Source organism: Canis aureus, chromosome 18 (assembly GCF_053574225.1).
Source record: "Canis aureus isolate CA01 chromosome 18, VMU_Caureus_v.1.0, whole genome shotgun sequence".
Lineage (NCBI taxonomy): Eukaryota > Metazoa > Chordata > Mammalia > Carnivora > Canidae > Canis > Canis aureus.
The window spans coordinates 23107076-23179164 of NC_135628.1; the positions used below are offsets into that span (position 1 = coordinate 23107076).

Genomic DNA, 72089 nt, shown 5'->3' on the forward strand with positions numbered 1-72089 from the left:
TTTATGCCTTTATGGATTTGAGATTATACTTGGCCAGGCATTCACCACTCTGATATAATCTCCACTGCTTTCTTCTATTTCTTTTGTTTTCATTTGGAATTTATTTAGTGTATAAAAGTAGGACGGGGCTCCACATTTGTCCTCTTCCTGATGTTAATTCTGTAATCCCAATAATGAATAATCCATCTTTATCCCCTGGCTTGAAATGGAGATAGGCAGCTTCTTGAATTGAAGCAACCCCATAGTAATGTGCAAAATCTTTCTTTGTGGCAGCTGTAACCTCCAAACACTGCTTTTATACACTTCTGGCAGAAAAACTAAGGCCTCCATGTAAGGCCCTCAAGAAAGGCCAGTTTGGCTCACATCCCTTCTCACCAAGCAGGAACTGGAAGGCACTTGAGTTGGCCAACACTTCAGGTATCCTACCACAACTTGGAAGATGCTGCAGACTCACGCTCTCATTTCTCATGATACTCTAGGCAGAAAAAAATTCAGAATACCCTGTTCTTTTTCTTGAGGGTAAGTTTCTTCAGAAAATGAGACTTCTCTAGGTGTTCCACTAGAGGGTGCTTCAACTATACACATTTACATACGCATAAACACACATATGTTGTTTTGTGGGCTGCACACATACATACAAAGCAACTGCTATTTCATTAACAATTTATGACATGGGAGTATGACTGGATTTTTAATTCTCTCTCACACCTTTCACAGATGATCAGATGGACTTCCCAAAGATTCACCATCCTTCGAGTAAACTGCTGGAATCCAAGAATGTGTGGAAGTGAAGATCTACCAGAATTGAAACTGTTAGCAATGACAGGAAAAGGGCCTCATGAATTCAGTTTCTCTCCTTGCTCTCTTTCCCAGAAAAAGGTTTTAGGGGAAGATTTGGGCTTTCAAGAATCTGAAATACAGGGATTGAGGGAGCCAAAGCTCAATTAAAAGGCATAGAGAAGTATCCAAAGCCCTGGAGTTACATATGCAGTGGGAGGGAGCCATAAGTGGGCCCATGCTCCAAGGTGAGTCTGGATCCCTGGAGGCTGTGGGAGGTGGGGTAAAAGGATATATGTTGCTGAGTAAAACAGCAGTTTGAGACTGGCAGTCATGGTGCAGAAGCTAAAAGATGCGGATTTTTAAAGAGATTTCCCTTTTAGGACAGAAATTGAAGAGTGGATTTAAAAGATTACTTTTGTCTACAAGTTAAGGCAGAATAAATAAGAAATCTGGAAATGGGGAGTTTGATGAGAAGATTCTGAAATATTACAGGATGACGATGATGGGGCTCAGTAACTGACTTTGAAGCTAAAAATAACAGAGATGTCTATTGTTTTCTGTCTATTAGAATCATATAAAAGGCTTTTTTAAAATTGTGATTTCTGGGATCCATGCATAAACATTTTTTTAAAATTTTTATTTATTTATGATAGTCACACACAGAGAGAGAGAGGCAGAGACACAGGCAGAGGGAGAAGCAGGCTCCATACACCAGGAATCTGACGTGGGATTCGATCCCGGGTGTCCAGGATCGCGCCCTGGGCCAAAGGCAGGCACTAAACCACTGCGCCACCCAGGGATCCCATAAACATTTTTTAAAAAAGTTTTCCAGGTGATTCCAACGTACAGCCAAGTTCAAAAGACAACAGCCTCATTCAGTGGTTTTCAAACTTCAGTGAGCATCAGAATCACCTGAACAGCTTGTTGAATCACAAATAGCTGGGGCCCATCTCCAGAGTTTATGACTCAAGAGGTTTGGGATGGATGACCAAAACTGAGTCCTTGAAATGTAGTTAGTCTGAATTGAAATGTGTGGTGACTTAAAAATACATACCACATTTCAGACTTAGGACCAAAATAAAAATGTAAAATATCAATTACATATTAAAAATGATAATACCTTGTATCTAGTGGATTAAATAAAATATATTATTAAAATTAATTTCACCTATTTCTTTTTAGTTTTTAAAATATGGCTACTAGAACATTTAAAATTGCATATGGGCTCACATTATATTTCTATTGAACCATTCTGGTTTAGATTAGCATTTCACAAAGGATAATCCTTAAACTGCCTGTTTATAAGAATTTATAACAAGAATTGCCTTTGGGCCTGTTAAAAAGACAGAGTTCTTAGGCTGAACAGATTCAGAATTTCAGAAGCAGGTCAGGGAATCTGCACGTTAAACAACAGCTCCTTGGGTGAGCCTGCCACACGCTAGATGAACAAAGGAAAGAATGAAGAAAATAAAGTTTTTTCACATAGTGCAATCATGACAGTTCAGTACAAATGAGAAATCAAGAGAGAACATTGAGGGTGCTCCATATCATAAACAAAGACCAAGCAAAGATGTAATCTGTCCAGGCTGGTTGAACTGGAGGAGCAGGAATTTGGAAATCTGTCTCCTACCTACCCAAGTATGGACATTGGACCAACAACATCAGCATTGCTTAGTTTATTAAAAAGTGCAAATTTTAGGCCTCACCGAATCTACTGACTCAGAATCTGCATTTCAATAAGACCTCAAGATGATTCAATTGCACACTAAATATTTTTTTACTGCTTCATCAAGGCATATTTTACATCATATAATCATAAATTCACCCATTTCATATAATTCACCCATTTCAAGTGTATGGTTCAATTTTTAGTGAAATTAGCAAGATGTACAGTCATCACTGTAAGTCATAAATCATCATAAAACTTTTTTAAGATTTTATTTATTTGAGAGACAGTGAGAGAGAAAGCCTGAGCAGGGGGAGGAGTAGAGGGAGAGGGAGAAGCAGACTCCCCACTGAGCAGGATGCAAGGCTTGATCCCAGGACCCTGGGATCATGACCTGAGCCAAAGACAGATGCTTAACCAACTGAGCCACCCAGGTGCCCCACCACAAAACATTTTCTATTGTCTCAATGTGATCCCTCCTGCCCATTTACTATTAATTCCTGTTCCATGAGCGTCCACATTAAACGGGTCTCCAACACCAAAAAAAAAAAAAAAAAAAAAATTCCTGTTCCATTCCCATCCCAGGCAACCACTGATTTGTCTACAGATTTGTGTTTTCTGGATATTTCATATAAATAGAAACATACAATATGTGGTCTCCTGCATGTTGCCTGCTTCTTGTATTTAACATAATGTTTTTTGAGGTTCATCTATGTTGTGCATTATCAGCACTTCATTTTTTCTTATTGCCAAATAACATGCCATTGTATGGATAAGACTCCATTTTGTTTATCTGTTTGTCAATTGATGGGCATTTGCTTTTTTAAATTTTCCAACTATTATGAATAATTCTGCTAAGAGCATTTGTGCACAAATCTTTGGGCAGCCATAGATTTTCATTCCTCAAGTAGATACTTAGGAGTGGGATCACTAGGTAAATGCTAATGCAAATTGAACTTTGAGAGGCACCACTCTGGGGCAATTTCTGTGTGTACTACAATAGGGCTTGGCCATTTAATGGAGGGTACATGGGCTGTGGAATTGTGCAGGTTTGGGTGAGGCTTGCTTCTACTATGTAATGTGGGGTAAGTAACTGGCTTGGTCCATGAAATAGGCTTTACTAATAGTCCCTACTGCAAAGGGTTACTGTGAGTTTTAATGAGATACAAGGGTCATTTACAGACAGGAGAACCTGGATTGAAGGCTGATTTTGTTACTAACCCTCTGCAAGGCTTTTTATATTTTTTTTACGCTACTAACCCTCTGCAAGCCTCAGTTTCTTTATCTGTAAATGGTGGATAATAATACACTCCTTGTGAGGTCACTGTCAGGTTTAAATAAAGTAATGCATGTAATGATCTTAACATAATACTCAATAAACATTAGCTTTTACTGTATAAAGCACCTGGCTTAGAGCGGGTGCTCAGGAAATGTTGGGTCACTGAAAGATGGTTTCTCCATCTCGTACGTTTCCTGGGGGAAGAAATGAATAAGGAACACATGCACACGTTTACATGTGCCCATGTTATTTTGCTTTGTGTGGTATAATCAGGTGTTTCTTATAAGTTAAACATGATATGCTCATGCATGATTAAAAGACTCCAACCCCACGGGCAGACATGTGCCTGTAACACTCATGTTTCAGTTCTGGGACGTGCAATACATACTGCATGGTTACAGGCTCAGTGTAGGAGCCCCCTGAGCATTATAGTATAAAGAGAGATTCACCAGGTAACCACAGGCTGGCCCACTTGTGTAGCAGAGCACAGAAACAACCTGTGGCAGCCAGAGGGGTCATGGCTCAGTAAGCTGGACTGACCACTTTGGATAATTCTAGGATCAGCTTCTAAGGGGAAATTGAATCCTGTCAGTGCTTCAACTAACCTGTTACCTAGACACACACCTATAATGACATGCCCTCTTCCTCTGTCTAATTTAGAGAACTCTTACAAAAAGACCTTTACACACAGGCACTGCAATGTCTAGTAACAAGAGCTTTTGCACATGACCCCTTCCTTAGATGACTTTTGGTGCCCTTGACCATCCTCACCCATTGCCTCTGCTTGGGTGGCTAGAAGCTAAATGACTGCTTCCCTCTCTGCAGGCAGATCTCCTTAGTGAAACTGTCTTGCATCTCTGCCAGTCAAGCTATGTCCAAGGTCTGCTGGCTGTGAAGTCCTGCTCAGTGGAGAAGCAAGAGAATCTTTTTTCCACTTTTCGAGAAGGCCACTATGTTAGTCTGCTGCTCCAGCTGCCATAACAAAATACCTTAGACTATCTAGCTTAAACAAGAAATTTCTTTTCTCACAGTTCTGGAGGCTGGAAAGTCCAAGATCAAGGTCCAGCAGCATTTTGGTCTCTGGTGAGAGCTCTTGTCCTGGCTTGCAGATGGATGCCTGAAGATTCCATCTCCATATGTAGCCACAGAGTGGGGGGTTAGGGCTTTAACATATGAATTTGGAGGGAGGGGGGACACACTTCAATCTATAGCAACCACTTAACAGAAGGATGGTTTAGAAATATCCCATCGTTTGGTGGTTTGGTGAATATCATCGTTGTTGCCTGGTGGTGGGGGTGGGAACATGTGAGGCTGGAATGAGAAGCCTCTGCCAGCAGGCAATGTGGGTCATCATTTAGGAGTGAAGACCCAAATCAACTGTGTTTACAGGGATAAAATTATTATCATCACAGACAGGGAGGCTATAATATCACCTTATGCATAAAAAAAAGGAGGAAAAAAAGCAAAACCCTTCCAACTCAGGCAATCAAGTGCTTAGTTTTCATTGTCTTTGTGACTGCCACTGCACTGCTGTCTCTCGGCATTTAGCAGAAGTATTAACACGTATTAGATCTCTGCTGGGGCTTAATGACAACAGGAATTATCCCAATTCAGAAGGCAATTATTTATCTGGTGACCTTTCACAAAGTGGCGAGTTTTCCTCCAGGATTTTTTGCAGTGACTGATATTTCCAATAAACTTGGGTCTCTCCCTTCCCCCCCAATCAATTGTTGGTATTTGAATGTCATGAAACTAAAAGCTGTGAAATTAATCCTGCTGTGCAAGCTATGAAAACAAGGAGCTGAGAGGAGGCTGTCGGTCCCTCTCATACAATATCTGTGTATCATTATGATACAGATTATGGGGAACATTACCAAACTTGAGGCATAATGGACTGCTGCGATGATAGGAACATGTGCCACTGAGCACAGAGAGTCTGTCTAGAAGGGTTAATGTCAATTTATTTAATGCATCCCTGCCATGATTGCTGGGTCATGCTGGAGGACTTATTTACATTTACTTCCCCAATTTCCATCCCAATTAGCTGTGACACCATGGACAATTTCCTTGGCAATCTGTACAGATCTAAGGGTGAGGGAAACAGGTGCCTGGACCAGCCCATCACACCATGCAAACTTCAGAGGTGCTTTTATGTATTAGTCTGAAACATTGCTATAATTTCCAAGCACTTATGCTTTGGCGAACTGCATTTGTGTCTCTGTGATCAGTGTGGCTGTCAGGAATACTGAGAGGGAGGTCACCATTCTCATCTGTGACTTACAAATGAGAATGCTCTAGTCAGAGAGTTTTAAAATGTAGATTTTATTATTGTGCAGGTATGGCAAAGCCAGCAGATCAGAAGATGACTGCCCTTTAAAAGAGCTGGTTACACTCACAGATCCCAAGAGAAGGAACATGTGCGGAAGAATGGGGTCAGTCAGGATGCAGATCGGGACAGGGGAAAACGTGGACAAGAGTGTGTTTTCCGCAGGAAGGAATGGGCACAACAGGGTAAGCAGGCTGAGGGTTTGCTAGTTTGGATAATTTCTGAGGACTCTGAGGCAACAAGGCTGTCCCTGGTTGTCCAGTACCTGGTCCTGATTAGAGCAGGTGGCTAGGGGCCCAGAGTGTGAGGGCCCTAGCGGGGTCTGATAAAGGAGGTGTTTGGGGTGTGGGCTCTAGATTGGTTTGCATATGAAAAGTACGCTGGCAGGTATCTCTATTATCTCTAGCAGTTGGCTAGCCCTGGGAGGGGCAGTCTCTCCAGGATCAGCAAGTCCCCAGATGTCAAAGCACTGGAAACACAGGGTTAATACACAAAGCAAAGAGCTATTGTGAAGCAAGACTCGCTAGTCTGGGGCAGAATGACAATTGCAGAGCAAACCACAGAGGTTTCTGGTACCCAACTATGGAACCATAGTTTCCAGTTAAAGAAGGGACCTCAGGATCATCCTATTTTCCTATACGGATGAGGAAATTGGAGTCTAGAGAGGGCACATGGTCTGCTCCAGATCACAGGCATTCTCGACTTCGTTCTCCAGTCAGTTCCTTTCTCTACCCTCCTGCCTACCCATTACATTTCAACATTATGACCTAGACCTGCACACATATGCCCCCTCACCTCTGCACATGCACACAGGGGAGGTTTTCTCATTCTTTTATCCAGTTCCACAGACATGCACTAGAGCTATGTAACTGATTCATTTTGGCTTGGGCCGTGTCAAAGAAAAGAAAATTGCTGGAAGAGATGCTTCATCAAACCATGCTGGGAAGCTATGTTTTAGAGAAAGGAGCTCTCCACTGAAAATAGATAAATCTTGTGAAAAGAGAGCTTTCACTCTTCCTCTTTTCACAAATTCACCCCAAGACCTCACATCTTTCTCATAATGTGGCCTCAGGTCTGTAACTTTTCCTTTGGTTCTACAGTGGTAACCAGCATTTACTGTCTAGAAACTTCTTTTTCCCCCAAGGTGAGAGAGTATAACAAATTTAGCAATTTGTAATTTTAGTTTGCAACTGAGTTTCAGATTTATAGCATGAGCCACTTGTCCCTGAGCTCAGTCTGCATGGTTGGTGAACAGCTCACTAAGTGGCTCTCAGCCTTGGATGCACATTAGAATCACCTAGGGACACTTTTAAAATACCAATGTTGGAGTCCCACTTCTCCAGATATTCTGATTTAATTGATCTGGGGTGGGGCCCAGGAAATGGGATATTTTTTAATACTCCCCAGGTGATCCTAATGTGCAGCCAGAATGAGAATCATTGAACCACAGGAAGACAAGTGTGACTGACAAAATCAACCAACATTGACAGAGAAAGGTGATAACCCAAGATTTACCTAAGAACAATCCTTAGGCCTGAAATACTGAAATCACTAGTCAGGTGGTCTTCTCATTTCACACAGGATCCCCCTCCTCCTACATTTCGACACAAAAGCTGATGACAGTGTACGCCCTTAAAAATCCTTCAGTGATTCTCCATTGCCTGAAAATAAAGTAAAAAAGTCTGTAGCACAGCTGTTTGTTGCTCCATAACAAACCACCCCCATTTCAACCATTTTATTACATTTGTGGATTCTGTGAGTCAGGAATTCAAATAGGTCTCAACAGGGATAGCTTCTCTGTGCTCCACTGTATCTGGGTCTCCTCTGGGAAGACTCAAGAGCTCACAGTGGCTTGACAATTGGGGACTGGAATCATCTGGAAGTGTTTTCACTCATATGTCTGCAGGCTGATGCTAGCTGTTGGCTGGGATCTCAGCTGGTGCCATTCGTCTGAGCAACTACTTGTGGTCTGAGCCTGGTGGTCTGAGCACCAATATGAGGGCCTAGTTGGACTTCTTAGTTGATGGCTCAGCACTCCAAAAAGCAAGTGTCCCACAAGGCGGAAGCAGCACTGCCTTCACTGACCTAGCCTCGGAAGTCACAGAGCATCCTTCCACCAGATGCCATTGTTCAAGGCAGTCTTAAGCCCACCTAAGGATTCAGTAGGAGGGGATATAACTTTACCTCTGGATGGGAGAGGGTGGCAAGGACACGTTACAGAAGATCGGGTGACATGGGAGATATTATTGGAGCTATCTTTGGAGAATATAATCTGTTCCGATGGCATACAAGACACTGCAATTATTTCCCTAGCATCACAAAATCTTCATCTCAGACAAGTAGCCTTCACTCTCATTAGGCTGAAGAGGACATAGTGCTCTTCCAGGCCACCTTTTCCCCATGTTTTCCCCTTTCTCCACAGTGTCTGATCTGTGATCTGCTCAGATCCCCTGCCCTGATGCTCAGTCACCCCGTGGGGCTGGACTCCAGCATCTCTTTCTCGGGGAGCATGCTCACAGTGTGCTGGGTGCTCCTTCTCCGCTCAGCTGTGCCTCTCTTCTCTCTCTCCCTTGAGCTCCCTCATCTCACTGTGTGCTGTTTGGTTATTCATCTCCCTTTCTCTCCCTCCCTAATCTCCCAGCTTCTTCAGGGCTGAGGCTCTTTTCTTTCAATATCCCCAACAGTTACCCAACAGTATGTGTTAAGCACATAGTAGGTGTTTGAAATATAGTAGCTTTTATTATGCCGTTCTTCTTATGGGAAATACACATCTTATAAAAGTAAGATTGAAAAATTATACTTGTCCCCTAGGTTGCATTATTTCTCTAGTATTTAAGGAAGTAGGAAATCCTGTGGGGTCTGGGACTCACTAGAGGCTATACCGCTTTTGCAGCACGATACCCAAACTGTTCCTTAGCCCTAAGGAGGCCATTTACGTCTCTCTTGGCCTCTCGTTCCCATTACAAAAATGCCTCCCTTGAGTGTTAGTGAATAAATTTGTTAATGCTGGTGAAGTGCTTAAAAAATGGAAGGAGCTGTATGTGAGCTAAATATTATTAATAATAATGGTAGTAAGATTGATTATTCATTTCCATGGCACTTCTCCTATTCAGTCTGTGCAAAATTGGAAATTGGTTGTGTTAAATTGGCTTACCTGCTCCATTTGGCCCTGTCAGGAAAATCAATGAGACACACATGAATATTTTCCTATGTACATAGCCATTTTCGAAGTTAGACAATCATCAATATTTATTGTAAGTGGTTATGGAGAAAATGGAAGAATATTTAACACATGAGAGCATTTAGGTATTATTAAATGTACTTGGCCAAGCAAATTTTAAAGCTATATTTTGGCTTTCTCTCACAACAGAAAAATCTATATTTTTAATTAGATACATGGGCATTTTTGAGAGGCTGTCACTGGAAAGGACTCTGAAATCTGAAGTCAGAGGACAGTTTTCAAATGGCAAAAGCTCCTCTGTACCCTTACGCCTACCAGAAGTTCCAGGTAATTGGAAGAAACTGCTTCTAAAGATTCTCTGGTTTTATTAATAGATGGCCTGATATCAGAAATGGGAACTTCTCAACCTAAGACCACACATGCTTTCAGTGGGTTCCAGATGTCCCCATATTAAGACTCATGGCAAACTTTGCAGGAAGGGAAGTTGGCCATAGCATAGTTTGAAGGAATAGGCTCTGATCCCCAAAGCATCACAAAGACTATAATATAGAAGGCTAAGGAAAGAGTGTTGAGTAGGAAGTGAAAGCAAATGAGTTCTAGTCTGGTCTCAGCCACTAACCAGCTGTGTACATGGAACATGACTTTGGACATGACTTTACCTCTTGGTGGCATCTCTGAGGCCTTATGGTTTTCTGTAAAATAAACTAAAGCTCTTAAAAATATTTCCAGATTTCATTTTCAATATGTTTACAGATATATTCAATTTGGTGTATGAAGTAAACACATTTGCTTGTCACTACCTGTTATCTTCTCTCATTCTTCTCAGTGAAGAACCCCAGACATTGGGCTCTTTGTTTTTTTTGACGGAGCCAAAGTGGCTATGGCTCCCAAGTTTAACCCATCTGGTCCCAGAGAATTTGGCTTCTCCCAGTCCTTCTGGGCTCCAATGAAGTACCATGCCATGGAACAAGGGTTACAAGAAATTGTCTGTCAAGGACCAGATAGTAAATTTTTTTAATGGTCCCTACTACAACTATTCAACTTTGCCCAAGAAAGTAGCCACAGAAAATATCTAAACAAATGGGTATATTTCTCTTCCAATAACATTTTATGGACACAAATTTGAATTTCATGCAATTCTCATGTGTCACAAAATATTCTTCTTCTTTGGATTTTCCCCAATTATTTAAAAATGTTAAGCTATTCTTTATTCAAGGGCATACAAAAGCAGGAGGGCTGCCTGCTACCCATGGTATAGCTGAGAGGAGTGTCCTAGGCCTGTACCTCCCTTTGGGGAAGGCCCACCTGTGTGTGAGGGAAGTGACATGGGAAATGTTCTCGGGGACACTCTTTATTCCTTTCCCCAGAGAGGCACACAGAGGTCACAAAGAAAGTGAGACTACATGCCTGGAGGCTATGGCATCCCGGTCTGACCTAACTGAGCCTCAGAGACTTTGGTTCCTACCAGCACTTCTGGGCATAGGGCCAATGGGCCCTTAGGAACCAGCTGCTATTGTCTGAATTTGGTTTAGTCAGAGAAAGGGCATCATTCATAGTCTGCAGCCATCATCCAGACTGCCAGTAAGCTGGGAGGCTGGAAGATGGAGAGCAAAATGGGGCAAATAGGAGGAAAGACAATGTGCAAAAAACACAACCAAGTCTAGAACTCAAGAGACATAAACTATGAAGTAGAAAGAGCCCCATCTCCACGCTCTCATTAATTCCTGGGTCGAGCCAGCAACACAGAGAAAACAAGCTTTACTGGGGGATGGGTCATTTTCTGGGTCTCATGTCCCACACCTTGGGGGTCCACCCATAGGGTGCCCCTCATGTCTCCCACCAGAGGAAGTAGAGCCAGGGTAAGCCACCACTACCATTCTAACACAATCACTAAATCATTAATTTGGTAGTCATGTTCTCTAGAGAAAGAGAAACGATAGGAGATAGACAGATGATAGATGATAGAAAGATAAATAGATAGATGATAGATAGATACAGAGATTAAATAAAGAATTGGCTTATGCAATTACGGAGGCTGAGAAGTCCCAAGATCAATAGCAGGCAAACTGGAGACCCAAAAGAGCTGATGATATAAGTTTCAGTTCAAGGGCAAGAGAAGACCAATGTTCTAGCTCAAACAGTCAGGCAGGCAGAGTCCCTATTACTGAGCATTTTTGCTCTGCTCAGGTCTTTAGTGGATTGGATGAGGCCCACCCACACTAAGAGGGCAATCTGTTTTGTTTGGTTTCCTGATTCAAATGTTAATCTAATCCAGAAACACCCTCACAGGCACACTCAGAATAATGTTTGACCAAATGTCTGGGCCCCTGATGGCCCTATCAACATAAAATTAATCATCACACCCTCCTGAGACCATTGGGTTTCCCTCTTGTGGATCTGCTTATCTCCAGTCATGCCTAATATAAACTTGATCAAGATGGGCTACCTGGCAACCATACCACATTCTCCTTGGGCAGTCACTCTCTCTCTCTCCCCTAAATGACAATTGCATAATCTGTTCCTCTCTCCTCAAACCTTTAGCACTTCCTCCCCACTCCTCTCTCTCAGCTAATGACACTGCTTCCTACTTAACTGAGAAAGCAGAAGCACTATGAGAACTTGCAAAAGTTGCCAGCACAGTATCTACCCACCTGCCAGTATCCGCCTCTATGCATCTGCCTGCATTCCAGTTCCTGTAAAGGAATCCCTAATGATCCTATCCACAGCCACCTCTTCCCCTTTGACCTGACCAACTAAAGCATATCACTCCTGTAATTCTTCCTTCCTTTACTTGGATCATAAATTTTCCCCCCTTTTCTGGATTATTTTCTTCCACAATGTACAGCCATAAGCTGGCAATAGCCAATGTTGCATAAATCTTGCCCAAGGACAACGTAGATAGCTCTGCAAGCTCATACAACAATTCATGGAATCCAGGCCATTTTCAGCCTAGAGGGTCTTGCAGCCAGGGGACTTGAGACTTGGTCTCAAAGGAAATGAAATTAATGTTTTTATAGTCTGATCTATAAAACACTGAAATCTTTGATATGAGTTTAACAGAGAATTTCGGAATGCTCCTTGTAGTGTGCATTTCATACAGCCTTTGGCATTGTTAGGTTCCCTGAAACCGTGAATGTTCTGCTAACCAAGGATAGAAAGAGGGAATTCACTGCTCCACTCAGCAGAATCTCTGACCAGGGGCCTCTTTCCCACCCTCACTATGAATTGGCAAAATCTCTCCTCGCTGTAACTGCTGTTCTCCATGGCTTGCTGTGCTTTCTAGTGTATACTCTTGCTTCTTTGGCGTTTCTCCTATTCTCAAGTCTGTTGGACACCCTGATGCTTCCTTCTTTCCCCTCTCCTCCATAAGCCCTCCCCAAACCTCACCCTACTGCCCTGAAGGGTTTGTGAATGACAAAAGTTTGTCTTCACCTACTTGTATTTTGGGGTTTATGGGAGTACCCCTTTACTGGTTTTGTTGTAAATGTTTTGTCCCTCAAATAACCATCCTCTACCCCAAACTTACCTTTTTCATATCCTATGATAGGATTTATTATCCAAAGGATAATTCAAATTCACAGAGGGTAAGGAACTTGCCTAGGGTCTCATAGCTTGTAAGCACTGGGTATGGGGTTTATGCAGTCTGTCTGACTCTCACCTTTCTCTCTTTAAGTTGTTCAAAACTGCAACTCTTAATTTATTTAAGATGGTTATTATTAACATTGGTATCGGATAGGTTGTTTACTCTCTCTGGGAAAATTATTATTCTTTTGATTTATTCCTTTAATCCTTAACTCTATTCAATGTTTTCTATTGTTCTTCAAATCCATTTGCTTTTTGGAGGAACATATTCATTTTGGTGATTTTGTCAGTCACTTCTGTAAAACACTTTTAACCATTCTCCCACTCCTGCAAACTTCTTTCCTTTAACCTCATATCCAGATCTTATACTGCCTTTGGAATACAAGCATAGAGACTTGAATATAACCTGCCTTAGATTCAAATCTCAAAAAGAAAAAAAGAAAGGAAAGAAAAAGGAAAAGAAAAAAAGAAGCAGCATTGACCAGTATCTCTCTCCCTCCTTCAGCTCTGTCACTACATTTCCACTTGCTTGCTTGATTTCACACCATCTGCTCCATTAAGAGGAAGTTCTCAGTAGAGTTGTCACAAGCATTACAAAGCGTTAGCAACAGCTGGTTAAGCATATTTATGCTACAGTAGAAACATGAGGGTTGGATACAATAGCACAATATGAGTTGGGTTTTTTTTGTTTGTTTGTTTGTTTTTGGGTTTTTTTTTTTTTTTTTGGTTTTCTTTTTTGGCAAGGAAGAGTAATAGACAACAGATGTGGTACATGATATTTTAGTGCTAGAGACTAGCATGACCTGGGTGTATCTCAAAGGCAGTATAAAACCCAGATCCAGTCATGTGGAAATAAAAATCAGAGCCTGGACCATAGCAACCTAGAAGTTTGCCAGAATGATAAACACTAGAGATTGGGCAAAATGATTAGATGTGAGACACTCACAAAGACATTTAACTTCTCTGTGCCTACTTTCTTATCTGAAATGCCAATATAATATCAGATACCTCATAAGGTTGTAATAAGGATTAAATGAGATAATAAAGGTAAAGCATTTAGGTCAGCATCTAGCACATAGTAATAACAGTTCAATAAATATCAGGCATGATCATTATTATCTTCCTCACCATCATCCATGTTATATGAGATTGAATATTCCATTAAAGTTTGTGGTAATTTGAGAGGAAGGTACGAAACAATGAAGAAGAAAAATGGGCTTTATTAATTTATCTATTCACTTAAGAAGTATTTATCGAATACTTCATATCTATTAGGCACAGTCCCAGCACTGAAGATACAGCAATAAAAAAGACAGAGAACATTTCTATCCTCATGGATACTTTTTCTAATGAAAGAAGACAGTAAATAAGCCAAGAGAAAAATAAATAAAATACACAAACAAAAATATCTGAATATGGTATACATTCTACAAATACATAAAACAAGTTGCTCTGACAATGGCTAGGTGTATACTTTAATTTGGATGGTCTTAAATAATTAGCAAGAGACCATAATGTGACAATTAGAGCGTAGAGCATCTTATACAGAAGAGGGAGTAGTGCTAAAGCCCTAAGGTAAGAACAAGCAGTATGTCTGAGGAGTGGGAAGGAGCCCAGTATAGAGTATAGGTAGGTAAAGGGGAGAATGGTACTTCATGAAATCAGAGAACTAGGCAGGGCCAGGTTAAACTGTGCTTTATAAACCAGAGAAACAAGGAGTTTGAATTTTATTCTAAATGAGATGGGGCAACCAGAGTAGTTGGTACTAAATTAGTCTTATCATAGTAAAAACTACATAAACAGAAAAACATATAAACAATGACTTTTAGATATTGAATAAAAGGCAGAGTAAAACATCAAACCCCTGAGAGAAGGGAAATACATGAAGTGAATCTCCTGATCACCTTGGCTTTCTGTGTGGGTGCACTTTCTGGAATATAGCCTAGAGGGTTAGAGGATGAACAGAGCATACCAATCTCACTGAGCTGAGTAGGCAAAGATCAGAGTGTGGGAACACTAGGGAAGCTGGACATTTACAGGGCAATGCACCAGAAAAGAAGGAACTATGCAAAGAATGAACTCAAGAAATTTGCATTGAAGTCCCCTTAAGTCTTTGACCAAATATTAAGACACACACACAAAGGGTAAGACCCTACGAGGTCTGGTTGAAGACAGCTATTGTGAAACTGTGAGCTGAAGAGAAATTTCAAAGGGCAAACAGTGCCCTGAAGGACAGATTGGACACTGTATAAGAGGAAAACAAAACAAAACAAAACAAAACAACACAATAGAAACTAGTTAAACTGAAGCACAGAGAGAAAAAAGCCTGGAAAAAATGGAAGAGAGCCTTAGTGATGTGTGGGATATTATCAAGCAGGCTTACTTGTGTAATTGGAGTCCGAGGAGGAAAAGAAAAGTATTTGAAAAAGTAACTCACCAAAAGTTTCCCAATTTGATGAAAAATATTAACCCACAGATCCAAGTACCTCCCAAATCAACAAGCAGTGCAAACACAAAGCACATCACAGCCAAACTGCCAAAAAACAAAAATAAAGAGAAAATATTAAAAGCAGCCAAAAAACCAAAAACATACTACATATACAGGAACAATAATAAGAATTAACATTGTCTTCTCATAAGAAACAAGGTAGGCTAGAAGGCAATGGAACATCTTTAAAATGCTAAAAGAAAAAAAGTCACCTAGAGTTTTGTATCCAACAATCTTCCCCCTACTAAATGAATGCTAAATAAAAATACATTCTGATAAACAAAAGGTAAGAGAGTTTGTCATCAGCAGCACTGTACTGCAAGAAGTATTCAAAGATATAGAAATATGCTGGTTTGGAGGGATAGGAGTAGGTTGGGTAAATATGAGATAAGACAGGAGATGGGGGAGGGAGAGATAGAGGAAAGATAAGGGGATCATTGTACTGCCTTCATCAAATTGCTAAGTCAAAATGTCCTTCAGGAAAATGAAGGAAGTAATATAAGGTAGAAACTCTTACCTATATGTACGAATGAAGACTTCCATTTATTATAAATATGTGAATAAATATAAAAGACATCACCACTCTCTTAATTTCTTAAGAAATAATTGTTTAAAGCAAATAATAAAAATGTATTATGGAGTTTATAACATATGTAGATGTAAAAATGTATGATAATAATTGTTCCAAGGACAGAAGGGGGTAAGTGGAAGCATACTGTTGTAGGTTCCTATGTTTGAAATAGTGTAATATTTTTCCAAACTAGGTTATATTGTTAATATAGTTTATCCATTATAACCTCAGAGAACTCAATAAAAATAAACAAAAACTAAAAAATGAAGTATACCTAAAATGTCAGTAGAGGAAATAAAATAATATAATAATATAATAAAAAACAATTAGCAAACCTAAAAAAGCACTGAAGGGGAATGGAACAAATCCAGATAATACAGATAGAAAAATGTATCAAGAAGGTAATCTTAAACTCAACTGTATTAACAATTATATTAAATATAAATGGGCTAATTAGTCCAATAAAAATGGGTAAAAGATTGAGATTCAGAATGGTTGAGATTGTTATAGGATGTTAACAACACATATGCTTTAAATATAAAAATATAGGTAAATTTAAAATATAGGAATGAAAAAATATACAATATGAATTCTAGAAATAAGGAAGCAGAAACAGGTACATTAATGTCAGGCAAAGTAGACTTTAAGTCTAAGAGTACTATTAGAGATTAAGGGGATATTTCATAATAAGAGTCAACCCATTAAGAAGATATAATAAATTCTAAATTTGTATGTAATAATCGAATTTCAAAATACATGAAGAAAAGCTGAAAAAACTAAAGGAATAAATAAACAAATCTACAATTAAAATTGGAAGATTTTTAACACTTTTATTAGTTGGTAGAATAAGTAGATGTGATTAAATGGGAAGCCATTGGCAGGTTTGGGCTAGGGCATGCATGATCTTATTTGATATATAAAGACCTCTCTGGCTGCAAAGTGAAGAATGAATTGTAGAGAACACTAGAAAAAAAAAAAAAAAGGACACTATTACACTAGACCAAGTGAGAGTGATAGTGGCCTGAACTAAGGTTGTAGTGATGGCACCAAAGAAAATGGACAGATCTGAATGTGTCCTGTTGAGACATCCACAACCAGCCAAGTACAGAGCCTTCTGGACAAGAAGTTATTCAATCTTTGGCTCCAATTCTCATGCAGTAAAATTGGGGCAAAGAACAAATAGTAGTTACTCTGCAAACCCAAGGTCTAATATGCTTCTGCCCACCCTTAGATACTAAGTAAAAGCAATCAAATTCAAGGCAGATCAGGAATCGATAATTATGCTGATGTTAAGACTGTCAAACCCTCATAGAAAATCTTTTTTAAAGTGAACACAGAGTCAGGATTACATTTTAAAACTTGGTGCTTTCAAGAACACTTGAATTCCTAATTTTATACCTGGCAATTGGCTTAGACTTTCTTGGCAGGACATTTCAGTAGGTACGTTACCTATAATTATTTGTACTGGGTCCAACTGCCCATTTTTACTCTTTGAGCTTTCAGGTAGGCAAGTGAGCTGGGAATGGACCCGCCAGTATGGACCACTGAAGACCTAAATGCGTTTGGTAGAGGCCTTTGCTAGCTCCGGCGATCAGCTGATGCTCAGAAAGGATATCACATGGCATAAACTCCACTCCTGTTCACATATACACAAAAAATGTAACCCTTTCAGACTGTGACCTGAATACAACCCCACTGCAATTTATAGGTATGTACTGAGCGTTTTTGAGTGAACCCTTGTGTGTACTATGGCTATGATGAGAGAATGGTGAAAAGCCAGAGCATTCCCTGTTCTCATGAAGCTTACTGTTGAATGAGAGGGAATAAACATTAAGCAGGTAGTCAAGCAAACAAGTGATGACAATTATGCCACAAGTGGTGAGGGAGAAGCACTTGACCACATATAACACTACTGTGGGCGGTTAGGGCAAGTGGCCCAGAGGAAACGATCCTTAATCAGAGAGGAACTGGGTGAGGATAGGGGGAATGAACATTCCAGGCAGAGAAATGCAAAGACCCATGGAAGGGAAGCACAGGGTATTTGAATGTCTGCAAGTAAGCCATGAGGCTAGATTAGAGAAACAGACAGAGAGAGTTTAAAAGAAGCTGCAGGACTGGGTAGGACCCAGATCATGAAGGGATTTTATTTCCTATGAACAATGGAACGGTGGGAATCTAATATAAAGCTTTAAGCTTTAGTACAGTATATTAATACACTTTAATAGAATGTAATTAATGCACTTTAGTACAGTGTATTTAATACAGTACAAGAGAAGTTTTCAAAGATGAGGGTCTGGGAGCTTAATTAACTGTTGCAGGCCAAAGTTTGAAATGCATTCATCCTGGGCTTTATTCACAGGAAATCACCACAGAGTACCAGAGTCCTGGGGTTACCCTTGTGGAGGCAGAAGACCAGTGGTAGACTGTGATTGAAGCTTCAAGCTAGCAACAGTTTGGAGGAGCCTCAGACTCCCTATCTCAGGAGCTGAAGGAGCCACCTGGAAAACAAGACTGCAGTGCCCATTAACACAACATCTTCTATCTTTGATCCAATTACTGAATTAGAAAGGGGAGTGTTTAAGACAAATGGAAGTTTTTAACATTAATCACCATCTAATGATGGCAAAGCCTGGGAGATGTCAGGTTCCATTTGATAGATTTATCCTGAAAGTGATATGTACACTGACAGTTGAGGAAATTAATGGTTTGACTTTATGGAGGACTGACAGGATAAACGGACTTTGACAGGCTAAATTAAGAGGAGGATGTTACAGAATGCAAAATACCAACTTCATATTTTGAGTGTAATGCTTTAGAGGTTTTTGGTACTGGTTTTTGAGTCCACACGTATGTTTAAATAAATGAAAATTCAGGAGAGGATATTGCCTTGAAGAGATTACATTATAGCAGAGCAATGAATAAATAATTTACAAGTGACATCTTTAACCATGTGCACTTTTTAAAAAATGCGCAGATTTATAAACAGAATCAAATAAAGTAAAACAAAATGAAACAATTTTAGGCTTATATTTTCAATTTTAGTTACATGTTAATTTCTTGGGGAAGAAATCTGTCTTATACATTTTTGTATTGCCAGTGCTTAGTACATTGAAGCGTATACAGCTGGCACTCTGTAAATGCTAGTTGCAAAAATGTGCAGCATATCAATCAGTATCAGTATTGATATCAGGTAATTAGCAAACATTTACTATCTTTAAATTTATACAGTGCTAGGTAATACATTATTTTTATGTACAAAAATGATTTCATGAGTCCATGGAAAACACACTTCACTAAACTGGATAAAATTGTTTTAATCAGAACAATGCAGTATTTTTCAGAGCCAACTGCATGGAACTAATTTAATTATTAGTTTTTCTGTATGAAAAAATATATGATATTCCCATTTCCCCCTCTTTAATGTTTCCAATATTATTTTCAATGAGATCAATTCCTTTCTAAAGAGAAACTCTTATAACAAAGACATGATTCATTGCTTGAGTTTGTGTTCCTATCAAATTTTATTCTTTATAGTTTTTGCACATGTTTTCTTTTGAGGCCATTATTTGCAACCAATTCAATTCATCCAGCTTATACTCTACAGATCTGAACTTTGACAAGGATAGAATTTCCATCAAATTTTAGTCATAATAAATTTCACCATGTGCAGTTTTAACTACTGTCAATTTTATTTTGTGTTGATTTTTTTCTTCCAAAAATATTCATTATGAATTGGAGAAAAATCCATCAAAAAATTGCAAACAGTATTGTAAAATGTAGAGAGGTCAGAGCTATGGTTAGATGGGAGTGGTGTAAATGAATATGAGATGAGAACACGAGATGGGAAAGAGAGAGGCAAGAACAAGGAAATAAAACCTTCATCAGATTGGTAAGTCACAAATGTCTACCTTCATTAAAGGAAATGTTTATTATTTGAGATCTTATGCTTGCACATTTCATTGAGGATAAAGTTTACCTCATATTTTCACTCAGTAAAAAAAAATCACATTAATTTGCTAAGAAATAGTAATTCCTTATCTCAAATAAGGTTCCTCTTTTTTTTTCTTTTTATTAAGATTTTAAAGTAATCTCTAAAACCAACATAGGGCTCAAACTCACAACCCTAGGATATAGAGTCATATGCTCCACCAACTGAGCCGCCAGCCTCCACTTAAATATGTCCCTCTTCTGAAACTTGTCTTTCAAACATAAAACTTCAGGCACATTTCAGAAGTGAGGACGTGGCCTTGAAATGCAGGAGCCGTTTACTTAAGGCCTGGAGATAGAGCCTGGGAGTCCTCATGCACCATTTTCCATTCTTATCCATTAAAATACTCATTTTCTGGGAGATTGCTGTGAGGCATGACATTTTCCACGTATTTTTGACCACAATCTTCATTGTGAAATGTCTACTCAATCATTTGCCCACTTTTGTCATAAGTTATATCTTTATTAATTTGTAGATGTTCTTTATATTTTTAGATATTGACCTTTTATTTATCTCTTGTGTTGCAAATATCACTTCCCAAGCTGTGGCTTGTCTTTTAATTCTCTTTCTGGTATCTGTTGATGAATAGAACTTTGTAATTTTAATATGCTAAAATTCAACCATTTTCATTTAAAGATTCTTTAAAAAAATACGTTTCTACTCCAAAGTCATAAAACTGTTTCTATGGTATACTCTAAAAGTCTTATTGTTTTGTCTTTTGTATTTATATACATGAATATGTTATCTGGAAAAGGTCCAATTTTGCATATATGTTATTTGGAAAAGATCCAATTTCATGTTTTTCATAACTCAATTTTCCTAGATCCATTTCTTGAGAAGACAGGTTTTTTTTTTTTTTTTTGCTGATTATTACGGATTTGTAATGTCGCCTCTGTTATATTCCATATCTATGTATATGTATCACTTTTGTGCTCTTCATTCCTCTTACATCCTATCTTCTGTCCCTATATTTCTGCATACATTCTTTAGAATTTCTGCTGATGACAAACAATATCAGTTTTTGTTTGTCTAAATGTCTTTATGTTCCCCTCATTCTCGGACGATATTTTTGTTAGATATGGAGTCCTAAGATGGCAACCATTTTATTATTGCTATGTTCATTATTGCCATGTATTTTGGCTTCCATTATCATCGAACAGAAAGCTGTCAATCTAGTCATTGTTCCTTTGTAGGCAACCTGTTTTTCTCCTCTGGCTGCTTTTAAGATCTTTTTGTAAACAACAACAACAACAACAACAACAACAACAACAACAACAAATCCCAAGATCTTCTCTTAGTTTCTGATGTTCTTTGAGTTCACTATATGTCTAGGTGTAATTCATGGAGTTTCTTCAACTCCAAGTATATTTTATTAGAAGAAAGTAAAGTGTTTCATCCCCACTTCCCCCTCTTTTCTTTAGAATGAATACATGTATTCAAGAGAAGGAAAAGCTGAAGATATGGAAAAGAGGCCAATAATTAATGGAGTGAGGTCTCTGAGGAAGAGACAAAGCATGGGAGCACAGCATAGGTAGGGAATAGTGCAGGAAGTAGGGGTGTGGATGTTGCTGAGGAGTGAGCAGAAACTTAATGGTCTTTTGCTTGATTGAGTCTACCTTGTGTGTGAAGATGGATCATTCAGCATTTACTAACTGTGTTAGGTGCCAGGAACACATAGTGGTGAACAAAACACACGTACTTTTTGCCTTCCTGGAGCTTACATGCCAAAGGGGGAAACAGACAATATATAAGTAACAAATAAAAAACAAAATAAACAGCACTTAAGAAAGTGCTACGGAAGGAAATATACAGTACATTGTAATAAAGAATGGAGTGGTCGGTTAAGGTTGGCATCACTAGGTGGTGACTGAAAACTAGAGAACGAGAAACCAAGCTTCATGAAAGAATTTTCTAGCGATAGGGAACACCAAGTACAAAGGCCTGAGGTGGGAAAGAGCTTTATATATTCTAGGCTTTCAGAAGGTCAGAGTGGTTAGGATATAAGAAGTGAAAAGAAAGAGTGGGCAAGGTAAGGTTAAAGAGATATTTAGGGATAAAAATCATCTGAGACTTTGTATTTTTGTCTAAGTTAAATGGGTAATCACTAAACATCTTTTCTTAAAAAAAGGAAATGACTTGATAAGACTGGCTTTCCCAAGCTGGATCATCTCCTATTGCTCCCATTCCATTTTATTTCAGGTAAGACTAGAGACTAGTAATTTATCTATTGTGTAGGCTTCTCTCTATATATATGATTAGATAGATAGATAGATAGATAGATAGATAGATAGATAGATAGATGATAGATAGATATATATACATATTCGTAATATATAATTTGTGCATATTATATACACACGCATTTATATATACATTTATAAGGTATTTTGTCAATGTCTTCAAAATATGGTGTGGTCTTTTACATACACCCTTTCTTCCATCTTGATTTTCTTTTTTTTTTTTCTTTTGATTTTCTTATTCAACAGATACCTCATGGAAATTTTCTATGTCAGATAATATAGTTATCATTTTTTCCTTTTAACAGCTCTTATATATTAAGCATACCTTTATGTTATGATGACTGCTTCCTAATTTTGGCTGGGATAGATAATGCTGAAACAATGTTATATGTATATCCTTAACATATTCATGCTGATATTTTTATAGGAAATCTTAGAAGCGGAATTGCTTGATCAAATAATATGTTTATTTTTTAAGATGTTTCTAGATTATTTTTGAAAGTTCTTATTAGCTAACATTTCTACCAGCAATATACGATAGTACTCTTTCCCCTATATTCTACTGTGTTGCTTTTATTCCTGTCTGATGAGTGTGTGTGTATATATATATATAAAAAATATATTTTTTTAATTATAGATACATACATATATGTATATGCGTGTATATATAAAATTTGGTACTTTGTAATGAAGTAAGCATCTTTTCATCGATCTGCTTACTATTTGGATGTTCTCTTCTATGAGTTATTTGTTCCTTTATCCATTTTTCTAATATGTTACTTGTCTCCTTGTCATTCTGAAAGATATCTTTACATAGTAAGGATATTAACTGTATCATCTCTACATTATAAATATTTTTTCAGATTTTTTTCATTTTTAATGACTTTATAATATCTTTCATCATAGGAAAATATTACTGTGTATATAGTCAAACATATATGTTATCTTTTAGATTTAGTCTTGATTAAGAAGTTCGCTTTGAATCCCTCAATTGTACATGAAGTACTATTTATTTTTTATAACACTATCATTGTATTTAAATCTTTAAGCTGCCTATAATTTATTTTTGTATTTTTAATATGTTTCTTTCAGATTAATAATCAGTTCTGCCAATCCTGGCTATTAAATAACTCATCCTTTTCCCCCTTAGTGGATATACCATCTTTGCTCTGTATCAATTTTGCAAAGATGCTGACATCTGGAATCTTTATTGTGTTCCACTGATTTTTTAAATTATTATGTTACATTGATCTTTTTGTATATTGATTTGATACATTCTAATGTATCTTATTCTATTTTACAGTATGTCCTAATAACTAGTGAGGTAAATTCCCCTCAATTTTCTTATTTTTTAAATAATAAATTTATTTTTTATTGGTGTTCAACTTACCAATACAGAATAACACCCAGTGCTCATCCCGTCAAGTGCCCCCCTCAGTGCCCGTCACCCATTCACCCCCACCCCTGCCCTCCTCCCCTTCCATCACCCCTAGTTTGTTTCCCAGAGTTAGGAGTCTTTATGTTCTGTCTCCCTTTCTGATATTTCCCACACATTTCTTCTCCCTTCCCTTCTATTCCCTTTCACTATTATTTATATTCCCCAAATGAATGAGAACATACAATGTTTGTCCTTCTCCGATTGACTTACTTCACTCAGCATAATACCCTCCAGTTCCATCCACGTTGAAGCAAATGGTGGGTATTTGTCGTTTCTAATGGCTAATATTCCATTGTATACATAAGCCACATCTTCTTTATCCATTCATCTTTCAATGGACACCGAGGCTCCTTCCACAGTTTTTGCTATTGTGGCCATTGCTGTTAGAAACATCATGGTGCAGGTGTCCCGGCGTTTCATTGCATCTGTATCTTTGGGGTAAATCCCCAGCAGTGCAATTGCTGGGTCGTAGGGCAGGTCTATTTTTAACTCTTTGAGGAACCTCCACACAGTTTTCCAGAGTGGCTGCACCAGTTCACATTCCCACCAACAGTGCAAGAGGCTTCCCCTTTCTCCACATCCTCTCCAACATTTGTGGTTTCCTGCCTTGTTAATGTTCCCCATTCTCACTGGTGTGAGGTGGTATCTCGTTGTGGTTTTGATTTGTATTTCCCTGATTCCCCTCAATTTTCTTGTTCATCATATATCTCATAACTACTCTTAACTATTTATCCTTCCATTCAAACACTGAGATCTTTTCCTCAATTCCCAGCTCATGTCCATAAAAACAAAATAAACAAAACAACAACCCACCAAAAACCACTGGAATTCTGATCAGAATATTAAATTTATAAATCACTTCAATAAAGTGACTTTTTTGTACATTAATTTTCTTATTCAAACACATGGTATGTTTTTCCTTTTATTCAGATCTTAGTTGTATGCCTCAAGAAGATTTTATAGTTATATTCATACAATTCTTGGGTCTTTTCTGTTGAATTTTTAAATCTTTAAAGTTTTTGTTACTTTTATGAAATTATCTCCTAATTTCCATTTTAGGTGCTTATTGCAATTTTAGAATATTTATTTAATCTCAGGCATCTTAATACATGATATTACTTACTTTACTAAATTTTTCTTAAAGTTTCTTAGGAATGTGTTTAGACCAAGCTGTGTCAGCCTGAGGAGGCAACAGAACGATGGATAAGAAGTTTATTTGGGCCTGATTATGTTGTGTGTGTTACTCTACCAATTATTTTGTGAAGTGTCAAGCCTCAAGATGAATGAAGTGTCCTGGCCCAAGACTGGCTTCTACCCTATGTGCAGATGCAGCCATAGGCTCATTGGTCCAGGCTTGTGTATAAAACTGAGTCTGGAGCTGGACGATTAATGCTTCCAAAAGATCTTCAGTGTTCTTCCGCTCTGATGCCACCATCTGCAGCTGTACCCTGTTGGAAAGGGTGTGGACAGACAGGAAGCTTGTAGCAATGTGGGAGGATGCTATTGCTGCTGCTCTGTATCCTGGCTGTCCTTTTTTCCTTTTCCTACAGGAACCTTGATTGAATTACCCAAGTGTTGCTGGTCTCTATTAGTGCGTGCCTGCTGTAATATCTGTCAATAGATAGTTGTATCAGATCACATGGTTTTCGTAAATACCGACTTTTTCATTACTTACGTCTCTCTTATCTCATTTGGCACATTTAATCTTATATTCCTCATGGTCTAATTATTATATTATTGCTCCTGCTTTCTTACCCTTTAATCTCCGTAGCATCTATATACCTGATACTTTATTTCCAATGATTCCTTACAGGTTTGAAAAACATTTGTTACATATGATTTTATCCAATTCGTGAGGAAGTCTGGTCATTTTGTACCCTGAATTAATTTTGAATCTGTTCATTTCTCTCCTCCCCCTTTGCTACCCTAACCCAAAGCCACCACTATCACTCCCCTGGACCCCTGCAGTGCAATGGAGCAGCCTCTCAACAGGTCCACCCTGTTCCCCTTGCCACCCTCCCCTCCCAAATATCCCCTCCACACTGCAGGCAAAATGCTCTCTTCAAAATGCAAATCAAATGGCATCTTACCCACTATCTCCACCTCCCCACTTCTTCCTGTTTTTCAGGGACGTCCTGCTGGGTTTAGCACCAATTTCAAAATTCCTTACCAGGGCCCTGCATGTGTCAGGCCCAGCTACCTCTGCAGCCTTCTGGTGCCCACACCACCCTTTCTCTCACTCTGTGCTCCAGACACAGGAGACTCCTTTGGGCTCTTGTCTGTTCCATACTCACTGCTACCCAGGACATCTGCACAGGTCATTCATTCTGTCTGGGAGCCCTTCCCTCACCCCCCTTCTCTCCCTCCCTCCCCTCTTGTGCTAACTCAAGCCCCAATTCATCCCTGCAAATCCCTGCTCCAGAACTGTGCCTGCAGGGAAGTCTCTCCTGACCTCCCTGACTCCATCAGATTTCCACACTGCACCCTCAGTACACTGGCAAGCCTCTCTCCCTGTATGGCATCTGACACAGCTGCCATGCTCTAATGCCTGGGGTGGTATTCAGTGAGGTCTGTTGGACCCCACTAGCCTCTGTCTGAGTGCCATGAGGACAGGGGTAAGCCCGCTTTGGTTCACCTCAGACCCCCTGCTTGGAGCGTACTGTCCAGCAAAGAGTAGGCATTCCCCAAGTGCTTGTTGGACAGGTGTGTGACTCACTAGTAGTCTCAGTGAACTCTTACAGAAGGCTGAAGATCCTGAGCCAATGGCTGCCTGTACACAGCCTGCTGCCACTTCTGTCCCAGCACCAACGTGCCTGCCTTCCCAGAGCCAGGCAGCTGTGTGGGTTGCTGAGTTCTGGTTTGAGTTCTGGTTTGAGACTGCAGACTCTGTGGGATCCTGAGGTGGAGAATTGGTGCAGGGCTTTCTCCTTGGTGGGCTGCTGGAGAGCCTGGAGACCAGCATTGGACAGTCCCCAGAGAAGGGCTGGAAAGACATGATTTCTGGAAAGAGCGCAACACTCAGAATTCCAGGTATTCGTGGCTCTGTGTGAGTGCTTGTCCTCTCTGGCCACCAACATGTCATGGAGGAGATGGAGGGGTGGCCACAATCCTTCTGTCATTCCCTCACTCTTCTTTGTAGTTGTATTTTATGTATATGAATCCTTAAATAATGAGGTTAATTTCCCTTTTTAAAATATTTTAAGTACATAACAGTACATATTCTGTAATATTCTGTATTACTTTGCTAGGGCTGCCATAACAAATCTCACAGGCTGGATGGCTTAAATAACAGGAGTTTATTTTCCCAGAATTCTGGAGAACTGAAGTCCAAGATCAAGGTGCCAGCAGGTTTGTTTTATTTCTGAGGCTCCCTCCTTGGCTTGTAGACATCTGCCTTCTTGTCATGTCCTCACATGTTCACCTCTTGATCTGTGTATTGTCTGTGTCTTAATCTCCTCTTCTTATAAAGATGCCAATCACACTGGATTAGGATTCTTCCATATGACCACATTTTACTTTAATTACTTCCTTAAAATCCTGATCTCCAGGGGGCAGCCTGGGTGGCCCAGCAGTTTAGTGCCTCCCTCAGCCCAGGGAGTGATCCTGGAGAGCCGGGATTGGAATCGAGTCCCTCATCGGGCTCCTGCATGGAGCCTGCTTCTCCCTCTACCTGTGTCTCTGCCTCTCTTTCTCTCTCTCTCTCTCTCTCTGTGTGTGTCTCTCATGAATAATAAATAAAATCTTTAAAAAAAAAATCCCTGGGATCCCTGGGTGGCGCAGCGGTTTGGCGCCTGCCTTTGGCCCAGGGCGTGATCCTGGAGACCCGGGATCGAATCCCACATCGGGCTCCCCGTGCATGGAGCCTGCTTCTCCCTCTGCCTGTGTCTCTGCCTCTCTCTCTCTCACTGTGTGCCTATCATAAATAAAAAAAAAATAAAAAAAAAATTAAAAAAAAAAATCCCTATCTCCAATGTGGTCACATTCTGAGGTACTAGGGGTTAGAACTTCATAGAAATTTTGGGGGAACCCAATTCAATGGAGTCCACAACATCTGCTCTTTTCATTTTATGTTACCTCTATGATAGCTGTCTGCATTAGTGCATGTAGCATGTTCATTATTACATTGCTGTGTAATATTTGGTCATATGACCTCACCAAAATTTATTTGTTCCCTGGATGGACATTTGAATTGTTTCCAGCTTTTTGTTCTAAGAACAATGCTGCTCTGATCATCCTTGTATATACTTAAGTATGTACCTAAAGTGAAATTTCTGGGTGCTAGGGTGAATGCAGCTTTTATTTCACTAAATAATGTCAAATAGAAAATACATTTTTGATAGATAGCCAATACAATGTTATGGAAAATTTCCTCAGTCCTGGTTGTGAAAGTCTTTTTAATCATGATTTAAAAAAAATATTTACTGCTTTTTCTGCATCTATTAATTTTAACAAAAGTATAGCAGGTGCCATGAGTGGAGCATTGTGTTTAACAGTTACTAATTCATCGATTGGCATAATCACATTGTTTTTCTCAATTCTGTTAATACAGTGACGAGCACTAATAGGCTTTGTGATGTAAAATCACCCTTGCATTTCTAGAATAAACTGTACCTAGTCATGATGGATTATTTTTTCATACCTTGCTGGGTTCGGTTTGCTAATATTTTACTAAGGATTACTGCATCTATGTTCAGAAGGGAGATAGGACTGTAACTGTTTTTCCCACCTTGTCCTTGTCTAGTTTTCAATATCAAAGTTGATATTGAAAAAGTTGAATGAGACTGGTGAGAATCTGTTTTACTGGGAAGGGTTTGTACAAGATTGAAAATTATGTGATCCTATGCATTTTGGTGAAACTAATCTGAAAAACTAGTTAGACCTGGTGTTTTCTTAATTGCTTGATAGCTTCTGTTTATGTGGTTAGTATTTTTAAATTTTATTTCCCTAATTAATTCTTTATGTTAAACATATATTTACATGTTTTTGTATATTTTATTTTTCCCTTTAAAAAAAATCTCTATATAGAGTACCCAACTGTAGACATTCTGTGACTTGTTCTTTCATTTTATGTTATGCCCATGAGAGCTATCCATGTTAATTTTCCAGCCATTTCAATATTTTCATTCTCTGAGGTCTGATTCCATTTTTTTTATTGCTTCTGCTGATTCAGCTCCTAGAGTCCCATTGCCTTGTATTTTTACTGACTTTGCCTCCATTAGAACTTAATTTGGGGGAATTCTTTGAGGAGTTGAAAGTGCATTTCTCCTGAAAGCATTTGTTTATTTTCATCAGACACCTGGGGATACAAATCCATCTGAAATTCTTACTTTGTAGTTTTTTCAACCGCGCCAATCACGTAAATTAATTTGGATCTGAAAAAGGCATGCCGGTCAGCCTACAGTCACACATTCTCAAAGGAGCTTTTTATTCCTCCTTCACCCAAGACTGGCAGAGACAGAAATTTCTCTTTCTCTCTGCCTTTGTGTGGTGGAATTTTTCTAGTTTACCTTTTCCTTGGGCTTGTAGATCTTTGTGGTCAGGGCTTCATGAGAGGTCTCTGGTCACATTCCCCACTCTCCTGTCTGCACTGCATGTGGTGGATAGGAAGAAGCTCTAGGCCATAAGAGTTTGGCAGATGCCCCCGGGGGTAGCCCCATGGTGTCACAGTCCACTTAACTTTGACTTGTGAACTCACTTGATTCTAACCATTGAAAAAATCTGTACTTTGTTGCAGCTTAGAATACATTTAAAAGGGGTTTTGGGCAGCCCGGGTGGCTCAGTGGTTTAGTGCCACCTTCAGCCCAGGGCGTGATTCTGGAGATCTGGGATTGAGTCCCACGTTGGGCTCCCTGCATGGAGCCTGCTTCTCCCTCTGCTTTGTGTCTCTGCCTCTCTTTCTCTCTCTGTGTCTCTCATGAATAAATAAATAAAATCTAAAAAAAAGGGGGGGGGGTTGAATATTTTATCTAATACTTTCAAATATTTTATAATGGGAAGGTTTCAAGATATCTCACCCAACATATTGTGGAAAACAGAAGTCAGACCTTTTTTTTTTTTTAATTTATTTATGATAGGCACACAGTGAGAGAGAGAGAGGCAGAGACATAGGCAGAGGGAGAAGCAGGCTCCATGCACCGGAAGCCCGACGTGGGATTCGATCCCGGGTCTCCAGGATCGCGCCCTGGGCCAAAGGCAGGCGCTAAACCGCTGCGCCACCCAGGGATCCCCCCCACCCCCTTTTTTAAGGATTTTATTTATTTATTCATGAGAGACAGAAAGAGAGAGACAAAGACATAGGTAGAAGAAAAAGCAGGCTCGGAAGGCAAATGCTCAGCCTCTGAGCCACCTAGGTACCCAGTCAGACTCCTTTTTAACCCAAACTCTTTTTAACCCATTTCATCCAAATGGTTGACAGTATTCATGGCTAACCACTGTCTCCTCATCTTATCATCATCCTCTATTTCAAGGTTTCTTCTTGTTCATTTGTTTTGGGCTTGAATATTTTTGAGAGGAGCTCAGTGCATCTTCTGAATTTTATCTATTTTCAATTGTTTTCTTTTAGGTGCTATCTCATGTAGGAATGTGTTCCCTGGGTTTTATTACTTTTTATTCTACGTAATGTAATGTTGATATTATTTTACCATCTTCTAACATCCTGTGTTGCAAATACCAGTCTGATCATTTTCCTTTGTCATTTACTTACTACTTTTGGCTAGAAGCTTGTCAATTTTTATTCTAATTCTAGCTCAGGAATTTTACAAATCTGTACTTAATATCAGTGGCATTTCTCTCTGATCCTGCTTGGAACATTGTAAGTGGTTTCAATCTGCGAGGATTTCTTTAGTGAAGGCAACCTTCTTTTCTTTTTCTTTTTTTTTTTAATTTTTTATTTATTTATGATAGTCACACAGAGAGAGAGAGAGAGAGAGAGAGGCAGAGACATAGGCAGAGGGAGAAGCAGGCTCCATGCACCGGGAGCCCGACGTGGGATTTGATCCCGGGTCTCCAGGATTGCGCCCTGGGCCAAAGGCAGGCGCTAAACCGCTGCGCCACCCAGGGATCCCCGCAACCTTCTTTTCTTATAGTACAATGTGTACTGTACCATGGTACATACATACTGAAATGAACCATGATATGCAAACCTGTATCACTGCTTGATATGACTGTCTTCATTTGCCCAGCTCCCTTCTCAAACAGGAATGGCCCCAAATGATGTGCTCTGTGTGGCAGACAGCAGGAGAGATGCAAAGGTAATGACAGCATAGCCAAGTGGAGAAACTGCAGGCAATCTCACCTAGTTTTCTTCTGGTCCAGCCTCCCCAGATCAAATTAATGAAATGGGGTACCAACCAGCTGGATGATGCCAAGAATGACTACTATCAGCCTAGATGTCCCAGCCAGCCACAACGCCTAGAATTGTTCCCACTGGTATTTAAGTTGGAGCAGAGGGTTGTCGGCAGGTAGTGCCCAAACCCAGCTGGGCCCTATGATTTTAGGTTACACAGCAGGACATCTGTCTAGGGGATTCCAGACTGGCAGTTGACATAGGCTGCTCCTGGTCATGCTTGATCCCTTAATAATTCTCACCTCACATTTTGTACAATGGATCTTTTGGACCTCATTTATCACATTATAGTAGAATTCAACTATACTTTCTTTTTCCTATTTCTTTCTCTCTTTTTGTAGTCATACATTAGATTTTCTAGGTCAAATTTCCAACTCTCTTACCTTTACTCAGAAGTATTTTTTTGCTCTGTGCTTTGAAATATTACTTCCATGTGTCTTCAGACATTAATTTTCATCCCAAGACTGATTTCTCTCTCATTTAATTAATTAACTCAACTATTTATTTGGGAAATCATCTTTTAGTTTCAGAAAGTCTTTTATGTAATGCATGCTAATCTTCTTGAGCTCTCTCATTGTTACTTTTCTTCACATTAGTTTTCTCTTCCTTCTTCAGCTTTGTTTGCTGAATATGGCTCTGTTTGCTCTGATCAAAACAATATGCCCCTTCTGGCTTCTGGGCCCCCAGATGAATTCTTCTTTTCTTTTCTTTGTCACTCACTGGAGCTCATAAATAGTTGTTAAAATTCTCCAAGTTATGGCAGTTTTGCAGTGGTAGAAGGAAGAGTGTTCTCTTCCACGTGAGTTGATAATGCAACCAGCACACAGCCCTAATGAGGGCTGATGAGGCATGCAGTGGAAGCCATTCTGAGTGAAGGACTCCTCTCATTCCCAGGCTCCAGCATAGGAAGGATTGTGGCCACCTCTGCATCTCCTCCCTGACATGTTGGTGGCCAGAGAGGACAAGCACTCACACAGAGCCACGAATACCTGGAATTCTGAGTGTTGCGCTCTTTCCAGAAATCATGTCTTTCCAGCCCTTCTCTGGGGACTGTCCAATGCTGGTCTCCAGGCTCTCCAGCAGCCCACCAAGGAGAAAGCCCTGCACCAATTCTCCACCTCAGGATCCCACAGAGTCTGCAGTCTCAAACCAGAACTCAAACCAGAACTCAGCAACCCACACAGCTGCCTGGCTCTGGGAAGGCAGGCACGTTGGTGCTGGGACAGAAGTGGCAGCAGGCTGTGTACAGGCAGCCATTGGCTCAGGATCTTCAGCCTTCTGTAAGAGTTCACTGAGACTACTAGTGAGTCACACACCTGTCCAACAAGCACTTGGGGAATGCCTACTCTTTGCTGGACAGTATGCTACAAGCAGGGGGTCTGAGGTGAACCAAAGCGGGCTTACCCCTGTCCTCATGGCACTCAGACAGAGGCTAGTGGGGTCCAACAGACCTCACTGAATACCACCCCGGGCATTAGAGCATGGCAGCTGTGTCAGATGCCATACAGGGAAAGAGGCCCAGTGTACTGAGGGTGCAGTGTGGAAATCTGATGGAGTCAGGGAGGTCAGGAGAGACTTCCCTGCAGGCACAGTTCTGGAGCAGGGATTTGCAGGGATGAATTGGGGCTTGAGTTAGCACAAGAGGGGAGGGAGGGAGAGAAGGGGGGTGAGGGAAGGGCTCCCAGACAGAATGAATGACCTGTGCAGATGTCCTGGGTAGCAGTGAGTATGGGACAGACAAGAGCCCAAAGGAGTCTCCTGTGTCTGGAGCACAGAGTGAGAGAAAGGGTGGTGTGGGCACCAGAAGGCTGCAGAGGTAGCTGGGCCTGACACATGCAGGGCCCTGGTAAGGAATTTTGAAATTGGTGCTAAACCCAGCAGGACGTCCCTGAAAAACAGGAAGAAGTGGGGAAGTGGAGATAGTAGGTAAGATGCCATTTGATTTGCATTTTGAAGAGAGCATTTTGCCTGCAGTGTGGAGGGGATATTTGGGAGGGGAGGGTGGCAAGGGGAACAGGGTGGACCTGTTGAGAGGCTGCTCCATTGCACTGCAGGGGTCCAGGGGAGTGATGATAGTGGTTGTTTTTGGTTAGGGTAGCAAAGGGGGAGGAGGAGAGAAATGAACGGATTCAAAATTAATTTAGAGTAAAAAATTGATGGGATTTGGTTATAAATTGGATTAAAGTCATAGCTAACAGTTGTGGAATATTGTTGTTTTAATGTGTCAAGCAGCAACCTATACACTTTGCATAGATTACTTCATTTAGTACATACAGCAGCCCCATGTGGTAGATTCTGTTACAAGACCAAATTCATAAGAGCAAAGATAGAAGCATAGAGAGCTGAAATCATTTGCTCAGGCTGGGAGGTAGTTTCCTCATTTCTAATTGAATTGGACATAGGGACAAGAGGAGAGATGAGGGAGAAAGGGGTTTTATGGGTGACTCTTGGGTTCTGGTTTGTGCAATTAGTGGAATATAAGACTATTCATTGGGCTTAGGAACCTCAGAAGAGGACCAGGTTTGGGGAAGGAATTTAATTTTAGTTTAGTTTTGAAAATGATAAATTTAAGATACTTTTAGTCATCTAAGATGTCAAAGAACCAGCTGAATATACAGGTCTGGGCTCAAAGGAGATTTCCAGACTTTGGATACAAATATGTTAGTTGTCAGCGTAATTGATATACGGGCACTAGTGAGGTCAGGGGAATAGAGTATAGAAGAAGAAAAGAAGAGATTTTATGATGAAGCCTTGAGGATCTCTACTATTTAATGGTCACTGAAGAGGATGAGCCTGAAAAGAAGACAAACAAGAAGTAGCCCAAACAGTTGGAAGAAAACCAAGAAATCAAGGGGGAAAGAATTTTAAAAAGAGGAAGTGACTAATAGTGTTGGAGGGTACTAAGAGGTGAATTAGGATGAATATGAATAAATGGAGAACTTTGGATGTGTGGGAAGTAAAGTGAAAGGTAGGCAGCAGAGGGCTGACGAAGAGACCAGTTAGGAGATTGTGCTTGTGACCTAAGTGTTGATGATGTAGGTTTGGATGAGATGGTGATTGTATTAGTGGAGAGGATGGATTTGTGAAAGATGTATTCTGAGGTAGAACAGGCAAGACTTGCCAATGGATGGGAAGCAAGGATGGTGTTTAGGTTTCAAGTTAATGCATCTCGGTGAATGGTGTTGCTGTTTATAATAATGGGAAAAGCCATGAGGAAGAATAGATTTAAAGGTAGAAATCAAGTTCTATTTAGGCCATGCCAAGTTTGAGAGGTCTATGGGATATTCAATGGATATATGAGGTAAGTAGTTTGGGGCACAGAAAAGTCATGGTAAGAGAAACAGGTTCTGGAATCTTGACTATCAAAATAGCATTTAAAATTCTGGGCTGGAATTTATCAGCCCCAGAGAGAAGAAACGTGGCCACTTACCGAAAATAAGTGGAGTAGGGGGCTCAAAGAGTCCTGATAGTTTGTCAAGAAGATGGAGACTAAATTGATGAGGGCCCCGTGAGGGACTTCATGGCTTTTTCACCAAAGCAAAAATGTCCCTTCAGTGGTACCTGTACATAGAGCTGTGTGATTTTCTCCCACTGGGCTCAGCAGTCTGACTATGGGAGCTAAGCTGGAAACATTGGTCTGTTAGGCTCCAACATTTTCCCTGGCTCTCCCATTTGTTTCCTTGACTTCCCACACCTCAAATTTCAGGCTTGGATCCTGCAGAGAACTAAGTGGGAAGAACCAGGTGAACATCTCTCTGACCTGCAGCATGGCTGGACGCTTATATCTTCCCTCGGGGATGTCGCATAGCTGTGAGCCAACCCTGAGCTTGTGGTGCCCATTTGGATAACTACTACCTCAGTCAATTTCCCCAATCCTACCACCTATTCCTGCTTTTCTCCCAGTAGTCACTTTTCCATGCACATCGCCAGGGTTCTAATTCAAGAATTAATGATTCGTGGTCAGGCCTAAGTTATGACTTTCATTCCCTCTCCCATAGACTGTGGCAAGAATCTTCAGAAATGGTTTTCCTACTGCTGATTCCTTCTCTCTCCAATTTGTCTTTTGGTTGCCAGATTCATCTTTTTGAAACAAAGTTCTAGTCTAGCCTCTCAGCCCAAATACCTCTAATAGCTCCCTATTTATAGAACAGTGATTTTCAGACTCTGCACAGCAGTGCCTTAGGGGTTCTCAGAGATGGGAATGGGTGTGTGGGTTGGGATGTTTGCTCCTCCTTTGTCCTACCTGACTGGCTCTGTGTCTACACCTATTTTACATACAAGCCTCTGGTGTGTCATTACAAGCTTCATGGAATTGGAATTTGTTATTTTCTAGAGAATAGAGCAACCAAGAAGCAAGGCCCTTCAAAATCTAAGCTCAATTACACTTCAGGTCATCTTTTCTCCTGCTCTCTTTTCTGTATTCCCTTGGTCTGGTTAAAAAGAGTTCTTTTCTTTCTCTTTTCTTTTCTTTTCCTTTTTTGCATTCAGTCTATCTTGTTGCATTGAAAATTAATTCTTTTGACTTATAAGAATATGCTCTGGAATCAGACAGGCATGTATTGAAATATTTGGATTTATCATATACTAGCTGTGTGAAATTGGACAAGTTATATCTCTATGCCTCAGTTTTCTTTCTGATCTGTAAAAGGGAAGTAAAATTATTGCTTCCCCCAATAGGATTGTTGAAAGGGTTAAGTTAGACACTATATATAAAGTGATTAGCAGAGTGTCCAGTTTGTAATAAACAAAAAAACTACTGTTATAGATATTATGCAAAGTATTATCTTCATTTATTTGAATTAAGTCTAAGTGTATTAATAAAATAAAAAGCAACCATAATTTTGCTCAACAGTAAATTCCAGTGAAAGTTTGCTTTAGATTTGACTCCAAAGTTGGGTGATGTTGGGGATCCCTGGGTAGCTTAGTGGTTTAGTGCCTGCCTTCAGCCCAGGGTGTGATCCTGGAGTCCTGGGATCGAGTCCCACATTGGGCTCCCTGCATGGAGCCTGCTTCTCCCTCTACCTATGTCTCTGCCTCTCTCTCTCTCTCTGTGTGTCTCTCATGAATAAATAAATAAAATCTTTTAAAAAATAAATAAATAAAGTTGGGTGATGTCATCAATGCCACCCAGCTGAGTTTAATTTTTTTTTCATGGCAAGAAGTACTGAAAACATTGCCTTACATAATGAGATTAAAGAGCAAACTTCAAAGGAGCTGTTCTCAACAACTTTATGCATTTGTTTGTGTTATGTCTTTCACTTAAACTTCCCTTCCATCCCTCAAATGTTCAACTTCTACCCATCTTTCCAGCATCAAATGGTCCCTTTTTCATCAACTGTTCCTTGATTTCCCTCAGTTGGGATCATCTCTTCTCCTTCTAGAGTCCAAGGGTACTTGGTCTGGCTCTCTCTTATGGTGTTCAATTCCTATCTCATAGTGGTATTTCTTCACAATGTGTAAGAATACACTCCTTCAACTTGGAATACAAATAGATTCACATCTCCTTCAACAACAAATACATGTTAAGCATCTATTATGGGCTAAACACAATTCTAGGTGCTGGTGGAACAGCAGAAAACAAAACAAAGCCCCTGTCTTTGTAGAATTCACATTCCAATAGAGGTAAGAGGTGAAAAACTGGCAAATGTACAAAGTCAGATAATTATTTCTGTGGATGAAAGCAAACTGGGATAGGATAGGATAGGATAGGATAGGATAGGATAGGATAGGATAGGAGGATAGGAAGACTGAGCATGCTGGGAGGAAGGAGTGCTATAAGGCTATGAGGGAAGATCTCAGGGAGAAGGGTGTTTTGGGCATAGGGATTATCAGTGAGTGTGAAGGTCCTAAGGTGAGAGAATGTTTGAGGAACAGCAGAGGCTGGCTTGCTTGAGGTTGAGTGAGCAGGGTAAGGTTGACAAGAAATACGTTCACAGAAATGTACGAGAGAGATCCCAGAGACCAGTAAAAGAATTTGACTTTCATTCTTTTATTTACCCAATTAATTGATTGAGCACTCACATGTTTATATTAGCAGAAAGCCTATTATTTCACCGTTGAGGCCTCTTTTCCACTCCAAATTGTTCAATAACTGAGGACTTACTTAGTTTGAAGAGGTTAGTCTTGCTTGCAAGTGCCAAGAGAAAGAGGTCACCTTGGTCAGTTCATTACCACTGTTGCTTTGCTTGTTCCACATGGGATCTTTATGGGACATCTGTCCCAGGGAGCCTGATGGATGCTTTCCCACTGTTGTGGCCTTGCTGCAGTTGGTTGAAATCTCTTCCAAGGCACAGTGGGGCCTGAAGTTTGAACTAAAAGATCACAGATCTCACATGTCACAAACACATGCTCAGTTATTGTTAGTAAAGCTCAACCACCTTGCCAAGGAGCTGGGCTTAGAGTAGCCACCTGCCATGACTACAGACTAGACTTGGTCCCTGCCCTAGCACACACTAGTTTATGCTCTAGACACTGGCATAAACTCAGCAGACCTTGCATCTAGTGAAGTGGTACCATACATATTTATGAGTCAAATAAAATTATATAGGTTCAACATAAATGCACAAAGTATGGATATTGAGACTCATCTCAGTGTGACTTCTCTCAACACAGAAAAGAGGCTGGCATATTATTTAAATTCCATTTCATCAGGCATCACAGACTTATTTCTCCTGTGTAAAGGAGGCTTACTGATAGGAAGAATCTGTCTGATTAACCTGACTAAACTCCACAACACCCATATCAGTAAATGACACTAAGAAAATATTTGTAAAATGAAATCTGATACATTTGAAATGTTGTGTTTTAAAATGGATGGCCAGTGAGAAAATAATTTTCCCATTCCCCTCCTAGCTGCTGATATTTGTGGACTAACGCATACAATGGTGTTTTCAAATTTTATTCAGTCTCTGCTATACCAGATGCTCTTGCATTTTTGCTAGCTGGTCCAGAGACAGCCTTACAAGTGGGCCAGAAGGCAAGGAAAGGAGGAAGGAATCAAAAGGAGGTATATCATTTGTATTTTGTGAGAATGGAAGAGAAGAGAGAAAACCAGCAGGGCAGGAGAGCCCATTCCCCCAAAATGGCTCCTTCCAAGAACCTGAACACAAACATAAGGGCAAGGGTGATGTAGGGACTGGGAAAGCCACCAACATCTTCTGGGGTCTTAGTTGAGCCATTTCACATCTTGAATTCAATTGGCTGGCAAGTTAAAGACAGCTGTTCCCTTTCCACCTTGTTCCAGAGTCAGGCAAACTGGCCTCTGAAGACCCAAAATGGGACAGATCACAGAGAAAACACTTCCACAGCACCTTTGGAACTGCCATCATTCCTTTCGAGAGCCCTGAAAACCTGGATTTATCTACTGTGTGATTTTCTCTTAAAGCTGTCCCCTGGCGCTCCATTAATTAGCAAGTCTCTTATTTAAACCCACTCTCTCTTCCTCCTCCTTGTGATCCTGCAGTGAAGTCATAATGCTGAATTGGGTGCCTCCTAGCAGTTTCCATGACAACCAGCTATAATCACCCAGGTAAAAGTTTGTGCCTTCACTATAGGCTCCTGGAAGAGAGAAGCAGGGTAATGAGAGAGACAAGCTCTTATTCAAATACAAATACCATCAACAATAGTTCCACAAATGACTCTGTGAAATAAATTGATTTGCATAGCTGCTTTTTGAGTTAGGTCTGACATAGTCTCCTCCCCTACCCTCTTCCTGGCTCATGTTTCCATAAATCATTTAAAGGAGTATTTTCTATTTATCTCTTCATATTAAAACTCATTTTGGATGTCTGCTTTTGGTAAAGAAATCAGAATTGTGATATGCTAATCTTCTTGACATTCTACTTAATTTAAAATTAAATTAAAAGTAATTTAAAATTACTTTTGTAATTTGTAATATCTTTTCATTGGAAACCCCCTCCTCCAAGTAAAGCACACCCACCAAACACCAAACATAAACACAAGCCACTTAAAGAATGGCCAAGAGAGATTATAGTGAAACCCCTGCTTCTTTCTTTTTTTTTTTTTTTTTGCTTCTTTCTTTGATCACATCAAAGGACAGTCAAGTCAAAAGCGCACCAAGGCCCATGCATGTAATTCTAACATCCAAATTAGGGCTAGCCTACAATCTGATGATGGTCCTTGTCATTCCAGACTACTGCAAGGAAGTTTCCCTTGTTTCAATTTCTGAAGTGCTGCTGAAGTCATAGAGCCTATGACTGTAACTCTGTACTCATCTTCCTCACTCTCAGTAATCATGCCCACTGAAGTAGAGCTTTCTGGGAAGAGGATACCTGCTCAGAAAAACAAACCAACACTGCCCAATTACCCCATATCACACTCAGATTGCTATCTTCCTCAGCTGAATCATTGTGTGAGAAACTGTCTTTGTACTGGTATTTAGGATATAGTTTTGGGGGAATATTTCTCAACACCAATCTGTCCATGGAAATCCCAGGTGGCAATGCACAGCACCCTAAACTCACTGCCTTCTTTATCATCTTCATCTTCAGTCCACTCCTCTCTCTTGACACTATTTCTGGATGGCTACACAGGAGTAACAAGGAGACAGCTGTAGGAATAGGACAATTACTATGTCACAGTAATAAATGTAACATTGATCCAGACAAGAAGAATAAATCATATTTGGTTAAGATCACCTTTTTTCACCACCAATACATTGGGAAATGTCCAATAGGACATTCAGGATCAGGATTTTAGAATACAGTAGAAGTGGCTTTTAACTAGTCTTGTTAGAAGTATTTCTGATTCTTGAAGTAATATGATGCATTACCTTTGTATACACATATCCATAGCTGATCTATCCATTAGGCACAAAACACACAGTGCCAAGAGTACATTATACTTTTAGGGATTATTGAAAATGTTTTAGATTCTTTTAAAATCAAAAGAAAAAATAAATATAATTCAGCTGAGATTATATTCATCTTTAAACTCATGTAATCATGAATATCATTATAAATATTTTGTAATGAAACAAGGACCCTACAAAGGCAAAAGTATCTAGAGACCACAAAAGTTGTAAGGCAGCCTCTGAGATTGTCACTGTTGTAAGCCCCTTTGAACAACAAATCACACACATGGAGATGATGGCCAAAGACACTAATGACATAGCATGGGACAGTAGTTTATAGTACCAGCAGTCAGGGTTGAGTATAAAGCTATTTGTCTTTCTGATAGTGTGTGTGTGTGTGTGTGTGTGCGCACACAAGCATGTACATGTGATTTGCTGAAGGTCTTCTACAAAGCCACATTCCCATATCACTGCCCTTAATCAAGTAGCTTTCTTCTAAAACCTTTCTGAAAATTTAAGAATTGTCCCTTATTCCTTTAGAGACTCGGGAAACTAAGTTGGTCATTTCTCATTATGAAACAGCTCATGTTCCCAGCTCCTTGGAAAGGCTGGAACAACGATTTTGAAAGCTGGCTATTTTAGCTAAGAACGTTAATCATGCTGATTCTGCTGTCAACTGAGGTTATACCATCTGATCTTCCATTTCCCTTGTCATAATCATTTATGCTCTACCCCTTGACATGACACATAAGTCCTTTTTATTATATTACATATTAAATACACCAGAACACACTAAAAACTCTTCATTACCCAGTAACATACAAAGTAGGTCCATCTTGATCTCCTCTTAAAAGCATCTAGTTACTGGAATGTCAGCAGGCCCTGCTTAAGGTGTACCTGCTGAGACATGAAGAGGCATATAATATAACCTTCACTCCATGAAGGCTATAACAAGTCTTCAAGAAATTAAAAGGACTCCGGGTTTTCTTTGTTGTTTTTTTTTTTTTCTTCTTTTTTTTTTTTTTTTTGCAGAGGAAAGGTTCTGGGAAGACGGGTCCTTTCAGTATATAGAAGAAAGGAAAATGACTTCTTTGAAAATTCCTCCAGCCAGTTCCTATGCTGCTTTCTTTACCAGATTAATCTTCTCTGAATCTCATGATCTGTTATCTTTATTTTACAGGTGCAGGAAGCATTTTTCAAAAAGTGAAGTGACTTGCCCTAAGTCACACAGCTATTACTTGGTAGAAATAGGATTTAGATTTTGTATGTGTGATACCAGGAGTGTGGACTCCTCTCACCACACCATGAATCAGCAAACTTTTTCTAGGCTGGATAACAACTACTCAACATTGCTGTTATAGCATGAAAACAGCCACAGACAATATGTAAGCAAATGGGTATTCTTACAAAGTTTTATATGCAAAAATAGGCAGCAGCTGAATTTGACCCAGGGGCTATAGTTTACCAGCCTCTGCTTTATACTGTGGGTCTCAACTTTGCCTGCCATTGGAATTCCTGGGAAGCTTTAAAAACTCTTGATGTGCAAGACTCATCCCATGTCAATTAAATGAGAATCATTTTTTAAAGCAAACTTTCCAGGTGATTCTGACAAGCAGCCACAGTTGAGAAGCCCTGCTCTACAGCTTGTTAAAGAATAAAGGCAGCCAAGATATAGACAATCAATATCTATCCAAATCTAGTTTTTCTTTCAGGATCCAACCAAAATCCTGCCCCGTCAATTATACCTTCCTTATTTTGATCAGAAGAATTGAGCTGCCTTGTATCTGAACACCTACAAGACCACAGTGCAGAATTAGTCCTATTGCAACAAAAGTTGATGTCATTTTCCAGGTGGTTACTCCAATCTTCTACTATTACTAAAGTTCCCTGTGAGTAAATCCTGTCATCTCAAACAGCCTGTAAGCTGTGAGCATATGGCTTTACTCACAACACCTAGCAGAGGACCAGCTACAAAGTAGGTGTTGGTACGTGCAAGGAGCTTTCTTGAGCGGGGGAGAAATGAACATGTTGGGGGGTTGAAAATAGATTTCATTTGAATATAGTAAAGTTCAGTAGTTTTTCTTATCTTTCCCTTCCCTCTCCCCCAGTCTGCTCCTTCTTAGATCTTTCCCACCTTAGTTAATATCAACTCCACCCTTAAAGATCTTGGAACTGAGCTTGTCTTTTTTCCTGATCCAAGTAACCATCTCTCACTTAGATTATTGCCAATCCTCTTAACTGGTCTCCATGCTTCTGCCCTGGCCCCCTACTCTGCTTGTTCTCAACACAGCATCCAGAGCATTCCTGTTCAAAAAGTTTAGCTCTATTTAAAATGCTCCAATGGTTTTTTATTTCCCGCAGAGTAAGAACCAAAGTCCTCTCAAGGCATGCCATTATTCTCTGACCTCATCTCCTAATATTCTCCCTATTGCTCACTCAATCTCAGGTACTCCTTTGCTAAACCTTGAATAAGTCATGAATGTTCCTATCTCAGGGCCTTTGCACATACTGTTTCCTTTTTGTCTGACCTCTAAACCCTTTGATATCTGTATAATCACCTCTCACTGACTTCAAGTCTTTGTTCAGAGTGACCCAGTGAAGACTTCATGACCATGTGAACACTGAATCCCCCTTTCTCCTCTGATAAACTCTATACCTCTCTCTTATCTTATTCTTACTTTATTATCTCTACATAATGCTTTTCACCTTGTCTTACTGTAAAATTTACTCATTTTCTTTCTTTATTGACTATCTCTCCTAACTAGAATATAAGATGTATGAAGGCAGGATCTTTGCCTGTTTTGCTTTCCTGTACCTCTAGTGCCTAAAAAAATGCCTGGTGCATAGTAAAAGATGTTTGTCATTGGGTAAAGGACAGGCCATCAGCTTGATAGGCAGTTTCCTGAAAACATATATGTTGGTGTGATGGACAGCTGTGATCTTGGTCCATCAGGCACCATTCACCTCTATTATGGTAAGAGAAGCTTTCTGATCTCTAGGATACCATGTTATTTGAGTGGAGCAATTTTTCTCACCCACCTCAGCCCCAAGAGTGGACACATGATCTTGGCCTTGGGTGCTTTTTGACCATAGTTACTGGAGCTATTGGATTAGCATTGAGCATTTTTAACCCAGGGCAATTCAAACACTGCTTGTGACCTCTCTGCTGAGAGATTGGGGAATATTATTTTTCTGCTGAGGTTGCTAAGTTAATAGAATAAGGGTCTGGAGCTATTTCTAACCATATAGCAAGAGCCTATTTAAAAGATGGACAGAGAAATGAAGCTTGACACTATTGTTAGAACTCTGGACTCACACATACCTAAGATGAAATGTGCTTTAGGGCTTCAGCTGTGTGACTGAATAAATTCCTGTCATTATTTAAGGTTGGGTTTCTGTCATTTGATAGTAAAAGAGTTCCAAAAAACAAATCTAGTATGAAAAGACTTAAAGTCATTGCTAAAAACATTTTTTTGTTGTTGTTTACTTTTTTCGAAGACTGATTACCTTGAAAAAATTGAGGCAATACAATAAAGATTGAATAATTATGTAATTTATAAAAAGATAATACAGAGGATTCTTTTTCTTGTTTGGTAGGAAATGGTATCTGTAATGTTTTAGAATTAACTAATGAACATATTTAGCAGTATTAACTTTTTACTGAGCTTTAAATTCTAAGTTAAAGCATGATAGAAGTTAGATTCTGGAACTAAGAATGAGGAAAGATATGAAGGTTGGTTACAAAATAAATGACAGAAAGGGGTTTTATCTTAATGAGTCTTTCATTTTAGCATCTCCTTATATAATACTTGCCACATGGTTGATATTCAGGAAATTTTTACTGAGTAAATAAAAAAAACAATTGAATTATCAAGAAAGTATGTTGTTCTTAGCATTTTGTTCGGTCCTGGGCTTCAATTAAAGCTCTTCCCCACAAGAATACTCACCTATATACATAAAACACACACACAGCTTGCATAAAATGTCTGCATTTTGCAGTGTCTTTAAAGCACTTATAAACTTGCATGGTATCCATGGATCCTAGGTTAAGAACTGCTTTGCAAATCCCACTGCAATATATGGCTTAGCCAGTATTTCCACCTAGAATTTTTGTGTTGATAAGGTGATAAACATGATTAAACATGGACTATTGAAACAAGTTATTGAATTGGTAGTTCAGTGGCTAAGTGGCTTTGGAGTTAGAAGTAGATTGTCTTTGCCAATAAACACATGTGCAACTTCAGGTAACTTAACCTTTTTGATCTTGTCTCAGTTTCCAAATGTATAAGATGAAAATAATAAGCCAATCTCCCTCATGTTTGTAGAAATGACTGAACTAAATATTGCACAAAGAATTATTAGCATAGTGCCTGCTATATAGTAAGCACTCAATAAATGTTAGCTTCTAAGGATGTTAAACTATTTACAAAATTTAATATTTTAAATAGAATGAACTCATTTTGTCTATCATAGCTCAGGTGAGAATGTTGCCACCCAACAGAGAAGTAACTATAGGATCTTTTATAGCTTATTTGGATTCTACCTTTGTAATATGAAGTTATATTTTCTATATATCATGAAAAGCTGATTTCTATCACCTATGAGTAATAATAATAATATCATCAACATCTTTCTATAAGTAGGAACACTTGGACCAGCCAAAGGTTAAAAGTCAAGTTAGTTAAAAGTTGATCCAACAGCATTTTAGAAGGCCCAGCCAGAGTTTCCATCTACCCAATTCCTAGTCTTTCTCTTTAGTGATTGTTGAAAAGATATGCATGTACTGTTAATAAAACCAATTAAATTAATTGTTCAAACCATGGGGACTTCTTCATTAGCTTGGGCAAATTTCCTAATCAAAAATGTGCTTTTACACCATTAAAAGGAGTATTTAAAAATTTATGGAAAACACAATGAGGTAATTTCAACTTCTTCATCACCAGTTAAAACGTATCATTATTTATTTGCTCTGTTCTACATTGATTCATTCAACAATATTTATGTAGGATCTGTTATATGCTGGTGCTGCTCCAGGTTCAGAAAGCCAATAAATACCCGCACCTAAGGTGAAGAGTGTTCTACTGGACTATTCCCTCTCTTCTATAACTCCATCGATGCCTGAAGATTTTGTTATGGGAGTGTTACTGATAGTAAAGAAGAATGTCCCTGGGCCAAGGCTGAGCCTTGCAGCTGTGTGAAGACAGACCACTCTTCATTTTTTTCCTGTTAAGTGGTCTTACTCAGAATCCAGGCTCTCAAACTAAAACGCCTTCAGGAGCCACAGAAAGAGCCTAAATGTGAAGGTGGCTCAGCTTAGGAAACCGGAGAGTTAGAGTCTCTTGTAGAGACATTCAGATTCTACTTTTTAAAACACAGTGCTTGCCAAAGCAAACTCATCTATCAGCCACTAGTTTCTAACCACTGCTGTTAATGAAACCCCAAAGGAAGAGGGATTAAATCAGCTGTCAGCAAACCTTTTCTGTCAAGGGCCAGATCATAGATATTTTCAGCTTTGCAGACCATACAATCTCTGTCACAAGTAGTCAAGTCTGCCATTATATTGTGAAAGCAGCCATAGACATATATGAACAAATGAACATGGCTGTGTTCCAACAGGAGTTAGCCTGCTGGCCCCAGTTTGCTAAACCAAGCTAAATCATACCTAACTATCCCCTTTCAAAGAGAATAGAGGAAGTGTGTCACAGTCATCTTCACATCCCTAGAATTAACCAGTACATAGCACATGGCAAATGCTCAGTGAATGTTAGCAGATGCAACAAATTCAAAAGGTATAATCTTAATGATCAAGCTGGCACTCAGTTCTTACACTTCTTCTCCCAGAAAAGGTTGAAGATCAAAGTCTCTCACTTGGAGGCATTCTTCTTTTGTCTAGGGATGGAATAGATAAGCCCTGAAATTCCTTCTAAGCTAAAAAAATAAATAAATAACTTGAAGCTCAGGACTCAGAAAATACAGTCTCTTGAATGTTTCCTCTATCTTAGCTCCCAACTGCAAACTTAGGCAAAGTAAAAGACTCCAAGTATCTATCTATGTTTTGCACAACATAGAAGACAGTTCTTTCAGACTTGGAATGACCTTTCCTGGTCTGGAACCTGATTTGCCTCCTGCTGTCACCATCATCAAGCTACCTGGCAAAAAAGTTCTGCACCATTCTCAATGCAATAGTTTAAACATCTTAACCTGTGAGCTGCTCTCCAAGTAGAATGTAAAAGGATTCCCCAAGCAAATCGCCTACCACTGCTGCTGCCCTCTATCAAATAAAATGAGTAGCTGCTCCACTAACCAGCTGAGTTCCTAAAGCCAAATATCAGCAGCACAGCTTGAGCATGGCTTGTTTAGAGGGTTTAGATGTGTTCAGAATAAAGAGAAAATATTTTGTGTCCTTTTTAGGAGGAAAATGAGGAGAGAGCAAAGCCAAATGGAAAAGCCCCACAATCCTCTGATTACAGAAGCCAAATTACCTAAAGGTCATTTATACCAAGTGTTATTATAAATAAAGCAGTTTTTAGAAAAACTTTAAGAGAAGAGAAGATGGACTAAATGCTTTTTCCATTTTGTGCCTCCGTTTTATGTGCTACATGTAGCACTCATGAAAAAAAAAAAGATCTCTTAAACAGGAGCAGCTCAGCTTGTTTGCTTGGCCAAAGTCTCTTCAAAACCTATGTAAGGAATAGGAACAGAATTCAAGAGAGAATTTGGGATTTGAAAATACACTATTTTCATCCAGTCCATTCCGTAGGTTTTATTGTTACTGCATCAAAGGGCTAGGTGAGGATCTTCCTATTTCATGAGTAGATTGTTTCAGAAGGAATATGTTAGAACACAAATGCTGCAGTCATAAACCTGGCCTCAAGCTAGCTCTGCACCCACACTCCTTGCTTGGCTGAAGCCACACCTTACCCAAGAACTTTGTGAAGGGCCCTTTCGCGGGGCGGGGCGGGGTGGGGGGCAGGTGGCCTGGGTTTTGCTTTGTTTTGTTTGAAGTAAAACAGACATGTTATATTTTCAAAAAAGAGTAAAAATTTTTTTTTAAAAAAGTATAACTTATTGCTCTATGCCTCAGTTTCCTCATTTGTAAAATAAAATGTAATAATAAAACATGCCTCCCACAGTTAGGGTCTGGATTAAGTGACAGTACAATTCAGCATTAACAGAGCCTGGCATGGAAGGCAACTGTTCAGTAAATGTTGGCCATAATCCTCTGGCTAGAGTTCTATTGGTGAATAAGATGCATAAGAGTATCATGAGGGATGCCTGGGTGGCTCAGTGGTTGAGCATCTGCCTTTGGCTCAGGGGATGATCCCAGTTCAGGGATCTAGTCCCACATCAGGCTCCCTATGGGAAGCCTGCTTCTCCCTCTGCCTGTGTCTCTGCCTCTCTCTGTGTCTCTCATGAATAAATGAAAAATATCTTTTTTAAAAAAAAGTATCAGGAGAATTTTGTTAATTTACATCTTACTCTCCCACTTCTAGGGACTAAGATTTTTAAAGTTTGATACTTTAATCCATGAGTACATACAAATTAATTTTTTTGTGTGTGTGGACCAATAAAGAAACTCAGAAAAAGCAAATTTATATTCTCTTTCAAATTCCCATGATGCTACCAGGGTCAGAAATGTTATGTTTCAACAAGATGGCTTGGACAGAAGATGACAGTTTGATTAAAAACTTCCACTAAAAAAATTGCCCTATAACTCCGGGTCCCTAAAGCACAAGCAGGATAAGCCAGGTGGTGACTGCCTTCTAACAAACATAATGACACAATTGTTTACTTGGTGTAATTTTAATTCAGGCTTAAAGCTCTTTATAGTCAGTTTTGATAACTGATCCCCTCTAATGGAAGATTAAGTGCCTTGAGGCAAAATTTAAAAAAAAAGAAATTTGTCTTGACATTATGAGATCAATAAGCCCTGGAAGATGCTAAACTACACAGTGACAAGGCCCTGAGTATATTTAAAAATGTAGTTTTAGACTTCAGTACAAAGTCTATTGCCATGGCTTAAAATGTACAAATGCAGTTAATATTAGCACGTGAAAAATCACAAGTGTGATTTTATCCTTTGGTTTCAGGACAAAATTTATCTGCTAAATGCAGATTTAAAATGCTTTACTGAAACGTTGGTCATTTATTTGTTCATTTCTATAAAAGCTCTTGAATATGAGTACTCATTTAATTCTGTAAATTACTAAACCTAAGTGCTTGCATCATGCAGCCAAAGACCACATTAAGTCCAAGTTTTTCAATAATGTGCATCTCTCTCTCTGGAAACATCACCTGTGCAAGAATCTGAGGGCTGGGTTACTATTTAATACATTGATATTTGGGTCAGGGCCTGATTCAAGTGGCATGGTGATGAGTACACTGAAAGACCAGCAATCTCTACCTTCCTTTGGGATCAAGCATAATGACATGGTCTGTGCTTGACAAGGTCAATTTCTCTTAGAAATTAGGAAATTAGGTTCACAATCTCACAGGCTCAAAGATTCTACAGGTGCATTAGATAAGCACATCTATATGGCACTAAGTGTCACACTCTTCAATACATCCCTGGTTTTCTTTTTGCAGTTCCCTGTTATGGAAGACAAGCCCATGGACTCTCCTTTCTTAAGGTGAATTCTCCTCCTGCCTAAGGGTTGCTAGCCAGGAGAGGCAAAAAAGGAATAGCGAGTTCTCCTTGGCATTTTTTATATTAGGGGGAGACTCTCAAATCTCAGCTTCCTGGTAACCTGATCTCTTCTGAACCTTATGAGACACAGGGGCAATGATGCACAGTAATGCCAAAGAACAGATCTAGACACCCAATAATTCCCCAGGGTAGACAAGTAATTAAACTGTAACAGACCTAGATTATGAGGGATATTTACCTTGTGGCTGAAATGTGCAGTCCTGAATTCCCTTAAGATATCAGATTGTAAGGCAACTGACCTTATTTTAAGGAACTGTCCCCCTCTAAACACCCTAACTTTCTGGCCTCAGGCTTCAGAAATCTACATTTTTGACATTTTTGTCTAAACGTGGTAATACCAAACAGCCATCATACCCACGTGTAACTTGAGAAAAATTCTACTCTAGGAAATTGGAGAAAGAGAAAGAGAGAGACAGAGACTGTACATTTCCAGCTGTTCCTCTCATTGAGTGTGTACCCCAGGGTGAGGATGAGATGAAAACCTGCTATTCACTCAATGCTTTTGCTTCCCTAACAGTGGGAGCATCTTGCCACAGAGTATGATTCTAATATTTAAAAGGTCGATATTTTTCTTTTAACATGGTCACAAAAACTGAACCAACTACCTCACTGATGCTCAGCAAAAGAGACAGCAATCTGCTCCCAAAGCTGAAAGAGAAACTGATGTTGGTGATCTTATCAAGACTGAGATGGTCTCCAGTGTGATTCTTTCCTAAAGGGTTTTTAAGGGTAATAGTGACTGAGGCAAAGTTCACTTTAGGTTTTCTTTACAATAGACCTATTGTATGCAATTTTTCCCACCTTGTAGTCAGTTTTCATGAACTGAGGCTAAAAAAATGTATTGATTGCTCACCTTAGTCAAAGGATTTATTTGTTTGTTTGGGCTTTTTTAAGCACAAATTCTTATGAGTAGTGTTGGGAGCAGGGAAACCAGATACTCCATATTAATGGCCATCTACGGTTTGGGGGTACAGATCTAGTTCTATCTTCAGGGGCACCTCCCATGAGAGTTAGGGAAATTCATAACTGGTAGAATAACTGTTGGCATTGATTGATGAACTCCTGGATGGTGCAGCCTTGGTTTGTTTGGCATTTGTATCCATGCCTTGGCTGAAAGTTTAGAGGGCACAGTGATTTAATTTGTGGATGACAGGAGTCTGGAAAGGATACCAGATGCACCGGGTGATAGAATGAGAATCCAAAAAGATCATGACAAGCTGAAAAAATGGGACAAACAAATTCATCTAACAAGATGAATTTTAGCAGTAATAGATAGAAGATCCTGCACTAGATTTAACAAGCCAGGACTCATTAAAACAAATCTTATTAATACAGGGAACTTATTAATACAGATCTGCAAGTGTAGGATATTTAAGTACAGGCACCTGGTGTGCATATTAGGGGAGGGGGTATGGGTTAGCAATAGCACGTATGCAGAAGATTTGAGGATTTGGGTTGAAAGCTAATTCAGGGAGTATGAAAGTATGATGTGGCTGCCAAAACCCAGTGGAATCCTAGGTTACCAAAATAGAAACAAAAAAACTCAATTGGTCATGGAAATGGCAGGAGTTGGAGCAGTGAAAAGGATGAGTAGAAGGAGGAGGTCAAGAATGTTTTTTAGTTTTGTCTTTTTGGGTTTTGGGGGAAAGGTTTCTCCTTCATTTGGTGTAGTATGTCCTCCAGCAGCCTCCTGAGAATAAATTCAAGGAAATATTTGGATATATGATCTCTGGAAAATATTGTTATCCTACTCTCATATTTAATTGGAGATTTAAACACTGAGTAAGGGGGAATCCCTGGGTGGCTCAGTGGTTTAGTGCCTGTCTTTGGCCCCAGGCCATGATCCTGGAGTCCTGGGATCGAGTCCCACATCGGACTCCCTGTGTGGAGCCTACTTCTCCCTCTGCCTATGTTTCTGCCTCTCTCTTTCTCTGTGTCTCTCATTAATAAAAAAATAAAATCTTTTAAAAAATACTTTAAAAAATAAAAAAATAAACACTGAGTAGGAAATTTTAGGTTGGAAATATTCTCCTTTAGAATTTTGAAAGTAAGCTACTAGCCATTATCTTCTGGCTTCCATAGCATTCTGCTTCTCGATCCTTTGTACAAAACCTGTGTTTTTCTTCTGGAACATTCTTCTCTTTGTTCCAAGAATTGAGAAATTTCACAATGGTGTGTACCTCATTCATTGTGTTGGGCTTTCTGGTAGTGTGTTCAATATTGACACTCATATCTGTGAGGTCTAAGAAATTTTCTTGAATTATTTCTTTGGTGATTTCTTTCCTTCCATTTTCTCTTTCTGGAATAATTATTATCATTTTTGTTCTTTATGTGCTAGGCACTGTTCTAACCACTTAACAAATATTAACTTTTTAAATCTTTATTGCAATCTTATTTTCCATGTCTTTAACTTTTTGTTCCATTTTGAGGGGAGATTCTAGTTCTTTTGAGTTTGCAATTTCTTATGTTTAACTTTTTAAGAGCCTCCCCTTTTTTGTTATCTAAATTGTCTTTTTAAAAAATAGTATCTTGATCTTATTTTTTAAATGCAACATTGTTGTCTGAGAATAGGTTTTGTTTTTAACTTTTCTCTTTGCATAGTATCTGTTTCATACTTGTTTTTGTTCTCTCTTTCATATTAGAGATCCTCCTCAAATACAGGATTATTTTGGGCTATGAGCTCATATTTAAGAGGGAGATACTCAAATGCTATATCAAAGCTCTCTGCAAACTTGAGCTTATCATTAAATATGGGAGGACTATTTCACTTGGGGATCAGTTGGTATCAGTATCTTTAGGTCTTTTCTTCAGGCTGATTACATTTCCTAGACAGAAAGCTTCTAGTTGTTTAACTGGTTAGAATACATCTGGCTTCCAGACATTATTAGAGCCTAGTGGAGGAACAGAGCCATTTAGCATGTACCTTTTACTTAATTCTCTTGTCTGCAATTATATACCTCTGCCCTCACTGTACTTTGTGTCCCTCAGTCTAAAGAGTCTCTGATTTACCCAATCCAGAGAACAAGCTTTGAGTCTTCACCCAGAGTAGGGGACCTGGTAGTCACTTAAGCTAAATGAAGCTGGGGAGGGAATCCAGATGTCTCACTGCTTCTTAGCCAGACACTAAAACAATTCTACTCTTTTAAGTTCCAACTTACCTCCTACATCTGGAGGCACCTGATACCACCTGCACTTGAGCCTCTGGAGGCCATGAAGTATATACCAGACTACACCTTGGCTTTCCTTCATTTTCTGAGGTCTGCCAAGCTTGATGCCATTTGTCTTTTTCATTGATATCACCTCTCCTATTCTTTGTCCTTGTGGGATTACACCATTACAATAATCCATTTACTGTGATTTCAGTGGGTTTGGAAAGGACACAGAGGTTAAATCTGTCTAACAAGAAGTTCAGTGTAAAATTTTTGTTGCAGAATTTGTAGAGATCAAAAACTAAGTCTGCAAAAAAACCTTTCATAAGGAAACTTTAGAATTTGCTGCAATTCATTCTTATCTTGAAGTATTAGAATAAATGAGCTATATCTATACCAGACTATTTGAAGGATTTCTATGACGTACTGTTAAGTGAAAAGGAAGGCACAGAAAAATGTATCAAATATGATTCCGCTTTTGTAAAAGGAATGGCAAAATCTCTATAAATGTAAATATATATTTATAATATTTATGTTAAAATTGATTTCCCAGTTTGAGGCAAGTAGGGAGTGGAGAAAGGCTGAGTGGAGTGAGCACAGCCAAAAAGAAGTAAAAGACTAGAAGAAAATAAATGTGTTTATAATTAAAATAGTATGTATAATATTCTATGAATGTAGCTTTATCTACATATTTGCATATATGCTTAGAGAGTTCTATCAACTCAGTCACTGAAATTTTAATAGGGATTTACTCTGGATAATCAGATTATTTTTTGTATTTTCCTATATATTTCTGTACTGACTTTTTTTTTAGAGAGAGCATATATTATGTAAATAACATGGAAAAAATCTTAAAAAATAAAAATTCAGAGCTGCCTAAAGATGAAAAGATCTACAAATGGAGGTAACAGAGTATATTCCTGGCATAGTGAATAAAGGTGCAAACATTGCAGCCAGAGAGATTTGATTTCACATTCTGGCTCTAATATGAATAAAGCCATTTAGTGTAAGGCTTAAGAGTAAGAGTTACTTAGAATTTGAATCCCAGCTTCATCATTTACTGGATGTGTAATTTGGGCAAGACAATTAACATCTCTGTGCCTTAGTTTCCTCACTGTAAAAGAGAGTTAAAATTATAATAATTTGGGAGCACCTGGGTGGCTCAGTTGGTTAAGTGTCTCACTCTTGACTTTGGCTCAGAATATGATCTCAGGGTCATGAGATTGAGCCCACATCAGGCTCCATGCTCAGTGGGGAGTCAGCTTGAGATTCTCTCCCTATCCTTCTCCCTCTTCCTCTGCCCTCCTCTCCACTTGCTCTCTCTCTCTCTCTCTCTCTCACACACACAAATAAATCTTTTTTAAAAAAAGTATAATACTTTTACTTGTCCCATATTTTGCAATGTAGATTAAAAGAGTTAGGGATCCCTGGGTGGCGCTGCGGTTTGGCGCCTGCCTTTGGCCCAGGGCGCGATCCTGGAGACCCGGGATCGAATCCAACATCGGGCTCCCGGTGCATGGAGCCTGCTTCTCCCTCTGCCTGTGTCTCTGCCTCTCTCTCTCTCTCTGTGACTGTCATGAATAAATAAATAAAATCTTTAAAAAAAATAAAAATAAAAAAAAATAAAAGAGTTAATATTTCTAAAGTGGTCAGAATAGTGCCTGGCATGTAGTGAGTAACAGACATGCTTGAACTTCCCATTTTTCCCCCTTCTCTGGTTTAATTCATGCATACTTTGTATGATTCCATTTTATCTCTTTTCTCAGCATTTCCATTAAACTTCATTTAATATTTCCAGTCATTATCCTAGAGTTTACAATATACACCTTTAACAATCTATTTTCAAATAGCACTATATCTTTTCACATGTAGTAAAAGTACCTTATAACGAGTATTTCCAATTTCTTCTATCCCTTGTGGCATTGTTGTCATTCATTTCACTTATCCATATAGTCTAATCACTTAATACATTGTTATTATTATTTATTTAAATAAAAACATATTTTAGATCAATCAATTCTATGATACTCTTCTGTTCTTTATGTAGATTCGAGTTTTTAATCTATATCATTTTCCTTCTGCCTAAAGAACTTCTTTTAACATTTCTTGCTGCCTCAGAATGAATATCTGTGTTTCCCCCTCACCCTCAAAAATCCACATGTTGAAACCTATTTCCCCAATATAATGGTATTTGGTGGTGGGGCCTTTGGGAGGTTATTAGGCCATGAGGGTAGAGCCCTCATGAAGAGAATTAGAGGCCTTATAAAAATTAGCCCAGAGAGCTTCTTCACCCCCTTCTGCCATATGAGGACACAGTGAGAAGATGGAGGTCTATGAACTAGGAAGTGAGTTTTCACAAGAAACCAAATCTGCTGGCACCTAGACCGTGGGACTTCCCAACCTCCAGAACTATGAGGAATAAATTTCTATTGATTATAAGCCACTCAATCTATGGTACTCAGATATAACAGTCCCAATGGACTAAGACATTTACATTACAAGTCTGCTGGTGAGGAATTCCCTCAGGTTTTGATTTTCTAAGAAAGTTGTTATTTCTCCTCCACTCTTGAATGAAAATTTCACTGGATATAAAATTCTAGACTGGCAGTCTTTTTTTTTTGTTCAACACTTTTCCACTCTACTGTTCTTTCTTGTGCAGTTTGTGACAAAATGTCTGTTGTAATTCTTATCCTTGTTTCTCTGCGGCTAAGATACTTTCATTCCTCTGGTTTCTTTAAATAGTTTCTTTTGGTGTTTGATTTCCTTCAATTTGTGTATGATATCCTTAGGTGGTTGTTTCTTGTTTGTTTTACATTTACTCTGTTTTATTCTTACTTTCATTGGTCTGTTGTTTGATATCTTTCATTAATTTTAGAAAAATCTCAGCCGTTTTTACTTCAAACGTTTCTTCTCTCTTCTGGCTTTCTTCTTCTTCTTGTATTCCAAAATGCATATTACACCTTTTGATATTGTTCCACAGTTCTTAAATATTTTGTTCTGGTTTTATATTTTTCTTCATTATTTTTCTCTTTGCATTCACTTTGGATAGTTTCTGTTGAGCTCCTCAGTCTCACAATTCTTTCTTCAGCCATGTCAAGTCTACTGATGAACCCATCAAAGGTTTTCTTCATTCCTGTTACAGTGTTTTTCAGTGTTTTCGATGTTTGGCATTTCCACTTGGTTCTTTCTTAGACTTTCCATCTCTCTGTTTACACTGCCCATCTGTTCTTGTATGTTATCTATTTTTTCTGTTAGGACTCTTAACATATTAATAATCATAGTTACTTTAATTTCCCTGTCTGATAATTCCCACATTTGTGTCATATTTCATTCTAGCTCTGATGACTGCTTTGTCTCTTTAGTCTATGTTAATTTTTTTTTTTTTGCCTTTTAGCATGCTTTGTAATTTTTGTTGGGTATTAGAAATGTTTTATTGGATAATAGGGACTGAGATAGAGAAGACCTAGAGTGGGGATTTATGTTAATCTGGCTACAAGTTTGGCTTTAATATTTGCTAGCTATAGGAACCAGAGGCTTCCAATTCTTCGGGTTTCTTCTCTTGTCTCTGCTGTTGACCTTGGGCTTCCTTAAATACTCCTCCTAAGAAAGAATTGGTCTGTGTCTTATAGCTTTTTTAGCTGTAATCAATTATGGCTATGCTGGAACCCCAGTGGTAATGTAGTAAGGTGTGGAGAAGAGGTAGCATTCTATAATCTTCAAATTAAATCTTATTCCTTTTGTGAGTATTTCTGGGCTGCAACCTTCACAAGTGCTTCTCCCTGCCCCCTACTCCCTTTCCTGGCTACAGCATTCCCCATCTATTTCCTTGAGGCCTAATCCCTGTTACCAATGGTTGTTGTTTCTGTTTTTGTTTTTCTTCAGGCAAAACAGGAAGATAGCAGGGAGCTGGAGTGGGAGGAATGCTCTTCTCCAAGCTAAGATAAAGCTCAAAGTATTTTCCCCTGGAGTGTATCATGGAGAACGTTTTTCACATATTTCACAATGATTATGCTTTTCTTTCCATGAACAGATCCACAAAGAGATCTTTGGGAACCTTCACCTTAGGAACCTGGGGCTCCTGGATGTAAAGCCCACATAACAGGGGGGCTCCACCAAAATTGTGACCCCTCCCCAAGTAGTTTCTCACCCTTATCCTAGTTCCACACTCAGCTTCCAGCAACTTGCCAAAATTATTGTTTAAGTGTTTGTTATCAGCTTATTGATCCAGTGACTTCTGCTCCAGGTAAGACTTCAGCAGTATTCTCTGTATTCACCTGCCTCTTGAGATTTGTGGGTAGCAGTTTGCCCCATGAATGCAGTTATCTGATGAGTCCAAGAAAAGTAATTGATTTTCAGTTTGTCCAGGTTTTCTTATGGTTAGGTTAGGAGTGATGTCTTCTAAGCTTTTTGTATGTTGGAGTTGAAATCAGAAGTCTACATACTTGTTTTTAAGAAGTTTCTTAAGCTCTCTGAATCTCAGTTTCAATATTTATAAAGTGGATATAGCAATTCCTATCTGCTAAGGTGATGTTGGGGAATAAAGGAGAAAATGCCCAGCACATAGTATCCAGCAAACGATCAAGTGCTAGTACTCATCCCATTTCCCACAGTGAAATCATTAGAGGTGTGCAGGCAAAAGTAGAAAGACCCTTAATAGGGACAAGGTGAAGGAGATTCAGTATTAGAACGGTAGCTGGGGGAAAAAAATTTTAAAATCTTTTGTATCTCTGAGGTTACCTAGATCTCTTGCTCTCATTTTCCAAATCTGATCACTCCCAAGGAGAAAGTTAATTAACAGAATATGCAAATTAAGAAGCAGTTATACACTAATTAACATTTTCTTATCAATAGCTAGTCCAGCTTTGTACATGTGTAAATCAAGACATCAGTGTCTGCAGCGATGGAAACTCACACTGGAAACTTGCAAGTATTTTGCTATCTAAACAAAACTGAGATGCAAAAAACGATGACTTCTGAAAGCCTCTTTATCTAATGCAGTGTACTAAAAGGTCAATAGTATGCCGCCAGATGAATGATGAGTTTCAACTTTATCATATCCATTGCTTCATCTTGGCAAGTACTGGATGGGGTGGTGAAACAATAGCCTGGCATGCAGGCAAGCAAGCCTTGGGCAGAGAGTGAGTCCCAAAGCTAGAGCAGTGGTTTCTTCACTTGACCTTCTGTCCTTTCAATCCCATGGAACTAAATCTCAATTTTCAAAATGGGACACACTGGATTTTGCTGTGCTTTGCTGGTTGATAGTCATGACTTGTTAAACAGCTCCCCTGAGGGCAAAGCAATGGAGTAGTTGTAATTGTCAGGAAAGAGAGGCGTGCTAGTAAAGGTATTGTCATATTGCCATCTCACTTGCCCCCCACCCACTATGAGGAGTTTCTATGCAGCAAATAACATATCTTCCCAAATATGCTTTGCACAGCACTAACTGAAGACATGCACCTGGGCTTTCAGGCATAACAATGGCTCTCTGTCCCTTTATCATAGAACAGACCTTGGAGGATCAGGAAAGAGAGTCAGAAGCTGGTTAAAAAAATCCAAAATTGAATCTCTACAGCCCAGGGAGGGGAGCCTCCCCTGATGTCTTTCCCCTGGCAGAGCTGTCATCATAACTAGAAACACAGCCAAAGCAGAGAAGAAGTGGAGTGAATGCCCTCCCCCTTCCTTGCTTGGGTGAGGGAGGCCAGGCAAGGGCTTTCTCTGGCTCACATAGGGGAGGGTCACACCTGACAGAGGAGGCCTCTTTAAATTTTGTGCCTTGTGGGCTTTGCTTGCCTCATCAAAATTTCTGGCTCTCCGATTGACCAAAGCCAACAAGGCCATCCACAAGGGAGACTGGAAGGTGCATTCAAGGGGTTCAGCCTCCTGGGGCACAGGGCAGGCATCAAAAAAGAGAGAGAGACTGGATCCTGGAGAGAGTCATAGAGTATAACAAGCACCATTATTTTCACAGATCATGGCAACAATTTGTAGGTCTTAGGGCTCTTAACAAGACCCTTTTGTTCATATTATTATCAAGGACAGATTTTGATAAAGGAAGAAAATGAGCTGGTTAACAGTCATTCACACACAAAAGCAAGATTATATTCTTGTGACTACTCGTAATTTAGCATTTTATCAAATTAGACTATTGGAAATGGTTTTATGGGGGAAAGATCTCTCTCCATTTGCAGAAGGAAAGAAAGGGATCTTTTTCATCTCTTCCTGTGACTCCTCTTATTAATTATGAAGACTTCCATTTTTAAGGCCATGCTCTGAAATTTCATAAAGTCAGCATTATGAGCAAAAACAGCGGGTGGACAGGGTTCAATTTTACTAACAGAAATGGATCAAGGAGTAAAAGATATTTTATTAATACTATACATCCACATAGTTTTATTCTTCCACACATTTGATACATTTTTTTTACATCATTTTAAACACTTCACAGGAGTCATTCCATGTACAATGATGAAGAAAGCACAACCTGAGCAGATTCAGGGTGGAAGCTCCATGATTAACTAGGTGCCCTCTCCAGCTGAGATCCACAGCTCCGCAGACCCTCCTCACCAACTGAGAAGCCCATTCCTTAGTGGCCAGCTGACCTGGATCCCAGAGCCTACTGTGTATATTCTTAGTTCTACACATTTCACTAATAACAGTTTTGAAATACAGAGATAACTCAAAAGGAAACGCTGTTAGAGCAAAGCACTTTTGTGTAAAATCAGTCTCAGTGCAGAAATTGCCTCGGGGATTTTTCAGCTTTTCAGTGGTAGTAGCAACAGCTAAGAAAAGAAAATTATGTATTTGGTAGGTATTCAGTACCAATCTCTATCAGACACTGTTAGATCTACTGCAAGCATTAACGGACTTCATCTTAGCACAGCCCTATGAAGGAGGCACTATTTTTAGTCTTTTTTTTTTTTTTTACATTTCTTTCTTTCTTCTTTTTTTTTAAGATGTAGAAAGAGGGGGGCACCTGGGTTAAGCTCCCAACTCTTGGTTTCAGCTGAGGTCATGATCTTGGGTGATGAGATCAAGCCCTGTGTCAGGCTCTGCACTCAGCATGGAGTCTGCTTAAGAGTCTCTCTTCCTAAATCCCTTCTGCTTGTGCTCTCAATCTCTCTCTCTAAAATAAGTACCTAAGTCTTAAAAAAAAAAAAAAAAAAAAGATCTAGAAAGGAGGATCACAGTGTTCATGAGGGTAAATCTGGAAGGGGAGCTCAAGTCTGTACCTTCAGTACCTAAGCTCTCGACCATGGCCATAGCCCCCTTGGAGCCACTGAGGTCTGACAAATAAACTTTTCTCTTTTTTTAATTAAAAGAAGTATTTAGAAAAAGATTTTTTTTAGAGTAAATTTAAGGACCTTTTTAAACATTTTTTCTTTTTTAAGAGAGAGAGAGGGAGAGAGCACATATAGTGGTAGGGGCAGAGGTAAAGAGGGGAGAGAGAGAATCTTAAGCAGGCCCCACACCCAGAGCAACCCCAAGATTATTACCTGAGCTGAAATCAAGAGTCACCTGCTTAACCAACTCAGCCATCCAGGCACCCCTAAGGTCCACTTTTAAAAGACTTTAGAACAGGGATCCCTGGGTGGCGCAGCGGTTTGGCGCTTGCCTTTGGCCCAGGGCACGATCCTGTAGACCCGGGATTGAATCCCACGTTGGGCTCCCGGTACATGGAGCCTGCTTCTCCCTCTGCCTGTGTCTCTGCCTCTCTCTCTCTCTCTCTCTCTGTGACTATCATAAATAAATTAATTAATTAAATTTAAAAAAAATAAAAGACTTTAGAACAATAGAAATCTTCGGAAGAAATTATAATTATTTCTTCTCCTAACAGAAGTAAAATATACATTCTTCCCCATTTCATTTTTGAGCATTTGTAAAGGAAAAAAAGATCAGAGAAAAATGATAATTGAATGGGAGAATTCCTTCAGGTGCTGGGGATTTAGGAATGAGCAAGAAAGACACCGTTCCATCCACACACAGCTTCTACGGTGGTAAAAAGATGTTTACAAAATACTAAATACAAAAGCAGATCACAAATTGATATGTAGAGAATGTTTTTTAAAATCGAAAGAGAAACTATGTGTATGTGTTTGCCTCAGTCTATTCAGGCTTCTATAACAAAATCTCATAGACCAGGTGGTTTATAAACAATAGACATTTATTTCTCACAGTTCTGGAGGTTGGGTGGCCCAAGATCAAATTCCTGGCAGATTCTGTGTCTGGTGAGGTCCAGCTTCTTTGTTTGCTATCTTCATACTGTGTCCTCACATGACTCTGGGGTCCCTTGTATAAGGATGGTAATCCCATTCACAAGGGTTCCACCTTCATGACCTAATCACTTCTTAAAGGCCCCACCTCCCCAAATCATCACATTGGGTGGGTTAGGATTTCAGCAGATGAATTTAGAGGTGAGGGACACGAATACTCAGTTTATAGCAGTGTCTGCAACTGGAATAATATTTATAAAGATGTTCTCTCTAGGTCATAAAATAGAGACAATTTTAGCTTTATTCAGTTTAGTTTTATGTCATTTCTAAATTTTCTAGAATAAATGAATGACCATGAACACTCAAGGCAGGGACTAACTCTTCTTTGGAATGGCAGTGTTGAGCTTGATACTGGATAATGTGGGCACTCAGGAAGTGGTTGTTGACCAGAGAATGACTGGCACTTTCCAATGATCACAGGTTTAGAGGGCACATTCCCCAAGTCCAAGTGGTTGGAACTGAGTTTCATACAATATCTTCATTTATTTGACTGCTTCGTTTGTCTGAGTGTGCTGGGTGAATTAATTGTCTGATCCAGGTAAAATTGGAAGAGAAAATTCTTATCAGGTCATGAGACTGGTTGAATCTTGATATGACTCTGGTTGGTATCCAGAGTATTAGACTCTTTGCCCTTCACACGGTGGTGATTGTTAAATTTGCCTGAGATATGTTAGGTGTCCTGAAAGAAGGGAGATTGCACTGGACTAATAGGAATGTTAATGGATTTTGTCGCTTTGTTGAGTTCCTCAAATTATACTATTAGGTATAGAACATTATTTAGAAATTGTTAAAACACGTAATTTTGGTCCATTGATTTTATATTATCCATACTCATAATTTGTATTATGGATTTGTTTTGTTCATGTGCAGGCTCTTTAGACCATGGGAACAGCAAAGAACAAAGTGTTTATGTATTCACTTGCTGGTATGTGAAGGACTCTGAAATGTAGTTCTGGCTCTGACAGATAAGCCAGTCAATTTAAGTTACATTAAATGAATTCACTTTTTAATAGAGCTTTAATTTCAGCCTGGTTGGAAAGGGGCAGGGATGATAGAGTGAAATTTAAAGTCTATAACAATTTCTTTTTAGGACATGATTTTCCAGATTTGGGTTGGAAGGCAGCACATGATGATCTATTACCGTCAGTGCTTTGGGGGTTAAAATAGAATCTGAGTCACTTACATCAATCTCAGAACTTCTCCTTCCCAAATAAGGTTTTACCTGGTATCCTTTTATATCTAATTCCAATGAGCTTTTATAAAGCCTTTTGTTTTAAAACTTTATTATTGGCTTATGATCTATAAACAGTAAAGTCTATGTGCCAGTAATAAGTGTACAGCTCAATTAATGAACTTGAAGTAAACCTACTCATGTGACTATCACCCAAGTCAAAACATAAGCATTACCAGTACTGCATGAGCTCCTTTTTGCTTCCTCCCGTTCACCCCTCCCATATCCCCAAAGACAACTGCTATTCTGAGTTGTAACATCATAGATTATTTTGCCTGATTTTGAATATAAATCTCTCCATCCATGTGGCTGTGTGTGGCTGTAGTCATTCATTTAATTGCTGAATAATATTTTCCTATTGCTGAGCACTAGGCTTATTTCCAGTTTGGGCATTAGAATTCTTTCTGCTGTGGACAGTTCTGCTCATGTCTTTTGTGTCTATATGCACTGTTGGGGTATATACCTAGTAGCTGAATTACTGAATTCATTCAACATTGCTATATGATGCCAAAAAGGTTTCAACATGATTATAACACTTTGCACTTTGCCAGTAATGTGTGAGTTCCCATAGTGCCACATGCTCGCTCATACTTGGTCTTGTCCATCTTTTTAATTTTGGCTATTCTGTTGAGTTTGTTATATTTTTTTTTTGTGAGCTTAATTTGAATTTTCTAGATTACTAAGGAGGTTGAACACATTATAGTATGTTTATTGGCCACTTGTTAGAGTCACTTACCCATTTTTCTATTGCGTTGTTTGTCTGACCCATTGTTTTATAGGATTCTTTACATTCTGGACATAAGTTATATGCATTGCATATAACTTCTCTCACTCTGTGGCCTTTCCTTTTTTGACAAGCCAAAGTTCTTAATTTTAATGTAGTCTAGTTTATTAATACTTTCATTTATTATTTATTGTGTCCTGTTAAGAAAATCTTTGATTATCTCAAACTAAGAAAATATTTTCCAATGTTAGCTTCTAAACATTGTATTATTTTACCTTTTACATTTATATGTATGATCTACTTGGAATTTATTGGAGAGTATGATATAAGATAGGATTTGTAAGCTTTATTAGGCATTAGAGGTCCCACAGCTAAATAGAAGCTTGCTTTCTAACACTTAGAATTTTAATTGTATATGTACTGAAGATATTTTTTTAGATATACTTAGAAAGATTTAAAAATCATATATCACTTTCTTGTATTCATAAAAAGACAAATGTAAACAATATGCTGGTAGGTATATAGGTACTGTGTGCTTGACCCTCCAATTCATCCTCCATGCTTTTCAGTACTGCTCTATGCTCCAGGAAGCTGAATTGCATGGACTTTATGAAAAGGCTCCTTGCCATTTGGATTCTTTTTTTTTTTTTTTAAAGATTTTATTTATTTATTCATGATAGTCACAGAGAGAGAGAGAGGCAGAGACATAGGCAGAGGGAGAAGCAGGCTCCATGCAGGGAGCCCGATATGGGATTCGATCCAGGGTCTCCAGGATCATGCCCTGGGCCAAAGGCAGGCACCAAACCGCTGCGCCACCCAGGGATCCCTGCCATTTGGATTCTGGTTGGTTCGACCAATGGGAAGCACCAGAGGGAGATTAGAGAGAGGGTTGGATAGTCAGTAAGAGTGGAGTATTTATTCTCCTAGCTCCCTCCCTTCCCTCTATCAAGGCCCCAGATCCTGTCAGCCACCCTCTTCATCCAGTGACCTTGTCAGGTGCCTAATAACCATCCCCCCTCTCCCCACCCCTTTGAGCAATGAAGTGGTAACTGTTCTCTGCTCTTCTGATACAGAGGCACCCCACTGTCCTTTGCTAGTTGGCCTAAACCCCTGCCCACACCTCTATAAATTGGCCCTTTATTAAACTCTCCTCAATTCCCCAATTTCACTGTACTATCTGGTTCCTGGATAATACTCTTATAGTATTCTTAGAAATTCTTCAACAACTGAGAATTCAGCTCTCCTAAATCACTTTTCATCATCTAGTCATCAATGTCTACTTTTTTTTTACTATAATTTTATCACTGAGTCAAGGCCACCAAGAGTATTACTGATGTTGCATATCTTAAATGAGAGCTCCACTATAGTTTCTGGGACTTCCTTACATGCTGCTGGTACCCAGTTTGTAAATCTTGATGCACAGACCATGACAATCACATCACAGCAGTTGCCTAGCCAGCAGCAATTGTTAGATGCTTCCTGACTTCAGAGACATTGAAAAATTTTAAACGTGTATCTTACAATGAAATACTATAATAATGATAATAATGACTACAAAAAATACTAGAATCTTTGAATGTGACATTATCTTCTTTAATGTCAATGGCAGTACTCTGTGGCAGATATTATTATCCCCTTTGTACAGGTGGTGAAACTGAGGCTCAAGAATATTCAGGACTTTGCTCAGGATCACACACTTAGGCAGTGGCAGAGTTGGGTTTCAAAATCAAGTTGATCTAATGTCAAGGCCACCAAGAGTATTACTGATGTTGCATATCTTAAATGAGAGCTCCACTATAGTTTCTGAACCACTCAACCACTTGCCTCTATGGTTCTTCAGCCATCTAGAGATGATGAGAGAGCATGGTGCATTCAATGCACTCCTAATGATCTGGCCAATCTCTTGGGTTCCTTCTAGAAATTCCTAGTAACTCTCACTCCAATTCTAGGTCTTCTACTTTAAAGGCCCTGTTATCTACCTCACCAAATAAGCCATCTATGAGAATAAAAATTGATTATCCATGGTACCATTTTCTATTATCATGCAGCAGCTCTAATAGATCCTTCACTCAATGGTTGATTATCCGTCAAGGCAAATGGAATCAGGTATGCTGCTGCCTTCTAGTGCACCTACAGTATTTTCAAGCAGCTAGCAGGGAAGTAACTTCCTGCCATGAAATTATGGAGCAATAGAGTTGTGGAAAAACATAGCAAGGTTCTAAACATGGATAACCCACATCAGTCCTACATATAATATCTTGGAGCAACACAAGAGCTTCTGCTCTGGCAAAATGAAAGTTCTGATGAGGTCGTTAAGTACCATGGAACAGTATGAGTACATTCTTCCCATCACTGATGGTACTCAAGCATCACACTTGAAGATTGTTCTAGTCTCAGTCCTTCTCAGGTGCCCTTGAAGGGTCCCCTTGACATCTCTCTCTTTAGGGAAGTTGGATATACAGTAGTGCGGCTAAAAGTCAGAACTGTGGACAGCAGCAGCAGCACCATCTCCTGGGAATTTGTTAAAAACACATATTCTCCTTCCACAGTTTGGCTATCGTGGCCATTGCTGCTATAAACATCGGGGTGCAGGTGTCAAGAAATGTGTGGGAAATAACAGAAAGGGAGACAGAACGTAAAGACTGCTAACTCTGGGAAACTAACTAGGGGTGGTAGAAGGGGAGGAGGGCGGGGGGTGGGAGTGAATGGGTGACGGGCACTGGGGGTTATTCTGTATGTTAGTAAATTGAACACCAATAAAAAATAAATTAAAAAAAATATCTTAAAAAAAAAAAAAACACATATTCTCAAACCTGATCCCAGGTCTGCTGAATCGGAAACTCTGAGGGTGGGGGACTGGCAATCTCTGTTTTAACAAATTTTCTTGTTCATACTAAAATTTGCGAAGCATGGATAATACAGTATTTTTGTGAAAATTTGGACGTTTATGGTGACTCAAGGTACTTGTAACTGGGATTTTGTTACTGGATTAAAGACTAAAAAGTATACACATTCATTTTTATATATTTAATGTTAAAAAGATATGTAAAATCCATGATTTCCTCCTCTCTAGTCCTGATCTTCGGAGGTAACCAAGGTTAACAGTATGATAGAATTAATTCACACCAATTTATGTTTATTCATGAATACACAAACATATATACTCCTATTTAAGTTTTTGACACTTTGTTCTACTTTTTTTTTGGTTGCTACAAAATTAAGTTGATATCCCAGTATGCACATGGCTTTTAAATCTGCCCTTTTCACTTGTATGTATGTATGTATCATGGATATCCCTTGAAGTCAGTACACGTAGTTGTAATATTTTTTCCTTAGAAGTTGTAAGATGTTCTAAAGCATGAATGCTCCATATTTTACCCAATCTTTTTTATTGATAGACATTCAGTACATTTTCAGTTTTTCACAGAGGCTAAAGTAGAGGGCTCCCACTGTGAAAATAATTTATGGGCTCAGATCTACTCATGGGCTGATTTGAAGCTGAAAAGGCAGATATAAGAGAATATTCTTATGCATAAAGAAGGGCCTATAAACACTACCTGAGTTACTCAAGCTCAGTAACTCAGTCTTCAAGCATTCAACAAGCACTTGGCAATGGTCTATCATGTGCCAGGCCTTGCACTAGTTGCTGGGGATAAAATGATGAATAAAATAGACATGATCTTGATTGTCAGAGAACTCACTCTCCAGTGAGGGGACCTACAGGAACAAAGGTTAATATTAATGCGGTATGATAAATGTCAAGAGGTGCCAGGTAAGCTGTGACCTGTCAATAGAATAGGAGTTAGATGAAGGAGGAGGAGCGTTCAAAATAAAGGGATCAGCACTGAGTTTGGAGGAATTTCAAGTAGTGTGAGAAGGGGAGGGATAAATGTAGAGATACAAGCAGAATCCTACTCATAAAGCCACTTCTAAGTTTGAACTTCTTCCTGAAAAAACCAGGAGTCCTCTTTTACTATAACAGAAGGGTATCCATCCCTTCTATTTTATAAACACCTCTCATTAGAAATTGAAAAAAACTGCATTAGGCAGCAAATGAGATAGGGAAAAGACTTGGATAATTTAAGTTGAATGTTGTATTAGATCTGAATATGTAAAATACAAAACATTCAATAAACCCAGGCAAGGAGCAACCTAATCAGGATAATGGATTTAGTTTATACTCTGGATGAAATCTGTGCTATTATACTATTGATCTTCACTCACCGAAAATCCAAAATCTATAATGTGGAAAAAGTAAATGCAAACAATATTTGTTGAATACCGAGTATCAGATTCCAGGGATACAACAAGGTGGAGATTTTTATCCACCACATTCTATGGGGACGTGATTCTCATAAGAAGAGCAGACTTCACCAAGGTCATGTGCCATGTGTAAGCTGAGTGTCTGGGGAAGGATGATGAAAATATGAGTACCACATGTCCGTAAAGGGATGGCAAGAATAAGACAGAGGACATGAGATTTCATCAGCTGCCATGTGAGAGAGAAGGTAAAATGGATTACTGGGACATCTTTTGTAAGATCCTCATGGGGTCACTTAATGAATGACCACAGTAAAAAAAAAATCTCTGGTATTTCTCAAGATATGGACCACTGTTGGTTCGAATGAGAAACTGCACTGAACACAGACCATGAGGGTGACAGTTATATTTGGGTTACACATCTTTTATCTTACTTAACTCTAGACAGAAATCTTTTCCATAGTCTGATGTCTAATGGCCCTGTCAGAAGCCATGAAGTGAGGAGGATGCTTTTATAGACTGAGATGTACTTTGTCCATTTCATCCTGTCTCCAGTCCATGTGATATCACCCCCATGTGGGTTTCTGCCCCCATTCCCCACAAAGGTCAATGATGTGGCCTGAAACATGGCATACAGTGTGCCTGTTTCCCTACAGCCCACAGGACAATTATACTCCTTCCCTCCTCTCATTTGTTTCCGGAAAAGTGGCCACAGAGTTCTCCAATTCCATACTCAGGGAATTAGAGTACATTTCTCAGGGTTCTGAGTACAGCCTCTTAGAAGATCTTTTTTTATATTTAGCTAAAATGTGCTCAGTATAAAGCTTTCATACTATATAGAATGGTGTAAGTACATGATAGGAAGCCAGGGCTCACTCTGCCACTGCCCTACTCTCACAGGCAACTAACTGGATGTCTATCTTTCTAGAATAATACACATTATTTGTAATAAAAATAGGATTTTACTATATACTCTGTAAGGAAATTGCTTTCTAAAAAACTTAGTGTATTAGGGATATCTTTACATTCCAGTACATATAGAATTACCTTATTCTTTTGAATGCTAGACATAGTATAGATGTACCCAGAATTTAATTAATTCTTTGTTAATGAACATGTAGCTTACTTTTCATTTTTTCTATATACAGGTCTATTGAGATGTTGATATATTGTTGTGTATGGATGCAGTCACTCTATAGGATAAATTCCTCATAATGGAATTAATGGCCCAAAAGGAATGTATTTAAAACCTCTTCCCATACTCTTGTCCAAACTGGGTATTTATAATTAATTCTTTTAATTGTGTCTTGCTTAGAGAAAGGCCTTCCTCACACTAGTGCTATAAAAAAATCCCCTATATTTTCTATTACATTGTTTCATGTTTTTTAAAAATTCTAATTTTTTTCAATTCAAGGATCAGCAAATTACTATCAAATCCAGTCTGCTGCCTGGTTCTGTGAATAAAGGTTTATTGGAACATGACTACACCTATTATTTATGAGTTATTGAATGCTGTTTTTGAACTACAAGGACAGAGTTGAATATTTGAGACAGAAATCGTATGGCCCATAGGGGCAAAAATATTTACTGGTCCTTTTTAGGATATGTTGTCTAATATCTAGAATTTATTTTATTCTTTGTTATTATGAAGCAGGAACTAAACTTTATCTTACCAATCGTCATAAAACCATTCAACAAATGGTTCTTTTCCTTGCTGATATGAAATGCCATCTTTGTCACATAACAACTTTCTGTACATCCAAGGCTGGGTTTCCTTCAGGTTCTATTCTGTATCATTGATCAGTTGGTCTTTTCCTGCATAAATGCCACACTCTTTATTTCTTTAGTTTAATGCCTCTTTTCCTTATGGTTTTTATAATTTTTTATGTTTGGTAGAGCAAATCTTTACTTGTCCCTTTCCAAAAAGATTTTTTATATTCTTTTTTGTTTTCTCTTTCAGATGAATTTTAGACTCTCCTTGTAAAGATCTCAGTGGGGTTTATTATCATTATTTTATGGACTGTAATTTAGAAGAGAATTGAAATCCTTACACTATTCTAGGACAGTGACAATTTCCCCACTGCTTCACTCAATTACATCAAATATTATTTGATATCAAATATAATTTGATATCAGTGCCAACTGATAGATAATAATGATGTTTCCTTCCAATCATTGATAAAGCAGGTTTTTTAGATTATTACTTTCCCTCTTTTTTTTTTTTCTTACTACATGGTAAGATGAAGCTCTACAAGTGATAGAGGCAGAAGACAGGATTTTACTACCTCACCAGTAGTACAGATTCTTATGCTGTAGAAAACATTTTTAACAACTGGTCAATTGAAAGATCCCTAAAAATAAGATCTTCAGCAAACATCCTCTTGACTTAACATTGATGCTCCAAAACGCTCCACCATTTCCTGTTGCCCAAATGATAGTCTGCTACATGCTGAGTGTGCAAGTCACAAATAGTCCTCTTCATGCCGACAAGGCCCACAAAGGGCAGCAGACGCAGCCCCATTGCAGTCCCTTTCCCTTGATCATAATAGTTAGCCCCCCTTCCCAGCTCCCTTGTGTCCACCCTCCACATTGGCAGGGCAGGAGTTGGATTGTCAGGTTGGATTCCCTGATATGCAACCTCTGAGATAGGGATTTGTGGGCAGGAAGTTCCTTTGCGCATGCTCTAGCATTTGAATGGAGGGAGAAACTGAACTACCACACAGTCACAGAAAAAGCCTCTGCATGAGTCCTACCCATAGCTCTGGAGCTGGAATGGCCCTTCAAAGTTGTCTCAAATTGGGGCAAGGAGCCTGCATCTTTCTATCTCTGCAGTGAGTAGTCATGGATGGAGGCTACCCCAGGGAGAGGGCATGGCCTTGGGCAAACAGTTCTCAGCTGAGGGCAATTCCCATTGAGAGACTCAGCCAAGGGGCACCTGGGTGGCTCAGTGATTGAGCGTCTGCCTTTGGCTCAAGTGGTGATCCCCAGGTCCTGGGATAGAGTCCTGCATCAGATTCCCTGCGTGGAGCCTGCTTCTCCCTCTGCCTATGTCTCTGCCTCGCTCTCTGTGTCATTCATTCATTCATTCATTAATTCACGAATAATAAATAAACTTTTAAAAAAAGAGAGAGAGAGAGAGAAACTCAGCCAAGCCCCCTAGCACCTAAGGAAGATGAGAACCTACTTCCAGAAGGTGGGATCTGGGCAGCACAGCCTAGCATCAGCTGCAGAGCTACTGACTTTTCTCACATCTCTCAGCTTTCTTTTTCTTTCTTTCTTTCCTTTCTTTCTTTCCTTTCTTTTTTTTTTTTTTTTTATAAATTTTTATTTATTTATGATAGTCACACAGAGAGAGAGAGGGGGGCAGAGACACAGGCAGAGGGAGAAGCAGGCTCCATGCCAGGAGCCCGACGTGGGATTCGATCCCGGGTCTCCAGGATCATACCCTGGGCCAAAGGCAGGCGCCAAACCGCTGCGCCACCCAGGGATCCTCTTTCTTTTCTTTCTTTCCTTTCTTTCTTTCTTTCCTTTCTTTCTTTCCTTTCTTTCTTTCCTTTCTTTCTTTCTTTCCTTTCTTTCTTTCTTTCCTTTCTTTCCTTTCTTTCCTTTCTTTCCTTTCTTTCCTTCTTTCCTTTCTTTCCTTTCTTTCCTTCTTTCTTTCTTTCTTTCTTTCTTTCTTTCTTTCCTTCCTTCCTTCCTTTCCTTCCTTCCTTTCTTTTTTCTTTTTTTCTTTCTTTCTTTCCTTTTCTTTCTTTCTTGATTTTATTTATTTATTCATGAGAGACACAGAGAGAGAGAGAGAGAGGCAGAGACACAGGCAGAGGGAGAAGCAGGCTCCAGGCAGGGAGCCTGATGTGGGACTCAATCCGGGTCTCCAGGATCACGCCCACCCCCGGGCTGAAGGCAGCGCTAAACCACTGAGCCACCGGGGCTACCCGTCTCCCAGCTTTCTATAAGCTGAGAACTCAAATACCTTCAGGTGCACTAATCAGCTTTGGTATTTAACCTTTCACATGTAGTTAACATTTCGTTTCTCCCAAGCACATCCCAGAATCACAAGCTAAATATCGAGGAGAAACAACTCCAGAACTGTGTTTTTACTAAACCCCCAAAACTGTATTATTCACAGAAGAAAAAAAAAGCATTCGATATTTTTTTAAATAAAGAGGAATTCTTTTTTTTTTTTTTTTAAGATTTTAGCTATTTACTCATGGGAGACACAGAGAGGGAGGCAGAGACACAGGCAGAGGGAGAAGCAGGCTCATGCAGGGAGTCTGACGTGGGACTCGATTCCCTGTCTCTAGGATCTAGGCTCTAGGATCAGGCCCTTGGCTGAAGGTGGCACTAACCCACTGAGCCACCCGGCCTGCCCATATTCAGTTGTTTTTAAGAAAATTTTACATTGTCAATGAGCTAGCATTATGGGATGTTTTTTTTTAATATATATGAGAAAAAACTGCACAGATTACAAAGATATTTTACAAAGAATCAACAATTGTGAAATTACTCATGTGGTCTTCGATAATAACAGCATCAATAACAATTGTGACCATCATTTATATGGTGCTTCAGTGTTTCCAAAGTACTTTCATATCACCAACTTGCTGAGTGTCAGGGGAGGCAGGAATTGTTATAAAGAATGTGAGGCTCAGAGAGGTAGGGTAGCCCATGCCTCTGCGTGAGCCTGCCACAACCAGAAGATGCCACAAGTTTGGTTGTCTCTAGAGTCCTCCACCTGGCCCTCTACTTACTCTTTCCTCTCGTCCCCAGCTCTAGCCCATCCTCACCTGGTCCAGGCTCTATGCTTTTCCCTTGTTGGTACACATTAAGTGCCCACATTTCCCAACAATGATCTTCCGTCTTGGGAAGGACCCATGCCTGCTTCACCTTTCTCTATTTATCTTTACTAAAACCTGCTCTTATCCAGCTGTCCCTAAGAAAGGGACTCATAAACTATTTCATACCTAGCTATTAATGCCCATCAAAGATGAACAAACTGCCTTTTAAAACCACCCCAGGTATGTATTATCTTTTAACAGGATCATACTGTGTTGGAATATAGAACAGGTTAATGAAGAAGAGGTTTTGGAGGGGGCCTTTCCAGTTGCCTATCCCCACCCCATTCATGTTATTTTACTGCTCTATTAATGAAGCATTAATCACATAGAGCTCTGGACTTGAAGTCAAAAAAAATTTGAGTGGAGCCCCCATTCTTGGGTAGATACTTAACTTTGCTGGCCTCCACTTTCCCACCTCTTAAGTGAGAAGATTGAATTGGTATTTCATTTTGCAGGCAAATCTGCACTGTTACAGCAGTTTTTGAAAACTATGGCTAGAGAAACTTGTAGTGGTGATGGTCTAAGGATGATGCCAAGATCTCTTCACCCTATAGGTCTCACATCACTGGCCACCAGGGGCCCAGAAGTTCCCCTGGTACATTGGAGCTGCACAGCACATACGCCACCAGCTAATATTGGTGACTGGCTCTTCCTTGTATGTACAGCTGTCATCACATGTTTTACTTTGGCTCGTCCTCAAATATGTGACAGGCATATCATTGAAATGGCTCCAGAGGCATTTCTCCTCTCAGTGATCCATCTTTTAAATGCAGTCCCTTCTGTCATTAATGCTGTTTTATGGCTCTAGGGAAGGGGAGGGGGAGTACTTCCCAGAACAAAGAAGATAAAGGGGGAAGGGATAGTGACACAGGAGCATCAGATAGGAAGGGCAACAGAGGACCTTTGCAAGGAAAAGAGCAAAATGTAGACAAGGTAAGACTAGAGTTCAGAAACTCCTGCTCTTTGGGGTTAACTCAGTGTGTATGGCAGAGGGGAAAGGGGGGCAATGAGAATATAAGAAGCCCAGAAAAGTGAAAAGGTTGTAGGATGTCCTGCTCAAACAAAGGTACCCAGACATAGAAGAGATGTGGTGATATGGAATATTTAGGGAGCAGAGGGCTAAGAAAATCCCCACTGCTTTCCTGTGTTCTGAGCATGGCAGGGAAAGGATCTACAAGTTTTCAGGCCACAGGGAAGGCAGTCGAGTATGCCAG

At 39.3% G+C, this 72089-nt stretch overlaps 1 long non-coding RNA gene across 2 annotated transcripts; it reads right to left on the reverse strand.

The window, feature by feature from the left end:
- Window positions 1–7548: 7548 nt before the first annotated feature.
- On the reverse strand, window positions 7549–37538 carry LOC144288302 (uncharacterized). Of its 2 annotated transcripts, none has more exons than XR_013356263.1 (2): window positions 36988–37538; window positions 7549–7712 (listed from the first exon to the last, which is right to left on the reverse strand). It is a non-coding gene; the product is annotated as an uncharacterized LOC144288302 (long non-coding RNA). The 2 variants fall into 2 exon arrangements; XR_013356264.1 differs by having other exon boundaries at window positions 36906–37538.
- Window positions 37539–72089: the final 34551 nt, after the last annotated feature.